The 72,089-nt window shown below is 39.1% G+C and overlaps 1 protein-coding gene and 1 long non-coding RNA gene across 3 annotated transcripts; one reads left to right on the forward strand and one right to left on the reverse strand.

Annotated features, from left to right (window-relative positions):
* Nucleotides 1-26,712: 26,712 nt before the first annotated feature.
* Nucleotides 26,713-33,181, forward strand: LOC130470258 (uncharacterized). Its single transcript, XR_008930242.1, has 7 exons — nt 26,713-27,513; nt 28,026-28,089; nt 31,192-31,364; nt 31,443-31,956; nt 32,038-32,187; nt 32,260-32,598; nt 32,703-33,181. It is a non-coding gene; the product is annotated as an uncharacterized lncRNA (long non-coding RNA).
* Nucleotides 33,182-36,198: 3,017 nt separating this feature from the next.
* On the reverse strand, nt 36,199-47,572 carry LOC110800727 (probable ATP-dependent DNA helicase CHR12). Of its 2 annotated transcripts, none has more exons than XM_022006053.2 (12): nt 47,100-47,572; nt 46,520-46,676; nt 45,553-45,617; nt 45,072-45,260; nt 44,522-44,671; nt 44,004-44,372; nt 40,831-41,090; nt 40,518-40,736; nt 39,016-39,223; nt 38,778-38,931; nt 37,472-38,074; nt 36,199-37,237 (listed from the first exon to the last, which is right to left on the reverse strand). In XM_022006053.2, the coding sequence occupies exons 1-12, from the start codon at nt 47,340-47,342 to the stop codon at nt 36,510-36,512; spliced, it is 3,345 nt and encodes a 1,114-aa protein (XP_021861745.2). In that variant the 5' UTR covers nt 47,343-47,572; the 3' UTR covers nt 36,199-36,509. The 2 variants fall into 2 exon arrangements, with proteins under 2 accessions (XP_021861745.2, XP_021861730.2); XM_022006038.2 differs by having other exon boundaries at nt 46,520-46,679.
* Between the last annotated feature and the right edge of the window lie 24,517 nt (nt 47,573-72,089).

The following is a 72,089-nucleotide window of genomic DNA, read 5'->3' on the forward strand; positions in this document are numbered from 1 at the left end:
TTGCTCTTGTAGTGGTACTTTTCGTATTTCGTATACCTTGTACATTGAATTTTGTATGTAAGTTATAAGAGCTTGATGAATCTTGTTTAAGACTCACCAAAGTCCCTAACTTGTTCAATTTCTCAAGTGTGTGATCAACTAGATTTGACTTGATCTTCTCAATCCAACCCCTAAAAGGGGAGCCAAATTCTAGGTTCACACAAGTGATGTAATTGAATTTTGAACATAGAAAATCAAATTTCAAAATGTAGGAAAGGGGGAAAAATACCCCTACGGCTTTCAAAATTTTGAACCTTGATGGAGTCGCCACCAAACATATTAAGGGTCCCTTTTGGAAGAACCAAAGTTGACTCTTTTGGATAAGGCATTGAATCTTTAAACCGAACGTGTGAGATTCGGGTACAGAAACGTATTGCTTATTTTGGTAGGCTTTAGAAACACATTCAAACACAAGACAAGGATTTTTTTTGAGAAATCCTAATCTTGGCACTAGGTTGGTTGAATCATGAATTTTAGAACATTGAATTTGCTACTTGTACGTGGTCACTTTGCTTTAAAGTTGATTTAAGGAACCCAAGGATGGTTTGTCCAATTTTTTTTTTTTTTTTTGTATTTCGTTGAATTTAGCATGTTGGGTGATTAAAACAATAAACACGTAAAGCATCATCACAAGTAGAAAAAGGAATTATTGAAATGCATACAACACCGTTTAGGTGCAAAACCACATCACCTTGAAAAAGGTGAGTAAAGGGTGCGATATGGAAAGTGTGATATTGAAATTGCAAAATTGAAAGTGCGGTATTCAAAATGCGATATTGAAATTGCGACATTGAAATTGCGGTATTGAAATGACGGTATTGAAATTGTATTATTGTATTTGAAATCCGAACGCCAAGCAACTTCTTAATAATTAGTGTGCTCGACATGGATTTAATTCGTTGAAAATCTTAACTTTAGATCAGTTGCTCATCTTGAAGCATGCCTCATTGATTTTGAATATTGAAATAGAACTTGAACTTTGAACTTGAACTTGAATGTAGGACTTGAATATTGAAATTAGGAGGCTTGGTTCTTAAAGATTGGACCTTTTTCATATTAAAAGGCCTCACCTTTAATATTCTCTATGATTTAAAATTGATTATAGTTTAAAGAGAAGTTGATCTCATTTAAACATCATTGAATATTGAAAGTAGAACTTGTATATTGAACATAGAAAGTTGGATGTTCATATGTTCTAGTTTGGAAAAGGGTTTGCACTTTTCCAAACATCTTTGAACTTGCATAAAGTTAAAGATTTTTGAAGATTTGAATGATGATTGTTGTAAGGAACAGTTTCAAGAATGAAATCCTCAACCTACTAATCATGTTTTTTGAAAACAAAGCATAAAGATTGAAACTTTGAACTTGTAAATGGAGTTTGAAAGATCATTTGAGGGGGGTTTCAAGTATGAAATCCTCTAAAAGATTACTCCTTTTCAGGCATTTCCTAGTTCAAGTGATTATTAACATCACAAGAACATCATAGGATTAGTAAACTTGAAATTTCAAAGTTATTTTTATTAAGGATTCGGTTTTACCTTGTTATGGTTAGGCTAGATTTCCGATTTGTGCTCCTAATGGCTTTAATGTTTTTGAAGAATTGTAGGAAAATTGAAGTTTTTTGAAGATGGAATTTGTATTTGATGTTGAGAGGAAAATTGCGTATTACAACGTTGTAAATAAAATTTTCCTCCTCCATTTGGGTGAAAATGAAGGGTTTAAATAGGGGATTAGCCGGCTAAAAGCCAAACCACGCCAGCGCCATGTGCAAGTCCTGCACCAGGCGCTGCTGGTGTGTCCCAGGTGCCGCCAATGAAGGACGATGACGTCGTCCTTTCTTCATACCCGGGCTTTGTACCTTTGTACGAGCTTTGGAGCGTAGTGATTTTCTTGGGGATTAAGTTAAGGTTTGCGACTAAAAACCCACCTTTTGAGTTCGGGATTCGTATTTGAACTCGGTTTTACTGGACGGGGTCCGGCATGCTAGGTTTTGTGGGTCGGCGCCCAATTTTGGATTGCTTAATGGCATTTTGATTGGAAATGGCCTTGTAAAACCAATGGAGAGGTCCATTGGGTGAGATTGTATTTGGATTTTGAACTTGAATTTTATAAATTGAATTTTGTACCGAGCTCCAAAATGGCAACAAGCTCTGGAATTAGACTTTTAATTTTGGATTTTGGAATACATCTTAGCAATTGGGACTTCCGCACGGAGTTGTTCCAATCACCTAACAAGGGTAATGGTATTCGTCATCATCCCACTAGGGGAGACACGAATTAGATGTCTACAAAAAGCCCCCACTTTGACTGAGCATTCAGTTAAGAAAGCGAAAATCAAATTTTCGAATCGGGACGGAGAATAATCAAGATGTTTTGCAATCAAGACTATTCTTTGTACGTCGGTACCTGCACAAGACAAGTGTTAGAAATAGGATAGAGTCTACCTCCTTACGGCTTGACGACTATGATCTTTGTACATGTATTGGTTTTCCGCCTTTGACTTAGAACGGAGCTTGGCATCGAAATTTTTTTATTTTGTATTTTGAATTTTGGATTTTTGAATACCCGGACTGAATCGGCTAGGTTTTTGTACTTGCTCGAAATGCCGTTTGAGGCGTGAATCACTGAGGAATATACCCACTAGGGAGAAGAGTTTTTTACTGACTCTTGGATTTTAAATTTCTTTGACTTTCCCGGAGCTTGGGTCCGCTTGGAGTAGAAAGCTTAAGTTCGCATATTTTTTGGGCTTTGTATGCTCAAGATATTTGTCTGTTAGTGCTGATGGAACAGATGTATACCCGTGTATTTATCAGAAAGGATCTTGATTCAACATTTGATGCCTGGTGCAGAAAATTGTAGCAACAAAGTACGTATAATCAGCACTGAGGACCGCGCTAAGATTCCGCGTGCACTGACAGCTAGGGCCGGCGCCTGGTGCGCTGCCAGCGCCTAGCGCAGGGGCTGCGTATATATATATATATATATATATATATATATATATATATATATATATATATATATATATATATATATATATATATATATATATATATATATATATATATATATATATATATATATATATATATATATATATATATATATATATATATATATATAACTTCATTTTTCTTGCTTCTTTCTCTCAAAGTTCGAGTGCTTTCTCCCTTTAATATTGCTACTTTTCATTTCCCCTACACTTGTCCATGTATGTATTTCAAGTTTTGCTTTTGAAAATACCTCAGGGTTGCATGTAGGATAATTTGTTGTACTTGAAGTGTTCTTATATTTTTGATGTTGTACTTGTATCTTTGAATTTTGGAATTTTGTGGAAATGCTGGCATGTTGAAATGTAGATAGTAGTAGGCTTCTTGTACTTTGTATGGAAATTGTTTGATAGCCACCTCGAACTTGAACTGTTGGAACTTTGTAGACTGCAAATTTGAACTTTGTACTTGGAGTTTTATACTTAGAATTTGTAGATGATGACCTCATTGGGGCCTTTGAGAGTCTTGTATAGGAATAGGCTTGGATAGCCTAGGCGTCGGGTGTAGAACTTGAATACCTACTTTGGCATGGATAGCTTAGGCGTTGGTGTAGAATTTGAATACCTTCTTTGGCATGGATAGTCTAGGCGTTGGTGTTGAACTCGAATACCTGCTTTGGCATGGCCGGATAGCCTAGGCGTTGGTGTTGAACTCGAATAGTATCTTGAAATAGGAGTCCCTGGCTAAGCTCATATTGCCACTGGGGATGTTTTGTCTTTTTCGAGTTTTGTACGGGCTAGTATGAGATATCCCCTAGATTTGGATGTTGACTTTGTATTTGAATGCTTCTAGTGTGCCTCACCATACTCGGAGGAAGCTAGCGGAGTGCTCGAGCAGTCGAGCAGCTATGGAGGATGCTTTGACAATGAGGCTGCTAAGAAGGAGTCGCTTCCTACAGGCATGACCCCTCGGGGAAGGCCTACTTTTGATTATCGTGGCTGGCGGCGACGGAGTTATATTCCATCTAAGACGTCATTTGTCTCAGCGGCCACGTATTGGCGTGGTATGCCTTGTACTCTACTTTTGATTTTGCAATTTTTAATTGTGCCCAATTGTAATGACCTACCCTGTAATCCCCCGTAAATTTAGAAATACTATTTATATTTTAATGTATAGTTAATTATATTTAAATAAGAATTTACAAATTTTAGAAATATATATATAATTAACATATATTTATTTTATTACATTTTGAATGTTTTTAACGATTTACGAAATCAAAAGTAATTTTAGAATTTTACGTTGAAAATAAATCGAATTACGAAAACCGATTGAATTTAGAAAACGATCCTTATCGATTTTGGATTGAAATCCTAAAACTAAATCCTAATTCTAGCCCACTTGGCAAAGCCCAAACAATAAAACCCAAAACTCAAACCCACCATTTTTCTATTTCGCGTGAAACAAAAGAATTCAGCAAACCCTCCCTTCACTATTCACGTAACAAGGAACAAGGATCCCTCAAAACTTTGCCTCCCTCACTCTTCGACGCTGCCCCTTGCTGCTGCCTAGCCGCCGCCACAGCCACCGACGAGCCTTACCGCCGGTAACTCCCTCCTCCCTTTCGTTCTCCTTTCTATTCTCTCTCTTTGTTGTCATTCTTTCTTGTTAGTTTCTACTCTCCTCCTTTGTTAGGTTATGATACATATGACAATTCATAAATCATGAGGAAAAACCATTTAGCCAGGAATACATATTATTTACACATAATCATATAGCATAATTTAGATGCATACTCTTTGTTGCGTGCCTTCCCTAGCTGCGCCCGAACCGAACAAGAACAAGTCTTTAGGACTCCAAGTTTCGTCCCTCCGTAGATAGTCCACAGCACGTCCGGATCCGCCTTAAGATTGACCAACTAGAATCGCCCTTAAGGTACTAATAATTTCGGCACTTTTAGGCAAGGTATGTGACTGAATTTTTCTCTCAAAAACTCACTTTTAATACTTGAATAATCTATGTAAATATGTGACCCTAGGCACCTATTTATAGAGTTATGGAAAAGGTTTTGGAATCCTATTAGGATACTAATTTATTTAATTATAATCCTACTAGGACTCTAATTAAATAATCATTATCTAATAGTTTTAGGATTTAATCATATTTCGAATCCCGATTGCTTTAGGATTCCCGCACAAGCATTGCACGAGCACCGTACACCCGCGCAAGCCTTGCGGCCCACGCTAGGCGCACAGCGCTCGGCCCACTGCTGTGCTCTCGCGCGCGCGCCCCAGGCCTTGGCTGGGCCTGGCCTTGCGCTGGGCCTGGTCGAGGCTTGGCATGCGATGGTGCGTGTTGGCTCGCTGGGCGATGGCCTGGCTTCGTGCTGGGCCTTCGTCTAGCGGGCCTCGTCCGATGCTAATTCGTACGATACGCTTCCGATTAAATTCCCGATTCCGGAATTCATTTCCGATACGAACAATATTTAATATTTCCGATTCCGGAATCAATTTCCGTTTCGAACAAATATTTAATATTTCCGTTTCCGGAATTATTTTCCGATTCCAATAATATTTCCGATTCTGACAATATTTCCGTTTCCGGCAATATTTCCGATTCCGGCAATATTTCCATTTCCGATAATATTTTCCGATACGTACCATGTTTCCGTTTCCGGCAACATCTACGACTTGGATAATATTTATATTTCCGATACGATCCATATTTCCGTTTCTGGCAATATCATCGTTTCCGGAGTATTCATTTCTTGCCTGTGACGATCTCAGCTCCCACTGAAACCAAGATCCGTCGATTCCGAATATCCATAGATGGAGTATTTAATGCCATTAAATACTTGATCCGTTTACGTACTATTTGTGTGACCCTACGGGTTCAGTCAAGAGTAAGCTGTGGATTAATATCATTAATTCCACTTGAACTGAAGCGGCCTCTAGCTAGGCATTCAGCTCACTTGATCTCACTGAATTATTAACTTGTTAATTAATACTGAACCGCATTTATTAGACTTAACATTGAATGCATATTTGGACCAAGGGCATTATTTCCTTCAGTCTCCCACTTGTCCTTAGGGACAAGTGTGCATTTCCTAATTCCTTTGTCGCTCGATGCTTGCTCTTGAACATAAGGTAAGAGTTGCCATCCTTATTATGTCCAGAGGTGTTTCTCGGTTTCAGAGTTCAACTGATCAAATAAACAGATAATCATAGCCTATGATTCATCCGAGCACGGCCATGCATTTCACAGTTTCTAGCTCTCCGAGTGGCCTTGTACAACTTTTAAGCATCTCATCCCGATTTATGGGAGGACAATCCCAATCTTGCGATCTTGAGATTAGACTTCGTTTGATAGGTGATTACCTGAGCGTTGCCTTTATAGCCTCCTTTTACGGTGCGACGGTTGGTCAATGTCAAAGTAACCAGTTCTCAAACAAGTAATCTCAAATCACTCAGGTATTGAGGATTTAGTGTCTAATAATTTTAATGAAATTTACTTATGACAGATTTTCATCTCTTACAGTAAAGTTTCATAGGTCTTGTCCGATACTAGTCTTCACAAAGTAAGTATTTATGCAAATGATTATGACATTGCCATGTCCACATAGTTCAAGAAACAGAACTACTAGTCATCTTGCATTCTAGTCGTCTAACATTTTCTATGCGTCCAATTTTATAGAAAACTCCGACTAGGGACCATTTTCAACCTTTGACATTCAAGTTCACTTGATAGACATTTCTTAGTCACAGGACTGGTCCTGACAGTCTATCTTGAATATATCGTCAAATTGAAGGGACTCATCATTTAATAAACCACAAATTAAATGGAAAAATGAATTCTCTTCATTCATTTCTTGTGAATGATTAACCAATAATGTTTTTACAAAGATTTAAACTCTAAAACTTTAAAACATTAAACAGAGACATCAAAGCCATTCTCCAATATGCTTGATTCCCATAGCTGCAGTGTGCGAGTTGTGCTTCGCCTGCGGCAGAGGTTTAGTCAATGGATCTGATATGTTGTCATCAGTTCCAATTTTGCTTATCTCGACTTCTTTTCTTTCAACGAACTCTCGTAGAAGGTGAAATCTACGAAGTACATGCTTGACTCTCTGGTGGTGTCTAGGCTCCTTTGCCTCTGCAATAGCTCCGTTATTATCACAATACAGGGCTATTGGTCCTTTAATGGAGGGGACTACACCAAGTTCACCTATGAACTTCCTTAGCCATATAGCTTCCTTTGCTGCTTCATGTGCAGCAATGTACTCCGCTTCAGTTGTAGAATCCGCAATGGTGCTTTGCTTAGCACTTTTCCAGCTTACTGCACCTCCGTTGAGGCAGAAGACAAACCCAGACTGTGATCTGAAATCATCTTTGTCGGTTTGGAAACTTGCGTCCGTATAGCCTTTAACAATTAATTCATCATCTCCACCATAGACCAGGAAGTCATCTTTGTGCCTTTTCAGGTACTTCAGAATATTCTTGGCACCAGTCCAATGCGCCTCTCCTGGGTCTGACTGGTATCTGCTCGTAGCACTGAGTGCGTACGCAACATCCGGGCGTGTACATATCATAGCATACATTATTGAACCAATCAATGATGCATATGGAATCCCATTCATTCGTCTACGCTCATCAAGTGTTTTTGGGCACTGATTCTTGCTTAGAGTCATTCCATGAGACATGGGTAGGTAGCCTCGCTTGGAGTCCGCCATCTTGAACCTATCAAGCACCTTATTGATATAAGTTCTTTGACTAAGTCCAATCATCTTTTTAGATCTATCTCTGTAAATCTTGATGCCCAATATGTACTGTGCTTCTCCTAGATCTTTCATCGAAAAACATTTCCCAAGCCAAATCTTGACAGAGTTCAACATAGAAATGTCATTTCCGATAAGTAATATGTCATCGACATATAATACTAGGAAAGCAATTTTGCTCCCACTGACCTTCTTGTATACACAAGATTCGTCTGCGTTCTTGATGAAACCAAAGTCACTGACTGCTTCATCAAAACGTATATTCCAGCTCCTGGATGCCTGCTTCAATCCGTAGATTGACTTCTTTAGCTTGCATACCTTTTTAGCATTCTTTGGATCCTCAAAACCTTCAGGCTGTGTCATAAACACAGTTTCTGTTAAAACGCCGTTTAAGAAAGCAGTTTTGACATCCATCTGCCATATTTCGTAATCGTAATATGCAGCGATTGCTAACATTATCCGAATAGACTTTAGCATTGCAACTGGTGAAAAGGTTTCATCGTAATCCACACCGTGGACTTGCCTGTAACCTTTTGCAACCAATCTAGCTTTGAAAACTTCAAGTTTCCCATCCTTGTCCTTTTTCAGTTTGAAAACCCATTTGCTTCCAATGGCTTGGTAGCCATCTGGCAAATCGACCAAATCCCATACTTGGTTTTCAGACATGGAGTCTAATTCAGATTGCATGGGTTCTTGCCATTGCTTGGAGCTAGGGCTCGTCATAGCTTGTTTGTAAGTCGCAGGTTCATCACTTTCAAGTAATAGAACGTCATAGCTCTCGTTCGTCAAAATACCTAAGTACCTTTCCGGTTGAGATCTATATCTTTGCGATCTACGCGGGGTAACATTTCTAGATTGACCATGATTCTCACCAGATTCTTCTAAAGATCTCTGAGTTTCATCCTGAATGTCATCTTGAGCATTCTCTAGAGTTTGTTGTTCGACTCGAATTTCTTCGAGGTCTACTTTTCTCCCACTTGTCATTTTGGAAATGTGATCTTTCTCCAAAAAGACACCATCTCGAGCAACAAACACCTTGTTCTCAGATGTATTGTAGAAGTAATACCCCTTTGTTTCCTTTGGATAGCCCACAAGGATACATTTGTCAGATTTTGGATGAAGTTTGTCTGAAATTAATCGTTTGACGTATACTTCACATCCCCAAATCTTAAGAAAAGACACATTTGGAGGCTTTTCAAACCATAATTCGTATGGAGTCTTTTCGACAGCTTTAGACGGAGCTCTATTTATAGTGAGTGCAGCTGTATTTAGTGCATGTCCCCAAAATTCTTATGGAAGTTTGGCCTGACCCATCATTGACCTGACCATGTCTAGCAAGGTTCTGTTCCTCCGTTCCGACACACCGTTCCATTGTGGTGTTCCTGGAGGAGTCAATTCTGATAGAATTCCACATTCTTTCAGATGGTCATCAAATTCATAGCTCAGATATTCACCGCCTCTATCAGACCGCAGTGCCTTAATCTTCTTGCCTAATTGATTCTCTACTTCACTCTGAAATTCCTTGAATTTGTCAAAGGATTCAGACTTATGCTTCATTAGGTAGACATAACCATATCTACTGAAGTCATTAGTGAAAGTGATAAAGTAGCTGAAACCACCTCTAGCATTTGTACTCATTGGTCCACATACATCTGTATGGATTAAACCCAATAGTTCATTTGCTCTTTCTCCAACTTTAGAGAAAGGTTGCTTTGTCATTTTGCCAAGTAAACATGATTCGCATTTACCATAATCCTCTAAGTCAAATGGTTCTAGAATTCCTTCCTTTTGAAGTCTTTCTAAGCGTTTCAAGTTTATATGGCCTAATCGACAATGCCACAGATAGGTGAGATCTGAATCATCCTTTTTGGCCTTTTTTGGTATTTATGTTATATACTTGTTTGTCGTGATCTAATAAATAAAGTCCATTGACTAATCTAGCAGATCCATAAAACATCTCTTTAAAATAAAACGAACAACTATTGTCTTTTATTAAAAAGGAAAATCCCTTAGCATCTAAGCAAGAAACTGAAATGATGTTTTTAGTAAGACTTGGAACATGGAAACATTCTTCCAGTTCCAAAACTAGCCCGGAGGGCAACGACAAATAGTAAGTTCCTACAGCTAATGCAGCAATCCGTGCTCCATTTCCCACTCGTAGGTCGACTTCACCCTTGCTTAACTTTCTACTTCTTCTTAGTCCCTGTGGATTGGAACATAAGTGTGAGCCACAACCTGTATTTAATACCCAAGAAGTTGAATTAGCAAGTATACAGTCTATAACGAAAATACCTGAAGATGGAACGACTGTTCCGTTCTTCTGATCTTCCTTTAGCTTTGGACATTCTCTTTTGTAATGGCCTATTCCATCACAATAAAGACAGCTTGATGTGGACTTGTCCTGCTTTAATTTAGCATTGCCCTTGGACTTTCCACCTTTCTTGAACGGTCTCCTTCTAGCCTTGAGTAAATCTTTGGCTTCACAGTCCAGTATTATTTCAGCCTTTCTGACAAGGTGAACAAATTCTGCAACTGTTTCTTCTCTTGGTTCACTTAGGTATAGTTGCTTGAAGCGACCAAACCCACTGTGTAGTGAATTGAGCAAGATAGAGACTTCCATCCTTTCGCTTATTGGTGTTCCTAGTAGACTTAGGCGATCAAAGTATGAACGCATAAGATCCACATGGAACCTCAGTGGGACGCCTACCCTCTGTTTAGTGCGAAGGAGCTGAACATGTGTTTCTTGGACCTCCATCCTATAACACCTGTTGGGAGAACTAACCTTTAGACCAGACATTGATTCAATCAACTCATGGACGTTCAGGTCCCTGTCCTCCGTGCTTCCACGACAGATATCCCTCAGATTCTTGATGAGCGTAAAAGGTTCATAGGCTACAAACCTTCTAGCCCAATCATCAGGGATATTGTTCAGCATGAGACTCATAACCTTTTTGAGATCCGCATCCCAGGCTTAAAATCTCTCAGGGGTCATGTCTCTGGCATAGTAGCTTGGCATGGGATGTGACAGTACATACTCAAGTCCATTGAGTTTGACTATTTCAACTAGCTTAGCTTCCCATTCAAGAAAATTTGCCAGGTTCAGCTTGACCATAAGCTCAGAACCTATGATGATGTTTTGATTGTTGTTTGCCATATTTAAAACTACAATTGAAAAGAATAAACAAATAAATAACCATTCACAGTTTCTCTTAATAAACTTAAATTCTAGCATACATGCATAATTCAATGTTTATTAAGCATTTTATTCAAGTTATGTGTTCCGGCAGGTGTGAATAAAATGATTCCAAGATCCTAAAATCATTGAAGAACTAAGCACAGTTTGTCGACTTAATCCTAAAACATCTTAGGTAAGCAAAAGCCTTTTGCTAATAGTCTAGAAACTATTCTTGGTTGATAGGTACGTCTAAGAACTTATTAGGTAAACCTATCGATTTTGCCACGACATAAAAGGACTCCTTACTTATATCGTTGAGTTTCACCAAAACTAACATGTACTCACAATTATTTGTGTACCTTGCCCCTTTAGGACCAATAAGTAACACCTCGCTGAGCGAAAACTATTACTAGATTGATGTAAAGGATATCCAAGCAAGTGTATATTTTGGCATGGCACCTTTTAACTCAATTTTTAAGTTTGGAACTTAAGGCTCTTACCATGTTGGTTAGATTTTAAGTGAACTAAAATCCTTAATCATGCAACATAATCAAGCTTTTGATCTCATGCATTTTAAGACATATTTAAAAGCAATAAATAACTTAAAACATGCATAAGATAAATGTGATCTAGTATGGCCCGACTTCATCTTGAAGCTTTAACTTCAAAGTCCGTCTTGAAAATCTCCGTGGGAGGCACCATTTTCTTCAAATAGAATAAGCTATAATTAAAACTAATTACAACTATTTGATGGTACGCAGACCATATTTGAATTGAAAAACGACTTTGGTACTTTAGACCAATTACATTCAAATTAATGGTACGCAGACCATATTTTCTATCCTATTTGGGCCATACTAGTCACTTCATAACCTGCAAAACAGTACATATACAATATATACCATTCACCCATTCATTATCATGAATGGCCCACATAGCTGGTTAGTAAAACACATTATGCATCACGTAAACATTTGCAGCAATTAATCAAGGGCACCAATAATCTACCAATTATTCAGTACTTATTAATTCTAATCAAGTTGTTTTAACCTTAAGGATTTGTAGACCTAATCAAGAGTTTATGACTAAAAGCGCTCCCACTTAAACAAATAAGTTCATATGCTTTACTAATTTTAAACATAAAAATGTATTTCTAGTCTAACCGGAAACATACAAATTTAATTAAAATTTAAAGCTCATATAAATTTATAATTGAATCCAAAAAGTTTAATTTAATTTCCGTCGTATTTAAATTAATTCATGATTTTAATTTTAATAAAATAATTATAATAAATAAAATTTATTATAATTACAATATTCAAAATTAAAATCCAAGAAAATAATTTAAATTATTAATTTTAAAATTAATTAAAATTACGTAAACTGAAAATTTCAAATTAAAATTTCAAAACGATCTAATCGCAACGCAAACACCTCACGCATCACACGCCCATGGGCCACACGCACACAGCCATCGCTGGCCATGTGCGCGCAGCCCATGCGCTGCGTCGCATAGCTGCTGCTTCTACCCTTCGCAAGCCATCGCGCGAGCTGGTGCTCGCTGCGCGCGCGCCAGCGCTCGATGCACGCGAGCATGTGCTCGCTGCGCGCGCGCCAGCGCTCGATGCACGCGAGCCATCGCTCGCTGCGTTCGCTCGCTAGCGCTCGCTACACGCGGGCCAGTGCTCGCTTCGTGCACTCGCCAGTGCATGCTGTGCGCGCTCGCTAGCGCTCGCTTGGTGCGAGCCAGCGCTCGCTGCGCGCGGCATCGACGCTGGGCGCCGCACTCGTGGCACGCGAGCTTGCGCTCGCTGCGCGCGAGGCAGTGCGCGTTGTGGCGCAGCTCGCTTGCTGCCCACACGCGACTGCCGTGCCTTGCCTTCGCCCATGCCCATTCGTCCATTGCTCATAGCCCACGACACAAGGCAGGGCTGCTGCCTTTGTGCTCGTGCACCATGCCCTTGCTCATTGCATTCGTGCCGCATGGGCGACGAGCTCCCTTGCTCGTCGTCACATGCCCGCACTATACAACACCCCTTAAGGGTAACACGTAGCGTCCATTGCTTTGTGCGTGCAAGTTATATGAACGAATCGCATAAAATTTAAAAAAAAAATTATATTTAAAATTAAATGACAAATTAATAAATTAATATTAATTTCATAATTTTAGGGCGAAAAATCGAAAATTCATTATTCAATTGATTTTCGATTAACATGGATTAAAGTCTAGGTCATAAAAATTTAAAATTTAACATAAATTTACAATTTTTATGGTGGTTTTTAATCATAGGTATCTAATTAAATTATAATTAATTATGAAAATCAAATTAATTCTAAATTATTCTAATTTTCAACAAATTAATCATAATTACAAATTAGATTGCATAATTAACAAGGCTAGGCATTCAAACTTGTTAAACATATACAGTAGGTCAATCAAAAATTCAAGATTTATCAACAAGAATCGCAAATATTTAATTTAACATCTTAAATTTACGAAATTTTGCATTCGAAAAACTAAAACCTTCGAAAAGTCATATTTAGGCTTCGAAATTGAGAATTCTGGGTTCGGCGAAAAAGCACTCGATTTGGATGAGTAACGAAGAAACTGCCGAAAAACTGCGTACGTATAATTAAATAAACGCAATTTGCAATTAATTAACAATTACGAAAATTAATCACCCCTTTTAATTCTTGCAAATTTGTAATATTTAACCATGTTCATGCAATTTAGATTATGAAAATAATAAGAGGCTACTGATACCACTGTTAGGTTATGATACATATGACAATTCATAAATCATGCGGAAAAACCATTTAGCCAGGAATACATATTATTTACACATAATCATATAGCATAGTTTAGATGCATACTCTTTGTTGCGTGCCTTCCCTAGCTGCGCCCGAACCGAACAAGAACAAGTCTTTAGGACTCCAAGTGTCGTCCCTCCGTAGATAGTCCACAGCACGTCCGGATCCGCCTTAAGATTGACCAACTAGAATCGCCCTTAAGGTACTAATAATTTCGGCACTTTTAGGCAAGGTATGTGACTGAATTTTTCTCTCAAAAACTCACTTTTAATACTTGAATAATCTATGTAAATATGTGACCCTAGGCACCTATTTATAGAGTTATGGAAAAGGTTTTGGAATCCTATTAGGATACTAATTTATTTAATTATAATCCTACTAGGACTCTAATTAAATAATCATTATCTAATAGTTTTAGGATTTAATCATATTTCGAATCCCGATTGCTTTAGGATTCCCGCACAAGCATTGCACGAGCACCGTACACCCGCGCAAGCCTTGCGGCCCACGCTAGGCGCACAGCGCTCGGCCCACTGCTGTGCTCTCGCGCGCGCGCCCCAGGCCTTGGCTGGGCCTGGCCTTGCGTTGGGCCTGGTCGAGGCTTGGCATGCGATGGTGCGTGTTGGCTCGCTGGGCGATGGCCTGGCTTCGTGCTGGGCCTTCGTCTAGCGGGCCTCGTTCGATGCTAATTCGTACGATACGCTTCCGATTAAATTCCCGATTCCGGAATTCATTTCCGATACGAACAATATTTAATATTTCCGATTCCGGAATCAATTTCCGTTTCGAACAAATATTTAATATTTCCATTTCCGGAATTATTTTCCGATTCCGATAATATTTCCGATTCTGACAATATTTTCGTTTCCGGCAATATTTCCGATTCCGGCAATATTTCCATTTCCGATAATATTTTCCGATACGTACCATGTTTCCGTTTCCGGCAACATCTACGACTTGGATAATATTTATATTTCCGATACGATCCATATTTCCGTTTCCGGCAATATCATCGTTTCCGGAGTATTCATTTCTTGCCTGTGACGATCTCAGCTCCCACTGAAACCAAGATCCGTCGATTCCGAATATCCATAGATGGAGTATTTAATGCCATTAAATACTTGATCCGTTTACGTACTATTTGTGTGACCCTACGGGTTCAGTCAAAAGTAAGCTGTGGATTAATATCATTAATTCCACTTGAACTGAAGCGGCCTCTAGCTAGGCATTCAGCTCACTTGATCTCACTGAATTATTAACTTGTTAATTAATACTGAACCGCATTTATTAGACTTAACATTGAATGCATACTTGGACCAAGGGCATTATTTCCTTCATCCTTATTGGTTTTTGTTTGCGCGAAGCACCACCAGCCACGCAACCGCGGACCACCCTGACTGTCATGCTGCAGCCCCCTCGCCGGTAACTTCCCTCCTTTCTCTCTCTCTTTTTCTTTTTCTGTTGTTTTCGTTCCTCCCTTCGTTTTTCCCCCTCCTTAATCGTATTTCTTTTCGTCATCTTTGCGCGAGCCTCCTCACCCGTCGCGCCACCAGACACGCTGCACCACCATCGCGCCACCAGCCACCTGCCCTGCTGCCGTCGTCCTTGATTGTCGGCCAGCCTCTCATTCTCTCCCCTTATTTGGTTAAACCCTTACACCCTAGGCTAATTGAATGTCTTAATTATATTTTTAAGTTTAAATTATGATTCTTGAATTTGAATTATAAGTTTCATGATTTAATTTGCAAATTTCAGATTTTTATATTTGCGTAATTGAATTATTAATTTTCAGATTTATATATTATGTTTAAATAGTAAATTTAATTTTCCGATTATATAAAGGCATTGAAATAATGATTTTAATTATTGAAAGCTTGACTTTTAAGTCTTTAATGGTTTGAAATCATGATAGGATGATTAGGGATTATTAAATTTATGGTTTCAATGTTCTAAGCATGTTAATTTGGTCTTGGCAAAGTTTTTAAACGAGTTATAATGCTGGAAATTAAAGTATGATATTTGCGAAGAGTTTTCAACGAATTTCAATCACTAATTCAATAACTATGATGCTAGGAAATCAGATATTCAAGTTTTGATATTAGGGAAAGTTCTAAATATGTTTAGGATGCATTTAGAATGCTTTATTGTGGTTGCGAATGATTAGAAATTGATTGGGATTATTTTTTGGTTGTTTTAGGCGGAGAATTCTCTTTAGGCGACTTTTGAAAGTGTTAAAGTGACATATCAGTTTGTTTATACAAGGTACGTACATACCTGTGTGCTTGGAGATGTGTGTTATTATTGAAACTATGTTGAATTTGTCGATGAACTTGATTATGTTGAAATTTACATGTTTAATATTGTTGGACGAACATGTTGAACATATATTTCGTTATGAGAATTATAACATGTTAGTATGGATGATTGATGCAAACATGTTGGTTGGGAACACTCGATTATTTTATATATATTGGTTTAGATCGATTGATCGTTGTTCCCTTTTAGCTTTTCACTAGTTTATGAGGGTCGAGGACCTTGTTTAGTAAGTTGAAACCTTATACCCATATACAGGGGTTGGTCATTGTTAAAGGAAAGGTTGAATTAATTGGAATGAGTCTTGATTGATACCTTTGTGATCACTTACTTAATTCCAAGATAAAAACAGTTGTGAATAATTGTTGATTGTATGACTTATGTGATTATTGAGTCATAACAGAGTTTTAATCTGTAAACCATGTAAAGTGAAACTGAGTAGCAATAGCTTTATACTGTGCACGTCTGAAGTGACGGACAATCAGGAGTTGGGGTCATAGGTCGCCTATGGTTTTTTCTGGGGCCGGAATGACCACCGGTTCTATTTCAGTCAAAAGTTCCTCGATATCGCAGGTCATTGGGGTTACGGAGTCGCGCCCGTACCTCGTCTTCCTTAGTGAAGGCTTCTAGTAGCAACTCGGTCCATTGACTATTTCAATTAAAATAATGTTAATGATACAAAGGTTTAGTTCAGTCAAATATAGTCTTCAAGTCAATATGTTTTGGTTATCCTTACTTATATTTTATAAGTATTATGTTAGGGTTGTTCGTTTAATAGAATCATGCTAGGATTATTATTGTTTTAGTATGTAGTACTCAGCTTTGCTGATTACGTGCTTTGTTTGTGTGTGTTGATCATGGCTATGCCTTATTGATCCTGTGATGACCCGTTTTCGTGAGCAATCTCTAAGGATCAATAAGCGTTACAAAACGGCCTCTTTGAAGACGCTTGAGCCTCGAGGCCAAGGGTAGGGCTGTCAAAAATTGACCCGATCCGAGAAACCGACTGAAACCGACCGACATCCGAACCGAACATATCCGAGAAGTAGAGGCTCTTGAAACCGAACCGAACCGATCCGACATTGGTCCGAAATCCGATTTGACCCGTAAATCAAAGACCCGAACCCGATCCGCTAACAACCCGAGGAGACCCGTGACCCAATTAGTATCCGACTAGTTTTAACCGAACCGAACCCGTATCCGACCCGATAGCAATCCGAAATCCAATTTTACCCGATAACTACTGTAATCGACCCGACCCGATAAAACCCGATATCCGATGTAACCCGCATTGGTGTTGACTCGGTCCGAATGAACACGTAACCGGCTTTCAACCGAAGTTTAGACCGAGGGAGTAGAATTCTAAAAAATTAGTATTTGGCCTCTAATATTAGATTTATAAAGTGATATGAATTTGATAGTGAACTCGAGAGCTACTCGATCCGTACAACATAAGAATACAAGCCAACCTGATCTTAGCCCGAACCACAAACCGGAAACTCAATCCGTAATTGACCCCGATCTGAGGTGCGACCAGTCCGAACTCGGCCCGAACCCGAGACTCACGATCAAACATGACCATAACCCGAGACTATATCCGATCTAGACATGACCCCTTCTCGCAGTAAATTAGTTAAAGTAGTAAATGAATCCGACATACACCCGAATTCGAGACTTATCTGATCCGGACATCACCCGTACCCGCAGTAAGATGGTAAAAATAGCAACTATATCCGACATACACCCGAACCGAACTAGACCCGAACCAAATTAAACCGATACAAAACCGTTTTAAACCCGAACCGGTTCAAACCGAACCCGAGATTTAACCGAACCGAAATTACCCAAACCGAAACCGACTCGAAACCGAAACATCATATTAACCGACTTCATCCGAAACCGAAGTTATCCGAACCGATCCGAATTGACCCGAATAGAAACATTAACCCGACATTATCCGATTTCGACAAGACCCGAACCATTTATAACCGATCCGAAACCGATCCGATAATCCGATTTAACACCCCTAGCCAAGGGGGTGGCGTTGGGGGCCAAAAATATTTCCGTGTTTCCACGACGACTTTTGGCGTCGCGAATTTTGCCGACAGCTTATTGCCGGCGCCATTAGGTGTTGAAATATCTGGCAAGGCATTTTGGCGTCGACAAAACATGTTCCTTGCACGTGTTTACAATATCAGACATTCAGACATACACGCTTCAAATTTTAATGAAACTTGAACTTAAGCGCTTTTAATTTAAAAAAAATTTGCTATGAGCGCTAAAACTAAAAACTGTTCACGACTTCACGTACTCTATCTCTCGCTAACCCTAATTAGCTGAAACACCAAAAGAATCGCATCGTACCTCTCCTTTCTGCAAATTTGAAACCGTTCTTCTCTCTGCCAATCTGCCATTGATATTCATCAAGGTTTGTCTTTAATTTTATACTTGAGCCTTTTTCATCTTCAACCTTCGCAATTTAAACTTCTTTTTCCCCGGAAATCTCTCAAATCATGGTAATCGAACAATCAAACGACGAACCTGCTGCAGCACCAGAGATCAACCACAAGAAACTCGATTCAGAACCTGAAACGAGTTCCGTCAACAACAAAGAAGAAATGGATGGTTTCGAAACGGCTATCGAAGGCGATCATTCTGATAGAGGTACCAACTTTGGCGACGACGAACAACAACAACAACAACAACAACAAGAAAAATCTGCGCCATTGACGGCTGTTAAGGATAATTCTTATGAAGATGCTCTTGATGATGATCAATTGAAACAGGTGCTCTTTCTCTCTCTCTCTCTCCTATCTCTTATGATTATTGAATTGTATGATTTAAGCAAAATTGTAACCTAATATTAATTTCATTATTTGTAATTATTTGGCAATTGAAGTTGAATTTGAACATTTTTTCTAGTGAGTTTGATTTGCAAGAATAGTTTCACCAATAATGTTTTACAAAGATTTAAACTCTAAAGCTTTAAAACATTAAACAAGAATATCAAAGCCATTCTCCAATATGCTTGATTCCCATAGCTGCAGTGTGCGAGTTGTGCTTCGCCTGCGGCAGAGGTTTAGTCAATGGATCTGATATGTTGTCATCAGTTCCAATCTTGTTTATCTCGACTTCTTTTCTTTCAACGAACTCTCGTAGAAGGTGAAATCTACGAAGTACATGCTTGACTCTCTGGTGGTGTCTAGGCTCCTTTGCCTGTGCAATAGCTCCGTTATTATCACAATACAGGGCTATTGGTCCTTTAATGGAGGGGACTACACCAAGTTCACCTATGAAATTCCTTAGCCATATAGCTTCCTTTGCTGCTTCATGTGCAGCAATGTACTCCGCTTCAGTTGCAGAATCCGCAATGGTGCTTTGCTTAGCACTTTTCCAGCTTACTGCACCCCCATTGAGGCAGAAGACAAACCCAGACTGTGATCTGAAATCATCTTTGTCGGTTTGGAAACTTGCGTCCGTATAGCCTTTAACAATTAATTCATCATCTCCACCATAGACCAGGAAGTCATCTTTGTGCCTTTTCAGGTACTTCAGAATATTCTTGGCAGCAGTCCAATGCGCCTCTCCTGGGTCTGACTGGTATCTGCTCGTAGCACTGAGTGCGTACGCAACATCCGGGCGTGTACATATCATAGCATACATTATTGAACCAATCAATGATGCATATGGAATCCCATTCATTCGTCTACGCTCATCAAGTGTTTTTGGGCACTGAGTCTTGCTTAGAGTTATTCCATGAGACATGGGTAGGTAGCCTCGCTTGGAGTCTGCCATCTTGAACCTATCAAGCACCTTATTGATATAAGTGCTTTTACTAAGTCCAATCATCTTTTTAGATCTATCTCTGTAAATCTTGATGCCCAATATGTACTGTGCTTCTCCTAAATCTTTCATCGAAAAACATTTCTCAAGCAAAATCTTGACAGAATTCAACATAGGAATGTCATTTCCGATAAGTAATATGTCGTCGACATATAATACTAGGAAAGCAATTTTGCTCCCACTGACCTTCTTGTATACACAAGATTCGTCTGCGTTCTTGATGAAACCAAAGTCACTGACTGCTTCATCAAAACGTATATTCCAGCTCCTGGATGCCTGCTTCAATCCGTAGATTGACTTCTTTAGCTTGCATACCTTTTTAGCATTCTTTGGATCCTCAAAACCTTCAGGCTGTGTCATAAACACAGTTTCTGTTAAAACGCCGTTTAAGAAAGCAGTTTTGACATCCATCTGCCATATTTCGTAATCGTAATATGCAGCGATTGCTAACATTATCCGAATAGACTTTAGCATTGCAACTGGTGAAAAGGTTTCATCGTAATCCACACCGTGGACTTGCCTGTAACCTTTTGCAACCAATCTAGCTTTAAAAACTTCAAGTTTCCCATCCTTGTCCTTTTTCAGTTTGAAAACCCATTTGCTTCCAATGGCTTGGTAGCCATCTGGCAAATCGACCAAATCCCATACTTGGTTTCAGACATGGAGTCTAATTCAGATTGCATGGCTTCTTGCCATTGCTTGGAGCTAGGGCTCGTCATAGCTTGTTTGTAAGTCGCAGGTTCATCACTTTCAAGTAATAGAACGTCATAGCTCTCGTTCGTCAAAATACCTAAGTACCTTTCAGGTTGAGATCTATATCTTTGCGATCTACGCGGGGTAACATTTCTAGATTGACCATGATTCTCACCAGATTCTTCTAAAGATCTCTGAGTTTCATCCTGAATGTCATCTTGAGCATTCTCTAGAGTTTGTTGTTCGACTCGAATTTCTTCGAGGTCTACTTTTCTCCCACTTGTCATTTTGGAAATGTGATCTTTCTCCAAAAAGACACCATCTCGAGCAACAAACACTTTGTTCTCAGATGTATTGTAGAAGTAATACCCCTTTGTTTCCTTTGGATAGCCCACAAGGATACATTTGTCAGATTTTGGATGAAGTTTGTCTGAAATTAATCGTTTGACGTATACTTCACATCCCCAAATCTTAAGAAAAGACACATTTGGAGGCTTTCCAAACCATAATTCGTATGGAGTCTTTTCGACAGCTTTAGACGGAGCTCTATTTATAGTGAGTGCAGCTGTATTTAGTGCATGTCCCCAAAATTCCAATGGAAGTTTGGCCTGACCCATCATTGACCTGACCATGTCTAGCAAGGTTCTGTTCCTCCGTTCCGACACACCGTTCCATTGTGGTGTTCCAGGAGGAGTCAATTCTGATAGAATTCCACATTCTTTCAGATGGTCATCAAATTCATAGCTCATATATTCACCGCCTCTATCAGACCGCAATGCCTTAATCTTCTTGCCTAATTGATTCTCTACTTCACTCTGAAATTCCTTGAATTTGTTAAAGGATTCAGACTTATGCTTCATTAGGTAGACATAACCATATCTACTGAAGTCATCAGTGAAAGTGATAAAGTAGCTGAAACCACCTCTAGCATTTGTACTCATTGGTCCACATACATCTGTATGGATTAAACCCAATAGTTCATTTGTTCTTTCTCCAACTTTAGAGAAAGGTTGCTTTGTCATTTTGCCAAGTAAACATGATTCGCATTTACCATAATCCTCTAAGTCAAATGGTTCTAGAATTCCTTCCTTTTGATGTCTTTCTAAGCGTTTCAAGTTTATATGGCCTAATCGACAATGCCACAGATAGGTGAGATCTGAATCATCCTTTTTGGCCCTTTTGGTATTTATGTTATATACTTGTTTGTCGTGATCTAATAAATAAAGTCCATTGACTAATCTAGCAGATCCATAAAACATCTCTTTAAAATAAAACGAACAACTATTGTGTTTTATTAAAAAGGAAAATCCCTTTGCATCTAAGCAAGAAACTGAAATGATGTTTTTAGTAAGACTTGGAACATGGAAACACTCTTCCAGTTCCAAAACTAGCCCGGAGGGCAACGACAAATAATAAGTTCCTACAGCTAATGCAGCAATCCGTGCTCCATTTCCCACTCGTAGGTCGACTTCACCCTTGCTTAACTTTCTACTTCTTCTTAGTCCCTGTGGATTGGAACATAAGTGTGAGCCACAACCTGTATCTAATACCCAAGAAGTTGAATTAGCAAGTATACAGTCTATAACGAATATACCTGAAGATGGAACGACTGTTCCGTTCTTCTGATCTTCCTTTAGCTTCAAGCAATCTCTCTTCCAATGCCCCTTCTTCTTGCAGTAGAAACATTCGGATTCAGAAGTGGGTTGACTGACCTTCCTCTTTACAGATTTGGCGCCAGTTTGCTTAGTTGGGCTGGCCTTGTTGCCACCTTTCTTAGCATTCCTCTTCTTTCCAGATTTCTTGAACTTGCCCCCACGCACCATAAGCACATCCTGCTTATCACTTTTGAGCGTCTTTTCAGCGGTCTTCAGCATACCGTGAAGCTCAGTGAGCGTTTTGTCCAGACTATTCATACTGTAGTTCAGTTTGAACTGATCATACCCGCTATGAAGAGAATGGAGAATGGTGTCTATAGCCATTTCCTTAGAAAATTGCTGATCCAGCCGACTCATATTCTCAATGAGTCCAATCATTTTGAGAACATGTGGACTTACGGGCTCGCCTTTCTTAAGCTTGGTCTCAAGAATTTGCCTATGAGTCTCGAATCTTTCGACTCGAGCCAGATCTTGGAACATGTTCTTCAACTCACTGATGATTGTGAAAGCATCTGAGTTGATGAACGTTTTCTGCAGATCTGCACTCATGGTGGCGAGCATTAGACATTTCACATCCTTGTTGGCATCAATCCAACGATTGAGGGCTGCCTGAGTGACCCCGTCGCCTGCGGCTTCGGGCATCGCCTCTTCTAGGACATACTCCTTTTCTTCCTGCATAAGAACTATTTGCAAGTTCCTTTGCCAGTCAAGGAAGTTTTTCCCGTTCAACTTCTCCTTTTCGAGAATTGATCGAATGTTGAATGAATTGTTGTTTGCCATATTTAAAACTACAATTGAAAAGAATAAACAAATAAATATTCACAGTTTCTCTTAACAAACTTAAATTCTAGCATACATGCATAATTCAATGTTCATTAAGCATTTTATTCAAGTTATGTGTTCCGGCAGGTGTGAATAAAATGATTCCAAGATCCTAAAATCATTGAAGAACTAAGCACAGTTTGTCGACTTAATCCTAAAACATCTTAGGTAAGCAAAAGCCTTTTGCTAATAGTCTAGAAACTATTCTTGGTTGATAGGTACGTCTAAGAACTTATTAGGTAAACCTATCGATTTTGCCACGACATAAAAGGACTCCTTACTTATATCGTTGAGTTTCACCAAAACTAACATGTACTCACAATTATTTGTGTACCTTGCCCCTTTAGGACCAATAAGTAACACCTCGCTGAGCGAAAACTATTACTAGATTGATGTAAAGGATATCCAAGCAAGTGTATATTTTGGCATGGCACCTTATAACTCAATTTTTAAGTTTGGAACTTAAGGCTCTTACTATGTTGGTTAGATTTTAAGTGAACTAAAATCCTTAATCATGCAACATAATCAAGCTTTTGATCTCATGCATTTTAAGACATATTTAAAGGCAATAAATAACTTAAAACATGCATAAGATAAATGTGATCTAGTATGGCCCGACTTCATCTTGAAGCTTTAACTTCAAAGTCCGTCTTGAAAATCTCCGTGGGAGGCACCATTTTCTTCAAATAGAATAAGCTTTAATTAAAACTAATTACAACTATTTGATGGTACGCAGACCATATTTGAATTGAAAAACAACTTTGGTACTTTAGACCAATTACATTCAAATTAATGGTACGCAGACCATATTTTCTATCCTATTTGGGTCATACTAGTCACTTCATAACCTGCAAAACAGTACATATACAATATATACCATTCACCCATTCATTATCATGAATGGCCCACATAGCTGGTTAGTAAAACACATTATGCATCACGTAAACATTTGCAGCAATTAATCAAGGGCACCAATAATCTACCAATTATTCAGTCCTTATTAATTCTAATCAAGTTGTTTTAACCTTAAGGATTTATAGACCTAATCAAGAGTTTATGACTAAAAAGGGCTCCCATTTAAACCAATAAATTCATATGCTTTACTAATTTTAAACATAAAAATGTATTTCTAGTCTAACCGGAAACATACAAATTTAATTAAAATTTAAAGCTCATATAAATTTATAATTGAATCCATAAAGTTTAATTTAATTTCAGTCGTATTTAAATTAATTCATGATTTTAATTTTAGTAAAATAATTAGAATAAATAAAATTTATTATAATTACAATATTCAAAATTAAAATCCAAGAAAATAATTTAAATTATTAATTTTAAAATTAATTAAAATTACGTAAACTGAAAATTTCAAATTAAAATTTCAAAACGATCTAATCGCAACGCAACAACCTCACGCATCGCACGCCCATGGGCCACACGCACACAGCCATCGCTGGCCATGTGCGCGCAGCCCATGCGCTGCCTTACATCGCTGCTGCTCACCATCGCAAGGCTTCACGCATGGTGCTCGCTGCGCGCGCCAGCGCTCGACGCACGAGCATGCTGCCGCAGCCCATCGCTGGGCGCAGCGCTCGTCGCACGTCGCAACACGCACCCGCACGCCATCGCTGGGCGCAGCGCTCGTCGCACGTCGCAACACGCACCCGCACGCCATCGCTGGGCGCAGCGCTCGTCGCACGCACAACAAGCACTCGCACGCCCATCGCTGGGCGCAGCGCTCGTCGTACGCACAACAGTGCTCGCTGCGCGCGAGCGATTGATGCTTGGCGCAGCACTCGTGGCACGCGCGAGGCTCCGCACGCGTGCGCGAGGCAGTGCGCGCTGTGGCGCAGCTCGCTTGCTGCCCACACGCGACTGCTCGTGCCTTGCCCTCGCCCTCGCCCATTCGCCCATCGCACACAACCCACGACACAAGGCAGGGCTGCTGCCTTGTGCTCGTGCACCATGGCCTTGCTCATTGCTTTCGTGCCGCATGGGCGACGAGCTCCCTTGCTCGTCGTCACATGCCCGCACTATACAACACCCCTTAAGGGTAACACGTAGCGTCCATTGCTTTGTGCGTGCAAGTTATATGAGCGAATCGCATAAAAATTTAAAATTTATATTCAAAATTAATGACAAATTAATAAATAATATTAATTTCATAATTTTAGGGCGAAAAATCGAAAATTTATTATTCAATTGATTTCCGATTAACATGGATTCAAGTCTAGGTCATAAAAATTTAAAATTTAACATAAATTTACAATTTTTATGGTGGTTTTTAATCATAGGTATCTAATTAAATTATAATTAATTATGAAAATCAAATTAATTCTAAATTATTCTAATTTTCAACAAATTAATCATAATTACAAATTAGATTGCATAATTAACAAGGCTAGGCATTCAAACTTGTTAAACATATACAGTAGGTCAATCAAAAATTCAAGATTTATCAACAAGAATCGCAAATATTTAATTTAACATCTTAAATTTACGAAATTATGCATTCGAAAAACTAAAACCTCCGAAAAGTCATAGTTAGGCTTCGAATTTGAGAATTCTGGGTTCGGCCGAAAAATACTAATTTTGTCAAAATTTTAGAATGCCTTTTACATGCGGAATTGACACAAAAATCACTCAATTTGGATGAGTAACGAAGAAACTGTCGAAAAACTGCGTACGTATAATTAAATAAACGCAATTTGCAATTAATTAACAATTACGAAAATTAATCACCCCTTTTAATTCTTGCAAATTTGTAATATTTAACCATGTTCATGAAATTTAGATTATGAAAATAATAAGAGGCTCGTGATACCACTGTGAGGTTATGATACATATGACAATTCATAAATCATGCGGAAAAACCATAAAGCCATGAAAACATATTATTTACACATAATCATTTAGCATAGTTTAGATGCATACTCTTTGTTGCGTGCCCTCCCTAGCTGCGCCCGAACCGAACAAGAACAAGTCTTTAGGACTCCAAGTGTCGTCCCTCCGTAGATAGTCCACAGCACGTCCGGATCCGCCTTAAGATTGACCAACTAGAATCGCCCTTAAGGTTCTACTTATTTTCGGCTAAATGGGCAAGAGTTATGGCTGATTTTGTGCTTAAAAATCCTAGCTTTGAATACTTGAAAACTTATATATAAACAATGACCCTAGGCCCTTATTTATAGAGGTATGGAAAGAGAATTGGAATCCTATTAGGATACTAATTTATTTAATTAGAATCCTGCTAGGACTTTATTTAAATAAACTTTATCTTATAGGTTTAGGATTTAATCTTTTATTGAATCCCGATAGCTTTAGGATTCGCACACGAGCATCGCACGAGCACCGTACACCCGCGCAGGCCTTGCGGCCCACGCTGAGCGCACAGCGCTCGGCCCATTACAATATATATATATATATATATATATATATATATATATATATATATATATATATATATATATATATATATATATATATATATATATATATATATATATATATATATATATATATATATATATATATATATATATATAATCCCCCGTAATTTTATATATTTTATTAATATATTTTAATTTATAGTTAATTATATTTAAATAAGAATTTACGAATTTTAGAAATAAAAATGTAATTAACAGATATTTATTTTTATACGTTTTAAATATTTCAACGATTTATGAAATTAAAATACTTTTAGAATTTTATGTTGAAAATAATTTGAATTACGAAAACACGTTCGAAATTGGAAAAGAAACCTAATCGGTTTTGGGATTCAAATTCTAAAACTAAATTCCTATTCCTAGCCCAATTGGGTGAAGCCCAATCGGGTGAAGCCCAAAATAATAAACCCAAAACTCTCTCCCTTCCTCTTCTTCAATTTTACATAAAAACAACAACTCTCTCTCCTTCAACCATCCACGTGAACCAGCAAGCACCCAAACCCTCTTTGTTGCTTCAGCGCCGTCGTCAACCACCATCGCCAGACCGCCGTCTGCACCACCCTCGCCGTCGGCGTCTCCTCCTTCGTCCGGTAATCCTCCCTCCTCTCTTATCTCTTTCGTTCTCCTCCGTTCTCCTTCTCCTCTCACGTTTTCCTTTTCTTGATTGGTTTTCCTTTCCTTCCTCTCCTCCTTAATGCGTGGTTTTGTGCAGCAACCACCACCCACCTGCGAAACCGACCGCGACGGCCACCGGTTCCTTTGTCGCCGCCGACCAACCAGCACCAACTTCGCAATCCTTCCACACGCAAACAGTCCTCCCTTTGGCTTGCTTCTTGCTCACGGCACCACCACCAGCGACCCGAGCAACCCTCGCTGCCACCATTGACAGCCGCCACCGCCGCTGCCGCGTCATCTCCGACCGCCGTCCAACCACTCTTCATTCTCTCTTTTGGTTAATTCTTAACCCTTAAAACTAATTATGTTTTAATTACGTTTTAATGATTTAATTTATGTTTCTTGAATTAAATTTATGGTTTATGATTAAGTTATGAATTTTCAGATTATGTATTTTGCTGAATTAATAATTTAAATTTCAGATTATATGATCGAATTAAAATAAGAATTTTAATTATTTAAAGCATGAATTTCAAGGTTTTTATAGTTTTGAAACCATGGTAGGATGATTATAAGTTATTAAAGTTATTATTGTTATGATTTCAAACATGTTAATTATGTTTTGGAGTAGTTTGAAATTAGTTATATTGCTGGAAATTTAAAGTATGATGCTTTGAAAAGTTATCAACGAATTTCAATAATTAATTGAATAATTATGATGCTAGGAAATCAAATGTTCATGTTTTATTGTTAGGGAATGTTCTAAATATGTTTAAGATGTATTTAGAATGCTTTGTTATTGTTGTGAGTGATTAGAAATTGATTGGGAATATTTGTTGGTTGTTTTAGGCGGAGAATTCTCTTTAGGCGACTTTTGAAAGTGTTAAAGTGACCTATTAGCTGTTTACACAAGGTACGTACATACCTGTGTGCTTGGAATGTGTGTTATCTGTTGAAACCAAGTTGAAATTTGTTGATGGACGTGATTATGTTAGAGTTTCATGTTCAATATGGTTGGATGGACATGTTGAACATATATATTTCGTTATGAGGATTATAACATGTTAGTAGATGATTGATGCAAACATGTTTGATTGGGAACACTAGATTACTTTATATATATTGATTCAGATCGATTGATTGTTGTTCCCTTTTAGCTTTTCACTACTTTATGAGGGCCGAGGACCTTGTTTAGTAAGTTGAAACCTTATACCCATATAGAGGGGTTGATCAGTATTAAAGGAAAGGTTGGATTTAATCGGAATGAGTCTTGTTTGATACCTTTGTGATCACTTACTTAATTCCAAGATAAAAACAATTGTGAATAAATGTGGATTGTATGCCTTATGTGATTGTTGAGTCATAACAGGGTTTCAATTTGTAAATCATGTAACGTGAAACTGAGTAGCAATAGCTTTAGACTGTGCACGTCTAAAGTGACGGACAAACAGGAGTTGGGGTTCATGGTGGTAGCCCATGGCCTTTATCTCGGACCGGATTGATCACCGTGTCCTATTTTTATTCAAACGTTCCTCGATATCGCAAGTCACTGAGGTTACAGAGTCGCGCCCGTACCTCGTCTTCCTTAGTGAAGCTTCTAGCTAGAAAACTCGGTCCATTGCCTATTTCAATTAAAATAATATTATTGCTATAAAAGTCTAGTCCAGTCTAGCCTAGTCTAGCCAAGTGTGGTCGTCAAATTATCATGTTTTGTCTGCCCTTACTTATGTCTAGTATCATGTTAGGATTGTTATTGTTTTAGTATGTAGTACTCAGCTTTGCTGATTACGTGCTTTGTTTGTGTGTTTGATCATGGCTATGCCTTATTGATCCTGTGATGACCCATCTTTGGTGAGCAGTCTCTAAGGATCAATAAGCGTTGCCCATCTACAAGTTTGAAGATGATGCATCATTGGGATCGGGATTAGAGAGCTTGTATTTAGATTTGTTTTGCTAAGTGATTGGGTTTGTTAATTTGGACTTGAAATTTGTCGTACTATTTGTATTTCCTTATTTCCGTTAATTGTTTTTTTTGGACTTAATATGTAATCGATTATTTATGAACCTAAAAGTTAGTTTTATGTTTTCCGCTGCAAAATTCTGAATAAGCCGTTACATTTTCACACGGGCGATAATGCCTTGATAATTCTCTACGTTTTATGTTAAAAAGTTATTTTAGAAAAGAGAGAATTGTCGGGGTGTTACACACACACACACACACACACACACACACACATATATATATATATATATATATATATATATACACATATTTATACATATTTATATATATATACATATTTACACTCAAATGAGAAGGGAGCTTAAATGAGAAGAATGAGAAGCGATCTTGTGCGTTCGCTAAGATCAGATCTAACGACTCCTGCCGCGTTTTAGTAATGGCATAATTGTAAATATTAAAAAAATAACACTTGTTTTCTCTCTCCTGAATGCCGCCTTTTCTCTCTCCTCGCAAGTTTTCTCTTCGTATTCTCTCTCCTCCATTTCCGTTCGCTCCTCACCGTCGTCGTCTCCTCAGGCACCGCCACCATCCACCGCTCTGCCACCATCCACCGCGCCTCCACCATCTCCACCCTTCCATCTCCGACCGCCACCATATCTACGGATTTTCCTTTCGTGAGTTTTTTTTTATGGTTTTATTAAATTTTAGGGTTGTAGTTCCTGTCGAAAATTGCTGCAATTGAGTAGGTTGTTGATAATTCTTTCCTGTGATTTTGTGTTGATGATTACAGATATTTTGTTAAAATCTGAAATACTTAGGTATTTGATTAAACGTAAAATTCTAATGATATAATTTAACTAGAATCCTAATGGATTTAGTTATTGGAATCCTAGTAGAATTCTAACTCCGTTATTCCACCCTATAAATATGCGGTTCATGATCACAATTTTATAATGCAATTTAATAAGTATTCACATACATTAAGTTCAAGAGAGAATTTAATAATTTGCCTAAAATTAATAATAATCTTTCCGAGTGCACATAAAAACTTAGATAATATTCTAGTTAATTGAATCTGAGGCGGATCTGAACGTGTTGTGGACTATCTATGGAGGGGCGGCATTTGGAGTCCTAAACTTAATCTTGTTCGGTTCGGGAGCAGCTAGGGAAGGCACGCATCACATTGTTTGTATCCTAATTATGCTAATTGACTATGTGGCAATTAATTTGGAATCCTGGCTTTATGGTTTTTCCGCATGAAATATATTGTTTATATTTGTTTAGGGAGCTACAATTCTATGTTTCGAAATTCAAAATACAAAGAAATCATCCTTGTATTTTTCGAATATGTAGGATGATTTCTTTGTATTTTGAATTGTTTTGCATGTATGAAACATAGAATTGTAGCTCCCTTGGGTAGATATGATGATGGGCTCTTGATTCTGCATATATATTCGAAAAATGTTGACTTTCTGACCACTTTTGGGGGGGCGTCACTAATACCTACGGGATTGGTATGTTTGAAATGTTGATGGCATACTTGTATCTTGAAATGTGGATAGTAGTAGGTGTTAGGCCTATTGAACTTTGTATTGGAAATTGTTTGGTAGCCATCTTTAACTTGAATTGTTTGGAGCTTGTGGGGCTTTTAGAACTTTAACCTTTGAAATTTGTACCTTGGATTTTGTATCTGTAATTGTAGATGCCTTGCTTGGCATAACCTACCTCGGTTGAAGAGTATAGGAAATTTGTATTTTGCATGCAAGCCCTGAGTGGTTGTTTCTTGTAAGTAGACCTTAAGGGGTCTTTGTAGGGAATGACAGGTTTGGATAGCCTAATCATTGATGTAGATTTTAACAATTGCTTTGGCGTGGATAGCCTAGGCGTTGGTGTAGACTCTGAGTAGTCTTTTAGAACAATGGTCCTTAGCTAAGTTTGTACCTCCACTGGGGATGTTAGGCTTGAAATAGGTTGAGCTAGTATAAGATATCGCCCAGGATTGATTTTGACTTTGCATTTTGAATCTTTAGTATGCCTTTTTGTCGTACACAGAGGAAGATCATTGAAAGCTCAACTAGTCGGGTTGTTGAGGAGGATGCCTCCAATGTAGAGGTAGGCGAGCTGGAGGACATGTAGATCGAGGTTGTTGTCTCTCTTAATAGGGTTGGAGAGACATGTTGTTCAACCGGATGCATCACTTGTCCCATATACCGCTCATGGGCGTGGTATGAAAATATTTGTACTCTGTCTGACCTTTGCTTTTGGATCATGCTTATTTGTACTGATTTATTTGTTTGACGTAGACCGACGTCAAGGCGCGACTACATGATATTCTAGAGTGTTGGTGGGACACCACTTGTACATTCCACATGTACTGGGGGAGATCACGATCACTCCCTTTGACTTTTCTATGATCACATGACTCCTTTTTTCTGAGAGGTAAGTCCAGCATGGTAGTGGTCCGAGTTGGGGCAGTGACGATGCTCAGGCTTTGATTGGGCCCTTTGCGAAACGATTACGACCTAACGAGGATTCTTTCCCGTTGATGAAAATATTGCCTGGTGTTGGGCTACCAGGTGCTACAGCGAAGCAAAGGGTTTGGTTGTTCTTGCTCGTACTTGTCTTCCGGATGATTATTCCCGCCAGCAGTAGTCATGTGCTGGCACGCTACTTAGATCATTTGAGGGATTTGGGATCTGTCTCGAGGCTTAGCTGGGGTAGCTTGGCATAAATCCACCTTCTGTACGAGATGAAGAACGCCTCGATGACTGCTTTGGTGGACTCTGCTGGCTGGCTGCCTTATGGAGAGTGTTGGAGGTACTTATGACTCCTTTTGACTTTGAATTTTGTATTTTTATTTTGATTCGTAAGGCTGACTTGTCCTCTACTTTTTGACAGATCTGGACGTATGAGCATTTCCCTGGCTTGGCGCCTGCTCTCCCTCATGGTGCGGCTTACCTGTTTGCTGCCTCGTGGACTGGAGCAGAGCGCACTAGCATTTCTATGCATACGTTCCGCAAGGCTTTGTGGATTACCTGTGTTAGGGAGGTATGGTTTTTAGAGAATCCCTGAACTTCTTATTGCTTTTTATATGCAGACTAAGCTTGCTTCCCTTTGTAGGTTGTATTTAGCCCTTTCGATGGGAGCCCATGCCAGATTCGGCAGCTCGGGCCCGCTTCCTGACTGAGCGGAGGGTGATGATCCTGGGGGTCTATCTCCCCATGTGGTTTCTGGGTGGGCGAGTTGTTCGCCAGCATAGCTCTGTTGTTCCGCTAGTTCCCCTTGATCCTCTTGGGTCTATAATGCTGAGTACCTCAAATACGGAGAAGGATTATGTGAAATCTTTACACCAAGGTGGTGTCGATTCGCTCTGTCTCCCTTGTGAGGATTTCGTAGTAGGGAACCCTTTATAAGGATTTCCTCCCGAGGCTTGCTCCAGCTGTTTGTTTTGTGTCACCGGTAGGCTAGAAACTTGAATTTTGAATGTTTCATCTTGTATATTTGTACCTACCTAGATTGAATTGCTCATTTTGTATGGCGTTACCCTGTTTATCTGTTTGTAGGTTGAGGAGGCTGGCCCTGACGATATCTCTTATGATGACAGAGTACTATGCTTTGTGGATGATGAGGGGATGTAGGTAGAGGTTCTGATTCCCGCAGCACCTCCTTCAGACTGGATGGCTGCCAACGCCATTTCTGAGCGTTTTGTAGCTGTGAGCATTTTTTGGTCTTTGAAATTGTCTTATCTTGTTGTCTGTAACTTAGAAACTTATCTTTGAATTGTATATGAAGCCCCTGGAGGAAATAATGCCCTTGGTCCAAGTATGCATTCAATGCTAAGTCTAATAAATGCGGTTCAGTATTGATTAAACAAGTTAATAATTCAGTGAGATCAAGTGAGTTGTATGCCTAGCTAGAGGTCGCTTCAGTTCAAGTGGAATTAATAATATTAATCCACAGCTTACTCTTGACTGAAACCGTAGGGTCACACAAATATTACGTGAATGGATCAAGTATTTAAGTGAATATATTATTCATTAAATACTCTATTTATGAGCATTTGGAAATGACGGATCTCGGTTCCAGTGGGAGCTGAAATCGTCAAAAGGGAAAATATAGAATGCTCCGGAAATGATGATATTGCCGGAAACGGAAATATGGATCATGACGGAAATATAAATATTATCCAAGTCGTAGATGTTGTCGGAAACGGAAACACGGTATGTATCGGAAAATATTATCGGAAATAGATATATTGCCGGAATCTGAAATATTATCGGAAACGGAAATATTACCGGCATCGGAAATATTGTCGGAATGGGAAATAAATTCCGGAATCGGAAATATTAAATATTTGTTCGAATCGGAAATAAATTCCGGAATCGGAAATATTAAATATTTGTTCAAATCGGAAATGAATTTCGAAATCGGAAAAGAAATCAGAAGCGCTACGTGCGTACGAACGAGCTTGCAAGACGCAAGGCCCAGCGCCCAGCAAGCCCCCACGCGGAAGCAGCACGGCAAAGGGGCCGAGCAGCAGCAGCGCCCAAACGAGATGGGCGGTCGTGTGCTTGCTGCCAGCACCCAGTGCTCTTGGGCCAAGCGAGCAGCAGCGCCTACTCGTGGGCTTGCGAGCTGCGGGGTGCGGGGTTGTGCGTGCTACACGACCAAGCCTTGGCCGGCTAGGATTACTTGTTTGTCAAGTAATCGCGTTTTCCTAATTCTACTCAATTTGGATGATTTAGTTAAATCTGAAATACTTAGGTATTTGATTAAACCTAAAATTCTAATGATATTATTTAACTAGAATCCTAATGGATTTAGTTATTCGATTCCTAATAGAATTCAAACTCCGTTATTTCCACCCTATAAATATGTGGTTCATGATCACAATTTATAATGCAATTCAATATACTATTCTACATTATTAGATTCAAGAGAGAATTTAATACTTGCCTAATATTATAATAAGTTTCCCGAGTGCACATAAAACCTTAGATAATATTCTTGTTAATTGAATCTGAGGCGGATCCGAACGTGTTGTGGACTTCCTACGGAGGGGCGACATTTGGAGTCATGTACTTGTTCTTGTTCGGTTCGGGAGCAGGTAGGGAAGGCACGCATCACATTGTATGTATCCTAATTATGCTAATTGACTATGTGGAAATTAATTTGGGTTCCTGGCTTTATGGTTTTTCCGTATGAATTATATTGTTTATATTATTCATAACCTAACAGCCCCCTCGCCAAAGGGTGCACCGTTGGATGGTGGTGATTGACTCCTTGAAGAAGCAATGCGTCAAGCAGACTAAGATGCTTTCTTCTCGTGACCGTACTGTATATAAGTTGTTATTTCTGTTATGTTGTATCTTGAATTTTGTATAAAAGGTTTTGATATTTGGACTTTGAATTTTGTATAGGAGCATAGGCGGCCTCGTGGAGGGTCTGAGCAGAGGACTCAACATGCTATTGAGCATACAGAGCAGACCAAGCTGAACCTGTATCTTAGCCTCGACACTATTATGGTGGTAGAGTCTCGGAGGCGTTCGGATGTTGGTAGCCAGAGGCATATTCCTTCTACTTTTACCCAGCCTGACAGGCATTCATTTGCTGATGGAGATTTTGGCGGTCATACGCCTTGGATGCCCTCTTGTGGTGCCTACGGAGGGATGAGTAGTTCACATTCATGGGGTCCCCTTTATGGCATGCCACCCTGGGCTCAGTTCCAAGAGATGGAGAGGGTGCGTCTGTTTGAGGAGATGGATAGGCGGCGTTAGTTTGCTGAGGCCCAACAGCCTACCATTTCTATTCCCGTCAGCAGAGACCTCGGCAGTTTCCTACCAGTCCTTTGTGTTCTATGCCTCATAGCGGCATGTATGATTATCTGTCCCAGACGCCTGGTACTATTAGGTTATCGGAGCATGAGCCTGCTCTCCCGGGGACAGAGCTTGTTCGGGACTTGGAGCAATATATCAGCTGGAACAGAGGCAAGGATAAGGCCCCTGTTGATACTTACTCTGCATGGCAACGAGGTCTAACTTTGTCGGGATGGCTATTTTTATGGGTTGTTTGCATTGGATATTCGTATTTTGTATTTTCTAGATATTTGGATTTGCTTGGTTTGTATTTTAGATAATCAGAATTTTGGATTTCATATATTTTATGTCTTTGGAAAATTTTGGATAGTTTGCTGTGTGTTTTTATATTAGTTTGCAGGATTTGCATTGAACAGGTATGCGTTTTGTGTGAATTGAAATCGGGGGAGCTTGGAGGTGGGTGTTTTGTGTTCATCTACCTTGGTGAGGGAAAGAGTTTTGGGCTTGGGAAGGGTCTGGGTATTGGGGTTTTGGTTGTTAAGTGGTTTTGGAGGATAGTTGTTGTTGATCCTCTGTTTAGGTTAGCGTCGAGAGTTGTTCTCGATGCTTTCAAAATATGTTATTTGAGCGTTGCTCCCCAAATTTGGGGGTTTCATAGTATGCTACCTAAGTCATGTCCTGTGACTGTAAATGCTTGTGTGTTAATCACAAGGTTTAACCAAATTCTCGATCACTTTGTTTCCCTTCCACTCTTTTCTTTGCTTTCCATGTATTACAGGCTAGTTAAGGAACCTCCTAGTGTTAACTGCCTAAGCTACTGCCAATCTCCTACAATGATATCATAACCATGAGTGATCTTGGCACAATAACACCTTATTGGTGGTGTAAACAAGGTTTCAACAATCAAGGACCGCCACGAGAAGAGTCGGCTACCCTTACAGCTGTTAGGCATATGTTTTTAGTTTGTTTTGTAGTATATGTAATGGTCTATAAAGCCCTTAGTTTAATTGTTTAGTTTGTAAACTCTTTTATTTATGTAAAATTGAGCCTATGTAATAATTACAAAAAAAAAAAAAAATAACATATTATAATTACAAAAAACTGGATAAAAATTATCTTGGTGTACAATAAATTTATTGTACACCTTGTACGCGCAAGACTTTTGAGATCACAAACTTGGATCAAATGACCTCTATTTGAAGCTTGAAATTACACTTGTAAATACTTAGAGAAAATAGAAGTATTAAAACCAAAACTAGCTACAATTTCCTTAATTATATAATATATGTAGCATTATATAATGCCTAGTTAGAAGTAGAATAATAGGAAGTTGGCAATTAATCGCTAAATAGTGGCTAATGACAAATTAATGAAAACAAAATATAACCCAATCAACCAACGGAGGACTACGCAACATTTTATTTAAACTTGAAGAACCTTAGTCCATACTCTTGAGAGGTTGATGGACAATCAGGCTATGAACCTAACCCTGTAGAAGTAGTATCCAGGTGAAACTGCCTCTAAGGGAAAGGGCAGGGAAGGGCAGTAAACAAATCAACTCCATCGGTTTCCCCGTCCACTAGTACTCTGTCCCCTACAAGATTCAGACATTGAAGAAGACCCCATAACATTAAAGCTTGATCTCTTTTTCTTATGTGTCTTCCATGTCAGTTTCCAAGTCCCACTTCCACTTTCATTTCCATTTCCATTTCCATTTCCACCACCATCTTCTTCGTGTTCTGGTGTTCCAAAGTTCAACCCATTCATTCTTATCGGAGTTTCTTCACTCTTTCCATCACTTAAATTAGCTATATCATCATCCCCAAGTTCATATACTCCATGATTATTATTATTGTTTGGTGAGTTGAAGTTCTCAGAAGAAGCATTTTCTTTCTTCTTTCTTTTGTTAATTGTTTTGGACAAGTCCTCACCATTTTCAACAGCTTTTACCCACTTTACGTCACTGAGTGAGTCAGCATAAACCACCTCTTTTCTCTTCCTCTTACCCGTTATCTTCCCCACTTCATGATCAAACCCTTTGCTTCTCTCTGAGGCATCAGTGTTAATGGTGTATACCCATTCAGGTACTTCATGATCTTCCATCAGACGAGATCTGTAGTTTTCCTCTTGCCTCCTGTCTTCATCCATTTTCTCAAACAGCCAGAATTCTTCATCTGTTCTGGCAGCCAACCGGTTTATCTCTCTCTCACTTGGAATATCTGTTCCAAGTGCACTTGTTCCTCTACGCATAATCACTTCCAACATCTCCTTCCTGTCTTGAGCTGCAAGGCAAAATTATATTTTACTTCCATCTTAATTTGAACACAAAATCACACAGAAAGTAAGTACGGAAGGAGAGTTCTATTAATCTGACAATGCTATACACGTATAATCAAGTCCTAGGAAAACACTAGAATACAATCCATTCAGGCGGTAGACATGAGAAATTAAAGATGCAATTGTAAGAATATACTTTAAAATAAGAAACTAAAAATGATATAAACACAAAACAATACCTGTCGACGTTGTATTGAAGAGCCCAGCCTGGATTACCTTGGCATCAATGCCCATTTTCTGTTTTGCACGTTCCAAAATGACCTCTTCAATTGATCCAACACTAACCAACACAAAAACCCTGACCTCCTTCTTCTGGCCAATACGATGGGCTCGATCCTCTGCCTGCTGGTCCATCTGGGGGTTCCAATCACTGTCGAAAATAATCACAGTATCCGCAGTTTGTAAGTTGAGTCCCAGACCTCCAGCACGAGTACTCAGAAGAAAGATGAAATAAGGAGAATTTGGAGCATTGAATTCTTTAAGTAAGGTCCCTCTTTCATCAGTTTTAGATGACCCATCAAGTCGAAGGAACTGGTACTTATGCATTCTCAGATAAACTTCCAGAATGTCCAGGAGACGAGTCATTTGTGAAAACAAGAGAACTCTGTGACCAGATTTATACAATTTAGGGAGCAATCGATCAAGTAACTCGAATTTTCCAGATGCTCTAACTATCTCCTCTGTGCGCCAAATATTATACTCAGGCAAGAACAGATAAGGGTGGTTGCAGCACTTCCTTAGCTGCATTGACAGGTTTTGTAATCCCTTTGATTTCCCTCTCTCTGCAACATTCAATTCAAGTTTTAATGGTGAAACTACCATCCAAAGGCGATACAGCCAAAAAAAGAAAAAAGTTTCATTAATTGTTTAAGAAACTAATAAAGGTGAACACTGCGTCAAACGAACCACGTCTACAAAATTAGAAAAATACACGGATCACCTGCAGTTTCTGGAATTGACGGGATACCTTTGAAATTCTACAAAAACCCAAACGTGGCAGAATTTCTTCTTAAGAAAAGGAGTATCCTGCGAATATCCCTAGCGTAATAGAATTTAGGACACAAGTAAACACCAATAAGGCAAACATGCATGGCTATGATTCTTTACCTAATTGCAGTCATGTGTTTGAGTCAACAATACCAAATCTGGGAGATATAAATGTTCAGCAAGAGAGAGAACTTGCGTATTTTCAAAAGAAAGCTGATATATCGAAATCAACAAATAAACATGTACAGGAAAAAGAAGAATGCAACCATATCCTACATAGTTCTAATTACTTTTATAGAAACCTAGTAACAACTATCTAATCTCCAATGTAAAGAACCTCAATAGACTATACGCATGACCATCTCATAGTGCATTAATTTCTATCAGCATTCAAAAAAATCCTATCAGCAAAAATCAATATAGAACACCTGCAACTATACACAAAAATACACCAGGTCAAATATAGCAGGCTAACTGCTAACATGGAGGAAGTAATACCTGAATCCATGCCTACTCTGCCAATGTCTGTAACCTGTTGATAATAAATTTTCTGCCATGCAGAAAGGTCACATTTTAATATGACCTGCGTCTTCCCAGGTAAATATTTCTCCACTTCATCTTTCTTCCTTCTGAGAATAAAAGGTCTAATAACCTGATCATAGAAAATTCAATAAGCAAAACAAGCCATGGAATTATGAAAAAGGAAAAGGATTGGAGGATGCATTGAGGCACCCACATGATGCAGCCGTCGAATGACCAACAGCTGTTCTTCATCTGTAAGTGCAACTTCACATCGATCTGCAAATGGCGCATTAAACCACTCTGCAAAATTCTCTACAGAATTAAAAATCTGGGGAAGAAGAAAATTGAGCAGGGCCCACAACTCCTGGAGGCTGTTCTGTATTGGAGTGCCGGTCAGTAAAAGTCTACGCCGAATCCTATATCTGAATAATAATAAAACATTCATTAGATGTTGATAGTTTATTAATTTAATACCAAGCAGGAAAAACTTCAGGAGAAGGTATTGTAGCACTCTGAAGTTTGAACTATCACTTTCAAGAAGAGATGATCATGAATTCAAGATAATGGTAGCATCACTGAAATCTCAAGTACAAAATGTGACCAGGACTTCGTAATCCACAAGAATGACAAACATGGTAAGTTCAATAAAATGCAGACACACTTATCAGAGGGGGAAAAGTCGAAAGTTCGAAACTAAAGTTATTTCGACTCTTCATTTTGCCTAAAGCTCATGACACACATTGACACTGAGACAAGGGTATGGAATCCTTACTGGATACTCAACTTTCAACCACATATTTCAATGTTCCTTAACCACAAATTTAAAGATAAATTTTTTAAAAATAAATAACTAAATACTCCCTCCGTCCCAGATTAGTTGTTACACTTTCCTTTTTCGTCCGTCCCAGATTAGTTGTTACACTTCTAAATTAGGAATGTCCCCACAATTATTATATTGTCTCTCTCTTCCCACTAAATTTTATTTTGTCCCCACACCCTCTCTCATTCAATTAAAAAAAATACCCCACTAACTCCTATCACATCTACTTTCTCAATAAAATAATAAATTGATAACCAAACAACCACTTATCACCTAAAACTTTATGCAAAGGTAAGTGTAACAACTAATATGGGACGGAGGGAGTAACTAAAAGAAGAAAAGAAGAGAAAATTATGCGATGGATCAAATATGTTTACAAAAGTGCGTGAGATAATTTTAAGATAAACTAAACAAGTGAACCTGAAATGTGTATGTATTTGTTACGTGAAAATTTCATGCAGAGAGTTTTCTAAAATAAACAATATGCTTCAAGAATGTCGATTCCCCACAACATAACCAATTATAGGACAGACCCACACTCGTACTCGTATGTGGTTAGCATAGATCAAAAGCACTCGAGCCAAGGACATTTAGAACAAGTTAAACAACTGTGGAACAGTTTCAGACATAAACACTGCTCCCCAGCATCCTACCAAAATTGGGCACCCGCTCACTAGCTCCTACTTCAATAGGAATTTAAGTTCTCTCATTTTCCAACTAAGGAAATTTTCTACAGCGCAAATTAGGAAAATTATAATTTCAATGGTAAAATGCAGACCGCCACAGTCATCAACAAGACATTGACTGAACTCAACACTTCATTTGTTTTATTTGGTTGATGCATATTGAATTTTCGCAAGCTACAAGGCAGTCAAAAGAATAAGTTGGGAACATACTCTGAAACAAGAACCCGCGCAAGAGCACACTCATGGTTTTTTAATCGATGCCCTTCATCAACTATCATGTAATACCAGTGAATTTTCTTGAGGTATTGCTTATCCCTCATGATAAGGTCATAGTGAGTAATCATTACACAGAATTTTTCCTCAGCAAAATATTCTTCCCTGATTGCTTTCCTCGTCTCCTGTCGTCCATCATACAGGACAGCGACAATACTAAATCACAAAAAAAACGATGAGCCTTAAAGCACGGTGGATTGTGAAAGACAGAAAAAGGCAACATGGCAGAAACTATACAGATATTATATACCTGGGAACCCATGTCTGGAATTCATGGACCCAATTAGGTAAAACAGCCTTCGGTGCCACAATCAAGTGAGGACCAGTCACATTTTTTACCTCCATTAGGTACGCAATTAAAGCAATGGTTTGAATGGTTTTCCCTAATCCCATCTCATCTGCTAATATCCCGTTCAGATTGTTGTTGAACAATGAAAGCATCCACTGGAGCCCCTCTACCTGATAAGGTCTAAGCTCTCCACCTTGAAGCATTGAAGGTTGCTCCGTTACCTGCAGAAAAATACATAAGACTTATTTTCTTGTAATTTCGTTTTTCAAGTGCTAGCAAAGAAATTCCGGTTGCTGAGGGCTTATAGACGTTGCTCAGAAGAGTCAGAACACACCATATACTACTAAACTTCAAGTCACTGAGGGCTTTGGAGCCATTGAAAAAACAAACAAAAGGTATAAGGCAATGGAATAGACTGTTCTTCACCTTTTGGTTCCTTCCATGCAATTGCCTTCTAAATTAATGAAGTGATTATTTAAGGAGGCACAGTTAAATAGTCACCCACAGTGTGCCTACTGCCAAGTCATAAACCAGACTTACTAACTGCAGATGGTATCTGCCTAACCTGCATCAAATTCTAAAACAGCTCAAGTGAATCAACCGTCTCTGTGTCACAGAAATGAAATTATGGTCCTTAGAATTCTTCAAATGACTGGTGCAATCTGCAGGTTTTTACTTGTGAATTGTGGCCCAAGGCTAAAAATTTGTTCATAAGACAATTCCAGTTGCCTGGAAGGCTGGAACAAAGTGTACACTCAGTAAAGTTGTCATCTTCAAGTTGTTTGGTATAAAATAAGATGGTATTTTCCCATGGCTCAGTTGGGTGCATTCTTGTTTCCCCAAAAGAATGTACGACTTGAGGTGGTACTGTAGAGTACGATAAAGATTAATCATGTTTTGTTTATCCAGCCAGTTGCTCGCTCTTCCTTTGAACATTATTTAAGAGAAAAGAGTCAGCATGATCAGCTTGTGGACAACGGATGCCACTTCGAAAGGTGAAATTGTATTGGTTTTGTAATATGATTAGAGCAAATTTTGCAAGGGAAGCTCAGGCGACAATGCATTCGCAGTCAGGCTGTCAAAGAGAGAAACAGAAACTGAGGCCTGAAGTTTTGGCAAGAATATGAATCTAGACAAGTGCTGCTTCATATTAGATTATTAGTGACCAAAAAAATAAGAACCGGAGTACTTAAAACTAAATGGATGTTCTCTAAAGCATGGTTTTGAAATTTGTATATTGATCACTAACTGCTTCTGTTATGATTCAGCTTTGTATTTGTAAGCAGAGTTCCACTTTCTATTCTTAAGTGATGGTTCAGTGTTCAACTCAGGCTCTCAGACCTTTTATCAATGATTACAAGGGTATTTCATAAGGAGAAGTGATACTTTATAGTGGATGACAAGCTTCCCTCTAACAAAGCAATAAATAAGTAATTTTGATCAACTGAGAGAAGCACCAACAGATAATTGACCCAAACCAAAGCAATGCCAATAAAGTTGACCAAATTTTGTTAACAGACTTCAGCCCTGCAAAATTTTGGAGTGCCCTCTATCTCTCCGTTCATAGACGCCAAATTACTATGAACATAGCACAACTCTAATAGAATTTGGCTGTGGGATGTAATGGACTAAATCAAAATGCCTCTTAAAACCTCTTCGCTTCCTTTCCATGAAGTAGAAGATGGTCGTCCCGTTATCGTCCCGTTGTTGCTTTTGGGTCAATTGGAAACAACCTCTCTGCAATTGCAGGGGTAAGGTTGCGTACACCCGACCCCCCCTTACCCTGTTATTTGCGGGAGCCTCTTTGAGGCAATGGGGTAATGATAATGATAATGATGATTTTCATTGCTAATAGCATAAAATGAACAATGGAACATAAGAGTAGATTATAGGTCTAGTTTTATTAAAAAAAACACTTTAATCCAAGTCTTTAACCTGAGGTCAAACTTGTCTTCCAAAGAAAGATGCAAAGAAAGAATTAAGGGGGACGTCGGCAAGAATTAGCAATAATAAACAGATACAGGTACATGACCAAAATCAATAACTAATCTAATAAGCAGGACGAAATGTTCTAACTAGGAAAAGCTTACCAATTATTAGTCTTTAAGGTAATACATAAAAAACCCCGGTGTTAAAAATTTTACAAGGTACACTTGAGCCAACATTAAATTATATTTTCAGTTTAGCCTTACTTATACATGTGTATTACATGACCATAGTGTTTGCTGCTTGCTTAATATTCCTTTTGGATGTCACAATATGTTTGTATATTATTCTACTAGATCAAAATACGCAACGGAGGGAAGGTTATAGAGATTAGATAAATAAATAAGTACATAAAAGTTACTTTGTAACTTCATTATTGTAATATCAATTAATGCATAGGGGTAATAGAAAAAATTCCAACTTATTTTCATGTTACAAAGGCAATTAAAGGTAGAGGTAGAAGTGTCCATTACTTTTGTTTTGACTAATTCCTTGACAAGCGTGTTTCGTAAACTCATACAAACACTGTAGGACAGGGTCAAGGGGGGGATATTTTGGTTAGATTCTGGATTAGCCTAATTTGCAAGACACGAGCAGGTTGAACATTGAAGACGGTGGAAGGTCAAGAGGTTCAGAATAAGAAAAGAAGTAAACTGAACAGCATGCAGTTGTCCCTGCATATAATGGGTTTCTTCTACAATATCAAAGACGCATCCTTGTGCATTCTCCGACTCGTATATCCTAACGTAAACTTTATTAACAACTTTAAAATGGCAGTTGATCAATGTGGCACTTGCAACAAGCACAAGAACCGTATTTCATTATGAGTTGCCACAAGTACATTACATTCCAGGCTACGAAATTTCACTACTATCCTACCTAATACCACCATTTTACCCAAAAAAGTGATCCGCAACTAACACTCTTAATTAAACCCATCACTTTATTCAACCCATCAAGAATACCACAGTACAAAACCACAAATACAATCACAGCACTACACTTACAAGACACAGAAAACAGGCTTCTCTCAATAAAGAGATGCTGTAAGTCCTGTAACTAATCCAACCAATAGAGCATGCCCAAAATATATATATCAGGGAGATAGTAAAATAATTAGTGATCAAGTCGAAAACTAAATCCTTTACCTTTTCCTGAATGGAGTGAACAGCTGAATTATACTTCTTCTGACCATCAAGTAGATTGCCTGCCTTGCCAAAATCTTCATCACTTGCATCAATATCTTCATCTTCTTTCGAGGCATCCAATTCTCGCATATCAGCATCGGACTCTTCTAACGGCTCGATGCCATCAAAATGTTCAGCATCTTTTTGTCGTTGAACTGCAGCACCAAGAGAAACAAGAAGCTCGTTTGTTTTCCCAAGTAGCATAGTTAATCTTTCATTTTTGCTCTCCTCAACCATCTTCATGTATGCTTCCTGATCATCTTTTTTCAGAGCATCCATCCTCATTTTCTCTTGCCTTGTAGCACGTTGCCTTTGCCTACCATGCCAAGCCTGGAAAATCGTGGAGTTAAAAAAATTATTTGCTCCAAATGAATGCCTCCACATTTTTAAAAATCTCCCTTACCCTTCCCTTTTCCCTTACTTTTTCATATATTTCTAAAGAATCAATGTCTCAGAAAACTAGGTGAAGCAGTAAGTACCATGACCCCGTCGTTCCTCTGTTTCCGGCGTTTTGAAAAAGATCCAACTTGTAACTGGAACTCACGAGCCGCATTGAGCAAATCTGCAAAAAATTTCCTTTTTCTAGTCTCCACGTAGTTCTTCTCCTCTTCTTCAAATCTAGATAATCTCTGCAATTACACAGTTCACCAAATCAACTACAGACTTCAATATTAAACGGTGACTATTAGCTTACGTCTGAAAATAACAATGACGCAAAATGAGAAACAGACAGTTCTGGTTAGCGTTTTGCTAAGGGAACTTCTTCAGAACAGCCCTTGTCCTATTCTCGTGTGGAGGTGATGAGATTTCATCAGGAATTCGCAGAATCCTCTGGCCACTAATTTCCAACGGTAGTCAACTAGTCATCATCACATTCACAACTTTTTTGAAAAGCAATAGATGAAAGTTCTACCAAGCACAAAATATATAAAAGGAAGAGAGGAAATAAATATTGAGGGAATAAAGAATGTAAACTCAAGAAAGAGGGAAGAATGGAGAGAGACAGAAATAGCATAAACATCACATCACCTCCGCGTCTCTTTTTTTCCTCAATTGATCATCAGCATCCCTAGCAAAAGGATGTCCCACACCGTAAAAAGGGCGGCGCAACCGTGTCATCCCCCAATCAAATAACTGCTGTTCAGGATGAACACACTTGAGGCGTAGCCAATACTCTGAACTTACTTCAGAACGAACCTTCATTTGCAGCTCTGCTAGCTGATTGGATAGACAAAACAGAAATGTCACCCCATCAGTTCAAATCAAAAAAACTATACATTCAAATTCTTAAAAAGGAGATAATTGAAAGAATCCTTGAGAATACAATGACATCTGATACAAGGCAATGAGGCATGCCTGTGTAAACACATTACTGAGGTTAACAGTTCTGGCTCCTGATTTAAAAGCTAGTCATAAGAAGTAGGCAAGATTTGACTCAATAAAATCAGGTGGTAGATATCATATTTTCAAAATAACTAAACAACTCAGAAAAAAGTAGCATAACATTTACCTTAAGACCATAAAGTTCAAGCAAGCACTTCGATTGCAAATCCTCACCTCTACTTGCAGGCAACTCTGGTTTTATAATAAAAGCATTAGTAAGTTAGAGAACAGCTTAAACTCCCGCAGGCTATGAAATGGAGGATTCAACAAATTAGCTCACTTCAAGGGGAAAATCACTTGAAATTTTAATTATACAAAAATTAAGTTGTAATTGCAAAAATGACTGAATAACACAAATTAGGTGCATTGTTGTAGCTCATAACACAATAACCCCGTCTATTGTGCATCAGCAATAAATTTTCAACCAATAAACTTGACAGAGCTGATGTAAATAACAAGTAATAGATTTAACACATCAGTTCAATGTTTTATATCATCAATGCCTAAGACTTCAACACCTAATTACCACACAAAAAAGACACTATGAGGCTCCTGATGCTTGAAAAGAGGACCACTGAGATGTAAAAGACCAAAAGCCCTAGTTTTTAACTTCCAAACCAATTACTTCCAAATGCTTGAGAGCACCACAATGTGGACAAAGCAAATCCTTCAAAATGCACTTTAGCAGTAATTTAACACCGATCAAACAAGCGCAAGTGAGTTTAAGATCCACATATGAAGGACAGGTGTTTAAACGCGGTTAAATTTTATACTCCTGAAAATACTTAACGGTCTCTCTATATGCAAGAGGAGCTGCACAAGCATAGAGAACAACAATTGGGTAGCGTAAAATACTTTACAGATACTGCCCATAGTTTGAATCAGTCATGTGATCAATTTCGAAGCACATGATCTTGCAAGGGTCTTGAGAGAAATCATTCTCCGAATAAAGATGGATGTCACAAATAAAGAGCACAATATGCTATCTATGAATAAGAACTCAATGATAAGTCAAAGGCTAACAGAAAAGAACTAAACGCAAGCCATAACCTAACTCTAATAATGATGAAATAACCAGTATGGGAGACACCAACCTTCAAGTTCAGTTAACCGATGCTCAACTCTGCTCTGGATACGGCTCTCATTCAAATCTGTCAGCGCGCTACTGGATATGCATCTCGGCCGTTGCTTAACCACAGCATCCTCAAACTCCATAATCAAGTCCCCATAACTAGAGATACCAGATAAATCCTGCTACTCAATTAAAGCTCCACTAATTAAATTAAATTAAAGAAACTAGTGCAAACAACTATAAGCTTACATAACAATAAGGACAATGCCCTGCAGAATAATGATCCCAAACACTGAATCAACCACCAAAATCTTCAAATCCATAAATAAAGACAAAATCATAAATTAAAAGAACTCCAAATAACACCATCTAAACAGTTCAATCAAGCAACAAAAAAATAATTCCAACAAACACCAAATCCCAAAAAAACAAAACAGAACTAATGCCCAAATTGAACAAAACCCACAAAAGAGCAATGAACTAACAATTCCATCAAGCAAGAAAAGCAACAATTCAAAACAAAACCCATAATTAAATCAACACAAAATTAAAAACCAAACAAAACCCATAAAAATCAAAAGGGTGATACCAAAAACCCTCACTTTATTCAATTTAGGGTCAGAATCACCCAATTGGGCCCCGTCAGAAGGCGAAAGGGCAGGATCATCATCAGCACCATCACCGTGATAGATAGAAGAGACGGTGGCGAAGACTTCAGGAGGGAGAGGGAGGTCACGAGAGAGAAGATTAAGAGCGCAAAACAAAGTCTTGGTTTTCTGAACATGGTCAAGAGTTGAAGAAGAGGATGGTGGGTTTGTTGCACCCTCCACCACCTGTGTAACCATGGCGGGAACAAGAAAGAAGGGTTACTTCTTCAACGGCTAATTTCGATTGATTAATTTCAGAATTTTGCGCCAGATGTTTAAATCCACTCTCTCTTACTAATCTCAGTTTCGCTCTTTCTATCTGATTAACTGAGCGAAAGAGGAGAGAGAGAGGCCAGAGTCTGGGGTTTGGTTTTTGGTGTGTTTCGTTGTTTTTTCTTTTTTTTTTCTATTTTTTGAAGGTGGTTTTGAGGGTGGCAATGTTGCCACGGAAGACAGAGATAAAGAAGGGTTCTTTCACGAGGGTTAGCTTTTATTACTGCCCAACTCAATAGTGATTTACGTTCTTTTCTCTTCGCCTGGTCTGATTTGGTGTGGTCGGATTTTTTTGTTTGGTCTGGCCTGATCTGGTCAGAACTTTTCTTATTATTGTTATTGTAATTATAATAATAAATAATATTTATTAATTAATAATTATTAAATAATAATTAATAATTACTAATTAATAGTAAATAATTAATAATAAATAATAAATAATTAGTACTTATAGTAAATAATTTATAATTTATAATTTATAACTAATAATTAATAATTTAATAATCAGTAATTAATAATTAGTACTTATAGTAAATAATTAATAATTTATAACTAACAATATAATTTAATAATTAATAATTAGTAATTAGTAATTAGTAATTATTTTTACTAGTATTAGTATTATTATTACTAATTATTTATTAGTTATAAATTATTAATTATTAATAATTAATTATTATTATTGTAATAATAATAATAATAATAATAATAATAACAATAATAATAATGAATAATTAATAATTAAAAAGGTCTGGTCTGGTCTGGTCTGAATGTTGTTGGTCTAGCTAGTCTGGTTTGGTTTGTTCTGGTCTGGTCTGATCCAATAAGTAAGGCCCTGTTCTTTAGAGCTGAACTGAACTGAACTGAACTGAACTGAACTGAACTGAACTGAACTGAACTGAATGCTCCTGAACTGAACTGAACTGAACTGAACTGAACTGAATGCTCCTGAACTGAACTGAACTGAACTTAACTTAACTTAACAGAATATATTACCGAAATAAATAATAAATAATAAATAATAAATAATAAATAATAAATAATAAATAATAAATAATAAATAATAAATAATAAATAATAAATAATAAATAATTAATAATTAATAACTAATAATAATTAATAATAATTAATAATTAATAATTAATAATAAATAATAAATAATACTAATTAATAAAAATAATAATAAACTATATTAATTATTAATAAATATTTAGTTATAAATAATAATAATAATAATAATAATAATAATAATAATAATAAGTAATATAATAATATAAGTATAAATAATAAGTAATATAATAATATAATAATATAAATATAAATAATAAGTAATACAATAATATAAATAATAATACAAGTAATATTATTATTATTATTATTATTATTACTAAATTAAATTAAATTGAATTGAATTGAATTAAACTGAATTAAACTGAACTGAACTTAATGCTCCTGAACTGAACTGAACTGAACTGAATGCTCCTGAACTGAACTGGACTGAACTGAACTGAACTGAACTGAATGCTCCTGAACTGAACTGAACTAAACTAAACTGAACTGAACTGAACTGAACTGAACTGTCAAATAAGTCCTGAAGCTGAAATTAAGCCAAAAAGAACAGGGCCTAACAATGACAAGGTGAAGAGAACATGGCCTTAACTCGGCTCTACAATGATCTGAAGTTGGGCCAACATTCGATTTGATGTGAATTCCGATTTTAAGGTTTTGTGCTCTTCACCTGATCTAGTCTAATTTTTCTAGTTTCTGGTCTGATATTGTCTGTTCTAGTTTGGTCTAGTATGAATATTTTATGTGAGTGTCCTTTGCTTTTTCTGGTTTGGTCTGGTCTAGTCTGGTTTGATTTTTTTGGTTTGATTTAATAACCAATAATAATAAGGTGAAAAGAACGTACCCTAATTATGATTTGACAAAGTCAGTTATTGACATGACTCGCGGTGTCTCATAACACAATTTTACTCAGTCCGTTGTTTTTTTTTTTTGGCAAGCAGGTGAGATATATTAATAAACCATGAAAGGTTTACAAACAAGCTAAGGAAGAGTGGAGAGCCCAACTCTAGCCTGAGCATCAAACAAGGCTAAGAAGCCTAAGCTAGACCATAAAACACATAATTACAAAGATTGGAACCAATCCCTATTGGTAGTTCTAAGTTTCTTAGTTAACAGTGTAGACACCTAATTCGTGTCTCCCCTTATGGTCGATGATAATGTTAATCGACCTAACTTTAAGTTGGAGCAACTCCGGGAAGCACCAATTGCAAGATACAATGAGCTTATTTCAATTCCAAAATTGAATTCCATCTTCCAAAATCCAATTTCCGAGTCCACTCCGATCCCGAATCTTAGTTCAAAGTCCAATTCCAAACACCATTTCAAAATCCAAGTACAATCTCGCGAAGCGGATGCTACGATTCGTCTCCGAGGCACGTTTCCACTCAAATCATATAAAGCATTGCGAATTCGGGGCCCGACCCACAAGACCGAGCATCCCGGGCGCCGACCCACCGAAACCGAGCAAAAACAATCAAACCCGAAGCCGATTTTTGCAAATCGCAAGAATGTCTCTTTCAAGACGCTAACCTTTGTCTCAAGCCTTGATCACCAAGAAATATAATCTTACCTTGTCATTAATGCAAAACCCTTAATCAGCAACAAAGCCTAAGCCACACTTTTGTTGTCGGGAACATATCGTGCAGGCCCTGCGCTTGGCGCAGGTTCGTGCTCCTGGCGCAAGTCTTGCGTTAGGCGCACCCCCCTGCAGTTTCCCCGTCCAATTCTTCTATAAATACCCCCATTTTCAAGCCAAGTTAGAGGAGGAAATCAGAGAGTTTGAGCAACAAAGTTCTACCAAAATACTTCCTTAAAAATGAATAAAAATCAACTCTTCAAACGTACAAAAAACCTTCAAATTCAAGTACAAATCTCGAAGATCAAACACTAATCCAAGTTCAAACATCAAGCAATTGGAGCTCAAGCTAGGAAATTTCAACTTAGAAGACCTAGGTAAACTTCTACCTTTTTTTGCACCTACTTTCTTTCAATTTTGCAAATTTCCATGGATGTTCACATGAGTCCATAACTCATATGAACTAAGAATACGTCATTAAAGATTAATCTTTGGAGGGATTTCACTCTAGAAACTCCCTTCAAATGATCTTCCATACTTTTATTTCAAGTTCAAGTTTCAATTTTACAAAAGCATTTTCAAAAGTGGTCAATAGTTCAACATTTTGCTAATCAACATGCAAAATCAAGAGCCTCTCAATATATCTACCCAAGGGAGAAACATTTCTAGGGCTCATTTAAGTAATTCAAAACAAACAAATACAAGTGCAACAAATTCGTCCTACACATGCTCCTAAGGTAATTTCAAAAGTAAAACTTGAAATACTTACATGGATTCGGGTAGAGTCGAAGAGCAAGAACAAAGATAGAGCAAGATCGAAGTTTAGTGAAGCAAACAATTAAGGCTCGCGCCTGGCGTAGATGGTCTCTAGCCGCCATGCACAACTCTTGCTGCCAGGCGCAGCTCTTGCTGTCATGCGCACGAGAAGATTCCCCTCCGCGCAGTCCTTCGTACTGATTGTGCGTACTTTGTTTCTACGATTTTTTGCCCAAGCATCAAAGGTCAAGTCAAAGAATCTTCCGAGAAATACGGATGTTCTCTTGTTCTGAATAAAAAGGCAGATAAATATCTTTCAAGTACGAACTCCAAAAAATGCCCGGATTCAAGCAAAATATTCATAGCAGGCCAAAGCTCTTGGAAATTCAAAGCAGATTTCAAATATTCAAACTATATTCCCTAGTGGATATTCAATAATCTCCAGTGGATTGAACCAGAGAAATCCCGAGTGGAAATTCGAGCAAAATTCAAGCACCCAACGGACTCAACCCAGGGTATTCAAAAATTCATAAGCATTCAAAATTTTCGATGTCAAGCTCCGTTCTAAGAAAGGATCGGTAAAGTTCAAGCCATACAAGATCAGAGTCAGCAAGCCAGACCGGAGGCAGACTCGACCTTTTTTGTTCTAACGCTAACCTTGTGCAGGTACCGGCATACAAAGGATGTCCTTAGTTGCAAATCATTTTGACCATTCTCCATCCCATCCGAAACTTTGGCTTGTGCTTTTCTAGAAAAAAATTCAGTCAAAGGGGGGTCTTCTGTAGACACATAATTTGTTTCTCCCCTTAGGGCAGATAACGATCCTAATCGACCTAGCTTCGAAATCAAGTTGGGGCAAAGCAGAGCGGAAGCACCAATTGCAAGATACAATGAACTCATTCCAATTCCAAAGTCCAAAAATCCAACTCCCGAGTCTGTTCCAATCCCGGATCTTGGTTCAAAATCCGATTCCAAACACAATTCCAAATTCCAAGTACAATCTCGCGAAGCGGATGCCACGATCTGTGTCTGAGGCACGTATCCATCCAAAATAATTTAAACTATTTCAAGTTCGGGCGCCGACCCCCAAAACCGAGCATCCCGGACGCCGACCCACGAAATCAGGCAAAATCAGCAAAAGCTGAAGCCAGTTTTCGAAAAATTGCTATTTTCTCAAAAATGTCGCTTTCGAAGACGAAAACCAACTTCCTTAAGACAAAAAAGGACGGAGCATTAAATGCATCATATGTGGGCTGCCAACGCACCATAGTACAACTATAGTTGTCGGGGTGTGTGCATGTGGCGCGCTAGGAGAAGGCAGAGCCTTGCCCCCAGTGTCATGGTCCGAATATTGTTTCGTCACCGGATTCGTACGGCGTACTCTTACCTTTTGGAGGCAAGGATGCAAGCCTTGTGCGGAATGAGTGTCTTGTGACTCGTAAGGCCACGAGTAAGCGTCTGATTCTGAATGGGCGCTCTTGCCTATTGGCGACAAGAGCGAGAGGCGAGGGTTGATCGGGGCACTTGTGTGCGTACAACAGACACAAGCGGGGCCGACAAAGAGAATTTATTTGATTAGGGGACTTTGTGGTATTTGGGATGCTCTAGAGAAAGTGGAGGCATACTATCTATAAAGGCCTACAACAAAAAAACAAGAAATAAAGCGATGACAACAGTTGGTAAGAAGTAGGAATTCATTCGTCCATACCCCTCATAGAGGTTTATTTTGAATTATCTACAAACTACCAGTGAACACTGAATGGACAGTAACTGTGATGGGGTCGAAAAAGCACGAGGCTAATGCGTGACCTCGTCCCTCGTGGGTGTGACGATTCTTTTTATTCAATCAAGTGTAATTGGATTTCCTGTGAGTTTACACCCAATTGACTAGTAATATAGGAGTCGCCATTCAGTTTTTAACGACAATGAGAAAAACTGACAAAACCCGGTTATCGTGACATAAAGGGAGTGCAATTATGTTTGACCACGACGGCCGTAGGTTCCCTTGTGATCCCTGGTGTGGGGATCTCTCAACATACACCCGCAAGGTAGAGATTGAGGATTCGGGGGACTGTAACTATCGAGAGGAGTACTCGCTCGTCGATAACTCCAGAGGCAGGATATCCTTACTAGCTCAGCATAAATAATTGAAGGGACATGCTTTAACTATTAAACTAATCTGAGTTGATTTTAGCAATATGCAACATATAATACTAGATCGATCGCGATTATCTGATTTAAATAGCATAAAGGGACCTAGCATGATAATCCAATTTCCCAAAAATATTATATTTGTTAGGCGTGGTAGAACAATCAGATTTAGTTAGTTTAACAGTTCATAAAAAGGGCGAGGAAAGCAATTAAATCATAGAAAAAGGGCACATTACGACGCACCCTTGAGAGGTGCGTCACGGTTCTCAGAAAACTAACCACTTTGACTTTGCTATTTCTCCTTTTTATTTAACGAATCTCAAATTATGGGACAGGATACGTTCTGTTCGATTTATGGATCGATTGCGACAGAACGCGTGAACAATTTCGCAGCGCGAGGCTTAGGCTAGGGGTCGGAGTCAATACTCAGAATATGAATTATGTGTTGTGATTTCACGTCGAACTTGGGCTATATTTATAGAAAAGAGTTTGTGGAAAGATAGGATTACAGAGCTCTAATCCACAAAGAATTAGGAAAAAACACGTACCCAGGTAATTCCAGCGCCCAGGCCTGGGCGCCGAAGATTTCGGCGCCCAGAGCCAGGCGTTGAAAATAGGGTATGGGCTGTTTTCTTAGTCAGATTCGGATTCCTGAAATCCGTAGTGTTTGAGACTTAATCGAGTCTTTTAGTGCATATCAATTTCATGACGGAATGCGTCTGGGCCCGTTACGAACTCTAGGCTCGTTAGGATTTTAATTAATACGTAACTCTTATTTCCGAATCATATTAGGAATAGGATTCTCGCAGTTTTCTATCTCATTTAGGATTTATGTTGGAGTGCAACACCTAATTCTGACAGGTTTCTATCTTTTATGACTTGCCACTTTTAGAAGCTACTCTTTACGGCAGTTACTATTTTTAGCAGGTTTCCATAAATAGCAGGTTTCTATAAATAGCAGGTTTCGGGTGAAACGAGAAGGGTGATTGAGATTCGTTATTTTATAGGAGATGCGTTGTCAAGTGGAGATTTTATGTGTTCATCATCGAACCTTCCCTTTCGGGAATGGGGACAAAAGTAGGTGTCTACAGTTAGCCCCCACTTTGACTGACTCTTGGAGTAAGACGATGGTCAAAGTATTAGACGGAGTGCGTCACACAAGCCATGGTGACCTGTTTTTTGCGAGGGTCTCATGAGCCCCCGAGTGATAACATTTGACTTAAGGGTCATCACTTTGAAGTGTCGACATATCCCTCACGTGTCATTGGGATTTGTCAACTGATAGTATAGAAACTTCCTCACTTTGTCATTGGAAGGATCTAAAGGTGCGTAGAAACTCCCTCACTTTGTCATTGGGAGTAGCTACAGATGTTTTCGAAATCAAAGCTGTAAAGTGTAATTGGGCCTGGCCAAGCCCAACCACGAGGTAAAAATGTTTTTTAAAGATTCTCATTTTCAAGGCTAGTTAAACGAGAAAACCCCCTTGTTTTTATGGGACGTAAAACGAAGGAAAATCCAGCACATCGTTCTTTTTTGGAAAAACGGAAAACCAATCTTTGAATTTTTTGTGGAAAAAGGAAAGCTACTCTCATCGTTCTTTTTTGGAAAAACGGAAAACCAAAAGCTACTCACATCGTTTTTGGGAAAAACGGAAAACCAAAAGCTACTCACATCGTTTTTGGGAAAAACGGAAAACCAAAAATAGTTATAGCTACAGCGACTAAGGACCTGCGCGGTTAGTGACGCAGACCCCGCCAGCTAAAGATGGCGAGCCTGTCCGCTAAGGGTGGACACCCCGTCCGATAGAAGTGGACGAATCTGTTTTGAAATTTGTTTGTGTTTATTTTTTTGAAAATAAGGACCTACGTGGTTTGCGCCGTAGACCCCGCCGACTGAAGATGACGCGGCTAGTGACGCAGACCCCGCCCGCTGCGGGTGGGAGAGCCCTGTCCGCTGAGGGTGGACGCCCCTGAATTCGTTTTTCAATTTGGGACTCGCGTGGTTCGTGACGCGATCCTGCCCACTAAGATGGGCAAGTTTCCTACTTTTTTTCATCGTGATTTCTTTTTTGAGAATTTCTTTTATTCATTCTTGCAAGAGCGAATTCTTTCGAGGGATGCTCGGATTTAGTTGTAACCTGAACGTGGGTTGACAACGGGTTTAGACGGACCTTTGTCTTGCGACCGTCTGCTTTCGTGGTTTTGAGCTAGTCTTTACGGCTCGATTTTTGCCACTACTTGGTCTTTGATCAGAGGACCATGCACAAGTGTCAATGACGACCTTTCTCTGAGGTCGAACCTGATTTTTTTGAGATATCCAAACATGAGATGGTGTATGGCGTAGTCCGGGAATGTGATTTTGATTGTGCGCTCCTTGTTGGAGTATATTTTTTCGCGAGCCCCCAAGCACTGGGGCTCGTCGGTCGTTTTTTGCATCTTGTAATCATGTTTGGGGTCATGCTCGTATGCGCGAGCGACCTTTTATAGTAGTGTGCTATTTTAGCGAAGCCGTGGAGTGCGACTTCAGTTTTCAGGCGACATCCGGTTTTAGCTTGGCCCGGATTAATCCTTTGACAGACAAACATTTTATTTGGGAAACCAACGACTTAACGACACACATTTTTTGGTGTTTCGAAGAATGACCATGATATTTATTTTGATTTGAAAAGTGTACATAAGCATTTTTCTGAGACAAGTCTAAGTTTCGACCAAGTTTTAATGTTTATTTTTGCTTATTTGGGAGCTAAAGGTGCTTTTGGGCTTGATCCTACTTGCAATAGGGCCTCGTGTTTAGCAACACGGTTTTAAGTCCTTTCCTGTTCCGCGTTTTGTGAAATCTGGGCCTTGGGCTGCATTTCCGGCTCCCAAGGCTAGGCGTTAAACATTTCGGCGCCCAGCCATGGGCGCTGGAAGTCTTTTCCTGGTGATATTTGACTTTCGGATTTCCTAACACGTTTCCGAATGGGATCAGGATGTCACTGGGTGCGTTCAGCTATATATAGGGGCTAGATACGTCCCTATTTTCCATCACTCTCAATTTCCTTCTTTCTTTGCTGTGTTTTAATTACTCCTTGCTTTCGTCATGTCAATTCCCACTTTCTCACTCCAACGGGCTGTTAGGCGTTGGCTACGGGCCCTTAATCCTACAGAAAAGGCTTTATTGAAAGAATACCACTTAGAGGCACTTTTAGGCTTACAACAAATTAACATTGACTATAATTTTCTGCACGCAGCCCTAAGCTTTTGGGATTCTGATCATCATGTTTTTGTCTTTCGGGGCAACGAAAGACGTCCTTTGCCAGATGAATTTGCTGCGATCCTTGGTTATCCTACTAATGCTACCCCTGCCACTCCTGGCACTATTGAAGAGAGTAAAACAACCATAGGGGCTTTCCTAGGACTAGATGCTAACATGCTTGCTGAAGTTGTTGTAGGTGATGAAGTTAATTTGGCAAAACTTGTAAAACACCACTTTAGGCCTAGTAAGAATATGACCGAACAAAAATTGAATATTCGAGCCCTTGTATTTTGCTTGTTGAATCATTATTTGCTGTCGAATAACAATGGCGAGTTTGGTGACATAAGGTTGATCCCCTTGATTAGCCAGATGGAAAGTTGTCATTCTATTATGCCGTTGGTTGTTGCCGAGACTTTGCTGAGTGCGGATGAGCTGAAGAAGGATGCCAAATCTGAACATTTTAAGGGAAGCCCCCTATTATTGCAGGTAATCGATTTTTTCTTGCGCACGTATACACGTTTTTTTTGCGTACACATTTTTTATTCGTCCTGCCTTGGGGCTGAGTTTCAGCGCCCAGGGCTGGGCGCTGGAATTTTCGGCACCTGGTCCTGGGCGTTGAAACCGCGCCCCAGGAACCGTTTTCTTTTATTATTATTTTTTGATCGTGCCCGTTTTTTTGCAGATTTGGCTCGTGGAATGGCTTAGACTCTTGGAAGCTCATGCCGATCCTAAACATTATCGCCCTATAGCCTTGGGTAACCGAAAATACTTGCACCAAGGCCAGGACGAGGCCGAATGGACCTCCTTTTTTACTTATGGCATTTGTTCTATTAAGTGGGTGGTACCATGGTGGGGTTTGACTACTATGACGGGGGGTTCTGATGTATCGGTTTATGTTTCTTTGTTGGGGCTATCTCGTCCCATTTATATTTTCCCTTACTGAGTCATGCGTCAATATGGTTTAAGGCAGACTATCCCCTTTTCTGATACGGTACCACCTAGGGTAGCGGCCTTTTCACAAGCACGGGTTCTAGCGTGGGCTAAGTATTATGATGGTCTCCCGCGTTGGGCCGTAGCTACAAATGGCTTTGTGCAGTGGGTCTTTCTGAAAACTACAAGTTGTGGATGAGCTCCGATGATAAAGCTGTGAGGACCGAGGCTCGAAATGGGGAGCCGGCTGAGCTTTTGATACCTCGTATTCGTGTTAAGTATGAGGGTCCTGATTCTGCCAAACCTCGTACCTATAGTATTAAGACTGTGAAAGCTCATCCTGATCGAAAGCGAAAGGAAGTTCCTCCCCGTTCCAGTTTCAAGCCTAAAAAGATGCCTAACATGAAGGGGCCTGCTGTTGTTAAAAGAAATGCAAGCTCTCGCGGAGATCATTGCCGGAACAATGTATGGGTGAGGAAGGCTCAACTGCCTGTAGAAACAGTGGCTAGTCTAGTTGATGATAATAATCCTTCTCCCACCATTGTCTGTGCCCCTGAGGCTGAGCGGGCTATAACTGAGAATGTTTCTGAAGCCTTGGCATCTTTGGAAGTTAGTGTCCAGGAGCCGGTTCTTATGGAGATTGATATTGGGGAAGCGCAGAAGACTGTGGGGGTGGATCCTGCGAACATTGCCCTCTACAAGACTTTATTTGATGATCCGGAAGAACTAGAGTAGTGTAGTTCTTGCTAGGGTGTAGGTGCCCTTTATTTATTTCAGTTGTGTTTGTTTTTTCATTCCTTAGCACTTTGTTTTCCTTCTTATTATTTTTCAATAAAGGTGTATTTTATTTTTTCATTTTCATTTTTTGTTTCTCCTTCTTTTTATATTTTTACATGTCTAACACTTTTTGCACAATTTATGTATGTTTGTTTTTTGATTGGACCGAATCCTTGGTAAGGATTGCCTACGTATCTTGTCAGAATCAGGTCGCGCGTAGTTCTGGCTAGAATAAGTTCTAGGATGCCAGATTTTAATAGATATGCCCTGAGGTGGTAGCATATTACTTAATCGGTCAAACGAGTGAAGTATTATCATTATTTTCGACTGCCGTTTTTTTTGCCGTAAGTCGCGTAAAAAATGAAATTCGACTACTTTTTGTATGGCTATATTTTTTGGTGAGCCTATTTGGATACGTGCTGTACCCCCCAAGTGTTCGTTATTTTTCCTTTATGTGCGGATAAAATGACGAGCACTTCTAAAAAAATTTAGGCAGGCAGAGAGTTTCAACGCCCAGGCTGGGGCGTCAAAGATTTCGGCGCCCAGCCCTGGGCGCTGAAAATGACTTGGGCGGTCAATTTTGACGCTTTGCTTCACGTGTTCTTGCATTTATTTCTTTTTTTCCTTTTTTAGTGCTTTGATTTTGCTCGTATTTAAAATCAATTTTGAGGCTAATTCGGGGGCTTTTTTGACTGTTAGCGTGAGATGCATTTTTGTCCGGATTAATTTTTTCTATCCGTGACTCGAGACGGCTTTGAAAATGGAGTTAAGGTGTGGAAGATATGAAAATTTTTGTGTAGGCTTTTTGGGTGGATTGAGGTGCGCGTTGTTAGTGAAGGGTATGATGGAATTATGTTTTATGAATCTGTTTTTTTGGTAATATTTGCATTGTTTTGGATTTTGATTTCTTTTGTTTTTTTTTTTTGGGTTGGATGGATTGACTCTTGTGATAACACTGGTCGACTTTTTAGGTTTTTGGGGATATAAATGGGATGGTGCGGTTTATTTTGTGGGTTTCGGGAACTGGTTCCCATAGCACTATTTCAAGACCGAATGGGCCTCGTTTTTTGGGCCTTAGAGTGGGCCGCCTCTTTATTTTTGTGTTTTGCAAGTACATTTGGTGTTTACTTGGTGTTAGAATAAAATTTTAGGAGAAATATTACGCCTTTATTTATTTGGAAAGTAAGGAAAACACACTGAAACAAACTTGACCTATATTCTAAGGGGTCTTAGGACCATCTAAAGTCTTTATTATTTTTCTACCAATCTAAAGAACTACTAGGCGCTTTTTACTACGGTGCTCTATGTGGCTCAAGCCTTGGGTTTAGTCTCGTAAAACTTCGGTCCTTCACCGGTGCTCATCTTGAATTCTATTCCTTTTGCATTGACCCACTGATATGTCTTCACCCATCCGTTCTCGATCTCTTCTAGTGTTGATGTAGGAGCGATTAACCGGGTTGGATCGAAATCTTCATCTTGTAAAGCTAGGGTAGTCGTCACAGTCTCGTCCTCCATAGGCCTCGATTCGTTAAACAATGTCCATAGAGCCTGGTCGTCCAATATTTCAGTTGTTTTAGTCTTGGTGGGGTGGGGTGCCTCATCCAAGGTGTGGCAGTCATGGAAGATTTCAAATCCTGGTTTTAGCAAGCCATCCTGAACGAAGGGTTCAGGGAAATCGCAGCATGGGTGTTCTTCTCCTTCCCGAACGAACATCCCGTTAAGGGTTCTTTGATACGGGGGAAGGAGGGTGGTTTGTTTGGCTTTGTTAAGGCGTAGCCCAGACAGGCGATAAGCAATATCTTCCTCCGTTGGTTCATAGCCTAAGCCAAAGGGAGTAGATTTGTTGGGTAAAGGATGGAATGTGCATTCCTTCTTCCTTATGCCCAATGGGGTTCCTGGGAAATAACCTTGAGCTAGCAGCATTCTAGGGATGACCCGGGATGCATGCGGGTCTAGGAATGCTGGATCATATTCTTCAATGAACTGGATTGCTTCTTCCATTTGAAACCCATAAAGGTCGTCTGCAGTTTCGGCCGTTCCAACCATAGTACAACTGACGTCGAGAGGAGGGGCGCGGATTTCTAGTATTACCCCGTTATGGTTAAGTTTAACCATTTGGTGCAGGGTAGAAGCCACACCTCCTAAGTCATGGAGCCAAGGTCGCCCCAATAGGAGGTTGAAAGTGGGCTTGATGTCGATTATTTGAAACTCCGTGGTGCGTGCCACATGCCTGGTTTGTATGGTAAGGTTGATTTTTCCCAACATAGGCCTTCGAGAGTTATCATAGGCTCGTACCCCTTGTGTGGAGGTTTGGAAGTCATCGCTTCCTAGTCCCAAGCAATGGGCGGTTTGCAACGGGCAAACGTTAACCGCCGAACCGTTATCTACGAGCGCTAGGGGGATGTTTTGCCCTTTGCATCCAACTACTAGATAGAGGGCTTTGTTATGGGCACCCCCCTCCCTGGGTAAATCTTTGTCAGTGAAAACTATGGCCTTTTCTCCAGCATCTCTCGTGACGTGGTTAACCAATGAGTCAGGTGTGATATCTGTAGGCACTGAGATGAGGTCAAGTGAGCGAATAAGCTTTTCGCGATGTTCTTTTGAGGTACACATGAGATCCCAGATGGTAATTTCGGCCTTGGTTCTTTTCAATTGTTTCAAAAGAGGATTTTTAATGACTTCTGCGACGGTGGTGTGCCGTCCATTCTCAGGAGCTTGTCTGACGGGGATATCGTCCATAGGAGGTGGGCGAATGTCAGGCTGGTATATTCTTCCTGATCTGGTGAGGTTGTCGACTTCGGGTTCTTGAGTGGTGGTGTCGATGAGAGCATACCCGGGCCATGTTTCAGTAAAGTGGTCCTGGCCCGACACTTGAGATAGGTAGATATCTTCAGCATCATCATCCCACACACCTCACACTTCTCTCTCGATTCGATCAATAGGGACCACAACGAGTGGTGCACCTTGAGGTGTAACGTACACCGTAGGGTCGAAGTTCTCATTTTCTGGTTGGTCGAGAGAGATGTGACAAGAGCCGAGTGGGCTCTTGTTGTTGTTGGGTTTGCCAACGTTAGGGAGAGGTATCACTTCATCCTCTATCATGTCCTGGATTGTATTCTTTAGGTTCCAGCAGTTTTCAGTGTCATGCCCATTTCTTTGATGGAATTTGCAGTAAGTACCTTCGACCCAATATTTTCTTTTGACAGGAGGGTCACGGGTGGGGCCTATAGGTCTCAACTTTCCTTGATTGGTTAATCTTTCAAAGGCTTGTACCAAAGTTGACCTGAGTGGGGCAAACTTTCGGTCTCGGACCCATCTTCCAGGGCTTCTTCGGGCGGGAGTCTCTTCTACAGCATGGACTTCTTGGGCTTGGGATGTGTTACCCCGATTATAGGTGTTGTTTTTATATGTGGGTTTTCTTTGTATGGTTTTGGCGAGGTCGTCCTCGATCTTTATTCCCACATCATAAACTCTTTTGAAAGTGTCAAGTCCCAGGTACCTAAGGTGTTGTTTGTAAGCCGGGTCCAGGTTGTCAATGAATTTTTGGACCAATTCTGTTTCGGGAGGCCTATTGATTAGCTGGGCCGCCTAGTAGGTTGTGAAACTCTCATTTTTCTTTTGGAAGAGAACTTCCAGCTCGCGCATGGTGACTTGGAAATCCATGTTCGACGAGTATTGATTGATGAAGACATTGACAAAGTCTTCCCAAGTGGGGAAGAGCTTAGGGTCCTGGTGATAGTACCATTTGAGCGGCACAGGTTCCAAGGACAAAGGAAAGGCAGGTAAATACATGGACTTGTCCACGCCTTTCAAGTTCATGGCATTCACAAAGCTTAGTAGATGATCACGGGGATTGTCCGTGGCCTTGAACTTTGGTAAGTCAGATGAACTGAACTTTTCTGGTAGTTTGCCAGGAAAAGGTTCAGGATCGAGGGAGAAGTATTTGCTCCCCATGGTTTGTTGTAGGACCATTTTTTCAATCCTCTTTTCGTTATCGAGGTCATTTTTGGCTTGTGCAGCCGCTAAAGCTTCATTTTCCATTTTCAATTGGCCCATAAGTTGGGTCATTTGGACCACATGGTCTCGCAAATCTTCGATGGACATGTTTGAAGGTGCGAAGATCCTTGGAATGAGGGATGACGGACGGAACTTGGAGTCACTAAACCTGATGTTGGCGATGTATCTTCGAGACACACTAACCGTTGATTCCCTGATCGGCACCAAGTGGCAGGACCAGTCCTAGGCATAAGATAAGCTAAAGTTTAGGTTCCCAAAGTTTCAAGCATTACTTAGTCTAGACTTCGACTCTCTCTATTGGTTTTTTTTTTATCTTTCTTTTATTGGTACACTTTTTGGTTTTTTTTTTTGGTCATTCTTTGAATTTTCGAAACACTTGCCCGTGTGACATTCATAGTTATTAGCGTGTTCAGTTTTGGTGCCGAACATTGTCGTCGTAGGAGGCCTATCAACGACACAAAGAGTTATTTATTATTTGTTTTTTTTGAGTCACCTCTAGAATCGAGTGCTTTTTCTTACGCCTTCGTAGCAATTCCTTTTTTACGAACGTTTTTTGGTGCTACGTGTTTTTTTCTTTTGCGCGGGCACCGAGGCTGCTGCGCCTGACCAGAAGGCCAAGCAGCAACTTCAGCGCCCAGCGTCGGGCGTGAGAAATTCTGGCGCCCAGCCAGGGGCGTTGAAAATGCGTCCCTGGCTGATTCTCGTTTTCTGTTTGCGTCTACTTTTGTTTACCATGATAATCCATTAAGGGACCTAGCATGATAATCCAATTTCCCAAAAATATTATATTTGTTAGGCGTGGTAGAACAATCAGATTTAGTTAGTTTAACAGTTCATAAAAAGGGCGAGGAAAGCAATTAAATCATCGAAAAGGGGCACATTACGACGCACCCTTGAGAGGTGCGTCACGGTTCTCAGAAAACTAACCACTTTGACTTTGCTATTTCTCCTTTTTATTTAACGAATCTCAAATTATGGGACAGGATACGTTCTGTTCGATTTATGGATCGATTGCGACAGAACGCGTGAACAATTTCGCAGCGTGAGGCTTAGGCTAGGGGTCGGAGTCAATACTCAGAATATGAATTGTGTGTTGTGATTTCACGTCGAACTTGGGCTATATTTATAGAAAAGAGTTTGTGGAAAGATAGGATTGCAGAGCTCTAATCCACAAAGAATTAGGAAAAAACACGTACCCAGGTAATTCCAGCGCCCAGGCCTGGGCGCCGAAGATTTCGGCGCCCAGAGCCAGGCGTTGAAAATAGGGTATGGGCTGTTTTCTTAGTCAGATTCGGATTCCTAAATCCGTAGTGTTTGAGACTTAATCGAGTCTTTTAGTGCGTATCAATTTCATGACGGAATGCGTCTGGGCCCGTTACGAACTCTAGGCTCGTTAGGATTTTAATTAATACGTAACTCTTATTTCTGAATCATATTAGGAATAGGATTCTCGCAGTTTTCTATCTCATTTAGGATTTATGTTGGAGTGCAACACCTAATTCTGACAGGTTTCTATCTTTTATGACTTGCCACTTTTAGAAGCTACCCTTTACGGCAATTACTATTTTTAGCAGGTTTCCATAAATAGCAGGTTTCTATAAATAGCAGGTTTCGGGTGAAACGAGAAGGGTTATTGAGATTCGTTATTTTATAGGAGATGCGTTGTCAAGTGGAGATTTTATGTTTTCATCATCGAACCTTCCCTTTCGGGAATGGGGACAAAAGTAGGTGTCTACAGTAACATAATAACTCTATCTAAAGCCTTGAAAACAATAAGAAAGATCCTAGAAAGCAATAGATAAAAAAATACAAGTAAAAGAAGGTTGGATTCTAAAATCTGAAGGAAATAATGCCCTTGGTCCAAGTATGCATTCAATGTTAAGTCTAATAAATGCGATTCAGTATTAATTAATTATACAAGTTAATAATTCAGTGAAATCAAGTGAGCTGAATGCCTAGCTAAAGGCCGCTTCAGTTCAAGTGGAATTAATAATAATAATCCACAGCTTACTCTTGACTGAACCCGTAGGGTCACACAAATAGTACGTGAACGGATCAAGTATTTAAGTGAATTAAATACTCCATTTATGAATATTCGGAATCGACGGATCTCGGTTCCAGTGGGAGCTGAAATCGTCAAAAGACAAAATATGAATACTCCGTAAACGATGATATTGCCGAAAACGGAAATATGGATCGTTTCGGAAATACAAATATTATCCAAGTCGTAGATGTTGCCGGAAATGGAAACATGGTACGTATCGGAAAATATTTGTTGGAAATGGAAATGTTGCTGGAATCGGAAATATTGCCGGAAACGGAAATATTGCCGGAATCGGAAATATTATCGGAATCGGAAATAAATTCCGGAATTGAAAATATTAAATATTTGTTCGAAACGGAAATAAATTCCGGAATCGGAAATATTAAATATTGTTCGAATCGGAAATGAATTCCGGAATCGGAAAACGAATCGGAAGCGCGACGTACGAAATAATCATCGGACGAGCTTGCTAGACGCAAGGCCCAGCACGAAGCCAGGCCCGCGCCTAGAGAAGCCCGCGCAGCGAGCAAGCAAGGGCAACAAGCCCAGCCGAGCACGGATCAAGGCCAAGCCCAGTCGAGCAAAGCAAGGCAGGCCAGCAGCTGCGCCCAGCGATGGGCCGTGAGCTGCCAGCACTGCTGGGCCGAGCCGCGCACAGCGCACCCCTTCGTGGGCTGCGTGTGTGTGTGTGTGTGTGTTCGTGCGATGCTACGAATCCTTAGACGCTTAGGATTGTTCGATTAATGGTTTTCCTAAATCCACAAGAGTTAGTTGTTTGATTAAACACTTAATTCAAAAGGATTAATTTAACAAGAATTCTAATCGAATTAGTAAATTGAATCCTAGTGGAAATCTAAGTCCGATATTTCCTCCCCATAAATAGGTGATACATAATCACAATTTATACATCACAATCACAAGTATTTATATAGTTTTAAGTTTAAACTAACTTAATAATTTGCCAAATAATTAGGCTTTCGAATAACATAAAACCTTAGATAATATTCTAGTTAATTAAATCTAAGGCGGATCCGAACGTGTTGTGGACTTTCTACGGAGGGGCGACACTTGGAGTCCTAAACTTGTTCTTGTTCGGTTCGGGAGCAGCTAGGGAAGGCACGCGTCACATGTATGTATCCTAGATTATGTTAATTGACTATGTGGCAATTAATTTGGATTCCTGGCTTTATGGTTTTTCAGCATGAAATATATATGTTTTATATTTGTCATAACCTAACTGTGGTATCACGAGCCTCTAATTAATTCTATAATCAATTATAGTTAACATGGTTAAATTTTATAAATTTGCAATGAATTAAAGGGGTGATTAATTTTGTTGAATGTAATTAATTGCAAATTTGTGCGATTATTTAATTATATGTTCTCAAGATTTTCGGCAGTTTAGTCAATAATGCTCGGGATCGTATAATTTTATAGTGAATTTCGCATGTAAACGACGTTTTAAAATTTTGACTAAAATCATTGATTTGATGTCGAACCCAAAATTCCCAAATTCGAAGCCTAACTATACTTTTCGGAGGTTTTAGTTTTTCGAACGCAAAATTTATAATTTTTATGATGTTAAATTAAATATTTGCGAATCTTGTATGTAAATCTTGAATCTATGATTGACCTACTGTCTATGTTTAGCAATTTTAAAGCCTAAACTTGTTAATTATACAACCTAATTTGTAATTGTAATTAATTTGTCGAAATTCGAATAATTTAGAATTTGATTTGATTTTCATAATTAATTAGAAATTTAATTAGGATACTATGATTAAAAACCACCTTAAAATTTGTTGAAATATAAAAGTTTTAAAATTTTATGACCTAGATTTGAATCCATGAAAATAAATATAATCGGAAATTAATTTGAATAATAAATTTTCGATTTTTCGCCTAAATTTATGAAATTAATATGAGCTATTAATTTTTCAATAAATTTAAAATTTAAAAGTTTTAATTTTTATGAAAATTCGTGCACGAATCTTGCACGCACGAAGCAATGGAAGCTAAGTGTTACCCTTAAGGGGTGTTGCATAGTGCAGGCATGCGACGACGAGCAAGGAAGCTCGTCGCCCATGCGGTACGATGCAGCGAGCAAGGCATGGCACACGCGCGCGGGGGGGGGGGGGGGGAAGCCCTGCTGTGCGGTGTGTGCTGTGTGCACGTGGGCGAGAGGTGAGAGCAAGGCATCGAGCACCAAGGTCGCGCAGCGCGGGCAGTGTGCGCTGGCTCACCCATCAAGCATTGCCCCGCCCAGCGAGGGAGCTGCTGCGCGTAGGCGTGACTTGCTCGGCTTGCTGCGTCTATGCGTGGCTGCTCGTGCTTGCGCTACGACCGATGCGAGTGGCAGCCCATGGGCGCTGCTGCTACAAGGCCTCGACAAGGCATGGACGTAAGCCTATGGCCTTGTCTTGGCCCGATTGGTTCATTTTAATTTTTCGGTTGAAAACGATTTTAATTAAATTTAAATTCGTAATTTAATTTTTTCTCGGAATTTAATTTTGAATAATTTAATTATTATAAATTTATTTATACTAATTTTTTTACTAAAATTAAAATCTTGATAAAATTTAAATTTATTAATTTTAATCAACTGAAAATAAAATAAAGGATTTAAATAATATTTTATATGAGCTTTAAATTTTAATTAAATTTGTAAGTTTCCGGTTGGATTAGGAAATACAATTTATGTTTAAAATTCGTAAAGCATGTAAATTTCTTGGTTTTAGTGGGAGCCTTTAGTCATAAACTCTTGATTAGGTCTATATTCCTTTAAGGTTAAAACAACTCGATTAGAATTAATAAGGATTGAATAATTTGTAGATTATTGGAAGCCTTGATTAATTGCTGCAAATATTTATGTGATGCATAATATGTTCTACTAACTTGCTATGTGGGCCATTCATTGATTAATGAATGGGTGAATGGTATATTGTAAATGTACTGTTTTGCAGGTTATGGAAAGTGACTAGTATGGCCCAAATAGGATAGAAAATATGGTCTGCGTACCATTAATTTGAATGTATAATTGGTCTAATGCACCAAAGTTTTTAATTTTAAATATGGTCTGCGTACCATTAAATAGTTGTAATTAGTTTCAATTATAGCATATCCTATTTGAAGAAAATGGCGCCTCCCATGGTGAAATTCAAGACGGAGTTTCCAATCCATTTTTAAGACGGAGTTTGAAGTTGAAGCTTCGAGATGAAGTCGGGCCATACTAGATCACATTTATATCTTATGCATGCTTTAAGTTATTTATTGCTTTAAATATGTCTTAATTATGCATGAGATTGTGGCTTGATTATGTTGCATGATTAAGGATTTTAGTTCACTTAAAATCTAACCAACATAGTAAGAGCCTTAAGTTCCAAACCTTAAAAATTGAGTTAAAAGGTGCCATGTCAAAATAACACTTACTTGGATAACCTTTACATCAATCTTAGTAATAGTTTTCCGCCATAGCGAGGTGTTACTTATTGATCCTAAAGGGGTAAGGTACACAAATAAGTGTGAGTACATGTTAGTTTTGGTGAAACTCAACGATATAAGTAAGGAGTCCTTTTATGTCGTAGCAAATGAGATAGGTTTACCTAATAAGACCTTAGACGTACCTATCAACCAATAGTAGTTTCTAGACTATTAGCAAAGGATTTGCTTACCTAAATTTTTTAAAATTGAGTCTAAATATATAATGTGCTTAATTCTTCAATGATTTAAGGATCTTGGAATCATTTTATTCACACCTGCCGGAACACATAACTTGAATAAAATGCTTAATAAATATTGAATTATGCATGAATGCTAGAATTTAAGTTTATTAAGAGAAACTGTGAATGGTTATTTATTTGTTTATTCTTTTCAATTGTAGTTTTTACTATGGAAAACAACAATTCATTCAACATCCGATCAATTCTCGAAAAGGAGAAGTTGAGCGGGAAAAACTTCCTTGACTGGCAAAGGAACTTGCAAATAGTTCTTATGAAGGAAGAAAAGGAGTATGTCCTGGAAGAGGCGATGCCCGAAGTCGCGACGGGGTCACTTAGGCAGTCCTCAATCGTTGGATTGATGCCAACAAGGATGTAAAATGTCTAATGCTTGCAACCATGAGTGCAGATCTACAGAAAACGTTCATCAACTCAGATGCTTTCACGGTCATCAGTGAGTTAAAGAACATGTTCCAAGATCTGGCTCGAGTCGAAGGATTCGAGACTCATAGGCAAATTCTTGAGACCAAGCTTAAGAAAGGCGAGCCCGTAAGTCCATATGTTCTCAAAATGATTGGACTCATTGAGAATATGAGTCGGCTGGATCAACGATTCTCTCAGGAAATGGCTGTAGACACCATCCTCCATTCTCTTCATAGCGGGTATGATCAGTTCAAGCTGAACTACAGTATGAATAGTCTGGACAAAACGCTTACTTAGCTTCACCGTATGCTGAAAAGACGCTCAAAAGTGATAAGCAAGATGTGCTTATGGTGCGTGGGGGTAAGTTCAAGAAATCTGGTAAGAAGAGGAATGCAAAGAAAGGTGGAGAGAAGGCCAACCCAACTAAGCAAGCTGGCGGAACCAAGTCTGAAAAGAAGAAGGTGAGGCAACCCACTTCTGAATCTAAATGCTTCTACTGCAAGAAGAAGGGGCATTGATTGCTTGAAGCTTAAGGAAGCTGATCAGAAGAACGGAACGGTCGTTCCATCTTCAGGTATTTTCGTTATAGACTGTATACTTGCAAATTCAACTTCTTGGGTATTAGATACAGGTTGTGGCTCACACTTATGTTCCAATTCACAGGGATTAAGAAGAAGTAGAAGATTAAGCAAGGGTGAAGTCGACCTACGAGTGGGAAATGGAGCACGGATTGCTGCATTAGCTGTAGGAACTTATTATTTGTCGTTGCCCCCTGGGCTAGTTTTGGAACTGGAAGAATGTTTCCATGTTCCAAGTCTTACTAAAAACATCATTTATGTTTCTTGCTTAGATGCTAAGGGATTTTCCTTTTTAATAAAAGACAATAGTTGCTCGTTATATTTTAAAGAGATGTTTTATGGATCTGCTAGATTAGTCAATTGACTTTATTTACTAGATCACGACAAACAAGTTTATAACGTAAATACCAAAAAGGTCAAAAAGAATGATTTAGATGTCACCTATTTGTGGCATTGTCGATTAGGCCATATTAACATGAAGTGCATAGAAAGACTTCAAAATGAAGGAATTCTAGAACTATTTGACTTAGAGGATTATGGTAAGTGGGAATCATTTTTACTTGGCAAAATGACAAAGCAACCTTTCTCTAAAGTTGGAGAAAGAGCAACTGAACTATTGGGTTTAATCCAACAGATGTAAGTGGACCAATGAGTACAAATGCTAGAGGTGGTTTCAGCTACTTTATCACTTTCACTGATGACTTCAGTAGATAGGGTTATGTCTACCTAATGAAGCATAAGTCTGAATCCTTTGACAAATTCAAGGAATTTCAGAGTGAAGTAGAGAATCATTTAGGCAAGAACATTAAGGCACTGCGGTCTGATATAGGCGGTGAATATCTGAGCTATGAATTTGATGACCATCTGAAAGAATGTGGAATTCTATCAGAATTGACTCCTCCCGGAACACCTCAATGGAACGGTGTGTCAGAACAGAGGAATAGAACCTTGCTAAACATGGTTAGATCAATGATGGGTCAGGCCGAACTTCCAATAGAATTTTGGGGACATGCACTAAACATAGCTGTACTCACACTAAATAGAGCTCCGTGTAAAGCTGTCGAAAAGACTCCATATGAGTTATGGTTTGGAAAGCCTCCAAATGTGTATTTTCTTAAGATTTGGGGTTGTGAAGTATACGTTAAACGATTAATTTTTGACAAACTTCAACCGAAATCTGACAAATGTATCCTTGTGGGCTATCCAAAACAAAGGGGTATTAATTCTACAATACATCTGAGAACAAGGTGTTTGTTGCTCGAGATGGTATCTTTTTGGAAAGAGATCACATTTCCAAAATGACAAGTGGGAGAAAAGTAGACCTCGAAGAAATTCGAGTCGAACAACAAACTCTAGAGAATGCTCAAGATGAAATTCCGGTTGAAACTCAGAGATCTTTAGAAGTATCTGGTGAGAATCAAGAAACAACTAGAAATGTAACCCCCGGGTAGATCGCAGAGATATAGGTCTCTACCGAAAAGGTACTTAGGTATTTTGACGAACGAGAGTTTTATTGGTGGAAAGCGATGAACCTGCGACTTACAAACAAGCTTTGACGAGCCCTAGCTCCAAGCAATGGCAAGAAGCCATGCAATCTGAATTAGACTCCATGTCTGAAAACCAAGTTTGGGATTTGGTCGATTTTCCAAATGGCTACCAAGCCATAGGAAGCAAATGAGTTTTCAAACTAAAAAAGGACAAGGATGGGTAACTAGAAGTTTTCAAACCTAGATTGGTTGCAAAAGGTTACAGGCAAGTCCACGGTGTGGATTACGATGAAACCTTTTCACCAGTTGCAATGCTAAAGTCTATTAAGATAATGTTAGCAATCGCTGCATATTACTATTACGAAATATGGCAGATGGATGTCAAAAGCGCTTTCTTAAACGGCATTTTAACAGAAACTTTGTTTATGACACAGCCTGAGGGTTTTGAGGATCCATAGAATGCTAAAAAGGTATGTAAGCTTAAGAAATCCATTTACGGATTGAAGCAAGCATCAAGGAGCTGGAATATACGTTTTGATGAAGCAGTCAGTGACTTTGGCTTCGTCAAGAACGCAGACGAATCTTGTGTATACAAGATGGTCAGTGGGAGCAAAATTGCATTTCTAGTATTATATGTCGACGACATATTACTTATCGGAAATGACATTCCTATGGTGAACTCTGTCAAGATTTGGCTTGGGAAACGTTTTTCGATGAAGGATCTAGGAGAAGCACAATACATACTGGGCATCGAGATTTACAGAGATAGATCTAAAAGGATGATTGGACTTAGTCAAAGCACTTATATCAATAAGGTGCTTCTAAGGAAGCGCGGCGTACCAAATAATCATCGTACGAGCTTGCTAGACGCAAGGCCCATCACAAAGCCAGGCCCGCGCCTAGAGAAGCCCGCGCAACGAGCAAGCAAGGGCAGCAAGCCTAGCCAAGCAAGGCAGGCCCAACCGAGCATGGAGCAAGGCCAGGCCCAGCCGAGCACGGAGAAAGGCCAGGCCCAGCCGAGTAAAGAAAGGCAGGCCAGCAGCTACGCCCAGGGATGGGCCGCGAGCTGCCAGCGCTGTTGGGCCGAGCCGCGCACAACGCGCCCCTTCGTGGCCTGCGTGTGTGTGTGTGTGTGTTCGTGCGATGCTACGATACCTTAGACGCTTAGGATTGTTCGATTAATGGGTTTCCTAAATCCACAAGAGTTAGTTGTTTGATTAAACACTTAATTCAAAAGGATTAATTTAACTAGAATTCTAATCGAATTAGTAAATTGAATCCTAGTGGAAATCTAAGTCCGATATTTCCTCCCTATAAATAGGTGATACATAATCACAATTTATACATCACAATCACAAGTATTCATATAGTTTTAAGTTTAAACTAACTTAATAATTTTCCAAATAATTAAGCTTTCGAATAACATAAAACCTTAGATAATATTCTAGTTAATTGAATCTAAGGCGGATCCTAACGTGCTGTGGACTATCTACGGAGGGGCGACACTTGGAGTCCTAAACTTGTTCTTGTTCGGTTCGGGAGCAGCTAGGGAAGGCACGCGTCACATGTATGTATCCTAGATTATGCTAATTGACTATGTGGCAATTAATTTGGATTCCTGGATTTATTATTTTTCCGCATGAAATATATATATATATATATTTTATATTTGTCATAACCTAACAAAATCCTCCCCCACTTAAGTTGTCGACGACCTCGTCGACTTACAAGAATTACAATAGATAAAAGAAAAAGCTCTTGTCCTAAATTTTGCAGACTCTTTTGAGTCGTTGGTTGATGGAGGTTCCTGGAGCCTTCTTGGAATTTGTTGTGTCTCGGTGGGAGTCTTGTTGATAGTTTCCTTTTGGATCTGATTCTACTTGTGAATCCAAGTCTTCCTTGTTTCTGATTT

This window comes from Spinacia oleracea, chromosome 3 (assembly GCF_020520425.1).
Source record: "Spinacia oleracea cultivar Varoflay chromosome 3, BTI_SOV_V1, whole genome shotgun sequence".
NCBI lineage: Eukaryota > Viridiplantae > Streptophyta > Magnoliopsida > Caryophyllales > Amaranthaceae > Spinacia > Spinacia oleracea.

Coding starts and splice junctions, on each gene's coding strand:
- LOC110800727 (XM_022006038.2), bottom strand. CDS start 47,342: ATGGTTACACAGGTGGTGGAGGGTGCAACAAACCCACCATCCTCTTCT. Junction 44,373..44,521: donor AGAGGAACGACGGGGTCATG/GTACTTACTGCT, acceptor ACGATTTTCCAG/GCTTGGCATGGTAGGCAAAG. Junction 37,238..37,471: donor CTTCAATACAACGTCGACAG/GTATTGTTTTGT, acceptor TTTGCCTTGCAG/CTCAAGACAGGAAGGAGATG.